The sequence below is a fragment of the Miscanthus floridulus genome, chromosome 8 (genome assembly GCF_019320115.1).
Source record: "Miscanthus floridulus cultivar M001 chromosome 8, ASM1932011v1, whole genome shotgun sequence".
NCBI lineage: Eukaryota > Viridiplantae > Streptophyta > Magnoliopsida > Poales > Poaceae > Miscanthus > Miscanthus floridulus.
In genome coordinates this window covers 93,958,893-94,030,833 of record NC_089587.1, presented here as the reverse complement: position 1 = coordinate 94,030,833, position 71,941 = coordinate 93,958,893, and the positions used below count along the sequence as shown (strand labels likewise).

The 71,941-nt window shown below is 47.4% G+C and overlaps 4 protein-coding genes across 4 annotated transcripts; 1 reads left to right on the top strand and 3 right to left on the bottom strand.

The window, feature by feature from the left end:
- Nucleotides 1-31,376: 31,376 nt before the first annotated feature.
- On the top strand, nucleotides 31,377-31,985 carry LOC136469595 (uncharacterized). The gene is made up of 2 exons (XM_066467723.1): nucleotides 31,377-31,555; nucleotides 31,601-31,985. The coding sequence occupies exons 1-2, from the start codon at nucleotides 31,377-31,379 to the stop codon at nucleotides 31,983-31,985; spliced, it is 564 nt and encodes a 187-aa protein (XP_066323820.1).
- Nucleotides 31,986-43,831: 11,846 nt separating this feature from the next.
- LOC136477007 (thaumatin-like protein 1) lies at nucleotides 43,832-47,780 on the bottom strand. The gene is made up of 4 exons (XM_066475009.1): nucleotides 47,287-47,780; nucleotides 46,459-47,134; nucleotides 44,379-46,079; nucleotides 43,832-44,298 (listed from the first exon to the last, which is right to left on the bottom strand). Exons 1-3 carry the CDS (start codon nucleotides 47,354-47,356, stop codon nucleotides 45,866-45,868), a joined length of 960 nt encoding a protein of 319 aa, XP_066331106.1. The 5' UTR covers nucleotides 47,357-47,780; the 3' UTR covers nucleotides 43,832-44,298; nucleotides 44,379-45,865.
- Nucleotides 47,781-51,203: 3,423 nt separating this feature from the next.
- LOC136469594 (uncharacterized mitochondrial protein AtMg00810-like) lies at nucleotides 51,204-52,454 on the bottom strand. The gene is made up of 2 exons (XM_066467722.1): nucleotides 52,062-52,454; nucleotides 51,204-51,812 (listed from the first exon to the last, which is right to left on the bottom strand). The coding sequence occupies exons 1-2, from the start codon at nucleotides 52,452-52,454 to the stop codon at nucleotides 51,204-51,206; spliced, it is 1,002 nt and encodes a 333-aa protein (XP_066323819.1).
- A 3,641-nt stretch (nucleotides 52,455-56,095) lies between these two features.
- On the bottom strand, nucleotides 56,096-58,708 carry LOC136472962 (uncharacterized). The gene has a single exon (XM_066470663.1). It carries the CDS (start codon nucleotides 58,217-58,219, stop codon nucleotides 56,309-56,311), a length of 1,911 nt encoding a protein of 636 aa, XP_066326760.1. The 5' UTR covers nucleotides 58,220-58,708; the 3' UTR covers nucleotides 56,096-56,308.
- Nucleotides 58,709-71,941: the final 13,233 nt, after the last annotated feature.

Here is a 71,941-nt window from a genome sequence, read left to right as displayed (position 1 = left end):
GGCAACGTCGGGAAAAACAGAGGGCGAAGGAAGAACAACGACGACGGCGTCGGAGCTTTATAGGGCGGCCAAGGAAGCAAGAAGAAGCCACGGCGATGCCTTTCCCGCGCCAGTGCGAAGCCAAGGCCGCCACGCGCGCGCCTGGAACGCCGAAGACGGTCGCCGGCTATGTAGCTTCGGCGGTGAACACTGTTCACAATATTTACAAGTTTGCCATTCGCCAAAATTCACAAATTACTCTCAAATTTTCATAACAACTCAAAAATCTCCAAAAACAAAAGTTGTTCAAAATCAAAAGTTCTACAACTTTTCTTTTATAACCATCTCCTAATTCGGTCTAGATTTTGAAATGATCTTTTAAATTCAAATAGGGGATATTTAACGAATTACGCCTTTTTGAATTACTCCAAATTTTTCTAAACAACTTGAAAATTTCCAAAAATAAACTTTGTATAACTTGTTAAGCTCTACACTTTTGCTTTTGGGCCCAACCCCAAAATATGCTTAGATTTTGAAATTGATTTTCAGGGTAGGGTTTAAATACTGAAAAGCGGGGTTTTCTCGAAAAATTCAAAACCCAAACAAACTTTGAACTTGAGTCAAACAATACAATTCAACACTCATTACACAAATGTAAACTCATTTTAGTGAATGCATATCAAAGTTTTCACCAAATTCCAAATGTTTTGCAATGCATATGATGACATGTCAGATTTTAATATTTAAACACCCGAGGTGTTACAATCCTTCCCCCTAAAAGAAATCTCGCCCCGAGATTCAAAGCCATAGAGTAAGTAATGGAAAAGGAAATATGTCAGTCCAAAAACATCCAAAACTTGCCTATAAAACAACTGAGGTTTCTTTACAAAACACAACTTGTAGCAACCGAGCACAACTAATACTACTCGATTCTATATTGACGCTAGAAACTCTGGAAACTTTTCTAACAAGTAATCTTCTGATTCCCAAGTAGCTTCCTCTTCTGAATGTTGATTCCATTGTATTTTATAGAACTTGATTGTCCATCTTCGAGTAACACGATCTTTCTGATCTAACACTCGGATAGGATATTCGGAATAAGTTAAATCCGGTTCTAGTTCCACTCCTTTAACTTCAACATTCTGTTCAGGCACTCGGAGACATGTCTTCAATTGAGAAACATGGAACACATCATGCACAGCTGCGAGATGTTCAGGTAACTTCAAGCGATATGCCACTTTTCCATATCTCTCCAAAATTTGATATGGTCCAATATATCGAGGTGCCAACTTTCCTTTAACACCAAAACGGGTAACTCCCTTCATTGGTGATACTTTCAGATATACAAAATCTCCTTTGTTAAATACCAATGGCCTCCGTCTTCTATCCGCATAACTCTTTTGGCGGGACTGAGCTATCTTCAAATTATTCTATATTTGCCTAACCTTGTCTTCTGTTTCTTTCACAAGGTCAACTCCAAAGAATCTTCTTTCTCCAGGCTCAGACCAACTCAATGATGTTCTGCATCTATGACCATAGAGTGCTTCAAATGGAGCCATTCTAATGCTTTCCTGATAACTATTGTTGTATGAGAACTCGGCCAAAGGTAAGCATTCATCCCACTTAGTGGAATAGTTAAGGACACAACACCTTAACATATCTTCAAGTACTTGATTAACTCTTTTAGTCTGTCCATCAGTCTGTGGATGATAAGCTGTACTGTACAGAAGTTTAGTACCCAATGAAGAATGCAATTGTTTCCAAAAATTGGAGACAAACTGTGTACCCCTATCTGACACTATGGTCTTTGGTACACCATGCAAACTCATGATCCTTGCTAAGTACATTTTGGCATATTGGATCGTAGGATATATTGTCTTGATCGGAAGAAAATGTGCTGACTTAGTGAGTCGATCTACAATAACCCATACTGAGTCAAATCCCTTTGATGTCTTGGGTAGACCAACAATAAAATCCATACTTATGTCCTCCCACTTCTAAGATGGAATAGGTAATGGTTGTAATTCACCAGCAGACCTCAAATGTATAGCTTTCACCTTTTGACAAGTATCACACTTTGCTATAAATCTAGCAATCTCTATTTTCATTTTAGTCCACCAGAATCTTTGCTTCAAGTCATGGTACATCTTGTTACTTCCCGGATGGATAGATAACCTAGTAGCATGTGCCTCATCTAGAATTGACTGTCGTAACTCAGGAACTTTTGGTACCACCAGGCGATCCTTGAACCACAACACATCTTCATCATCTATGCTGAAGCATTCTGCTTTCCCATTCTTGACTCTTTTCTTGATATGGGCTATACCCTTGTTTTCCTTCTGAGCAGCAATAACTTGATCTCGAATAGTGGCTTCTACAATTATGTTGGTCAAACTTCCTTGTTGAATTACTTCTATATTCAACTTTTCCATTTCTTGACATAAAGTCAAACCCATTGTTTTCACTGCTAGACAATTATAATAACTTTTGCGACTGAGAGCATCTGCAACTACATTTGCTTTACCAGGGTGATAATGTACTTCCAAATCATAATCCTTAATCAGTTCTAACCATCTTCTTTGTCGCATGTTCAACTCTGACTAAGTAAAGATATACTTTAAGCTCTTGTAGTCTGTATACATATGGCACATATTACCAAGCAGGTAATGCCGCCAAATCTTCAGAGCATGAACCACAGCTGCTAACTCCAAGTCATGAGTCGGATAGTGTTCTTCATGTTGCTTAAGTTGCCTGGATGCATAGGCAATGACTCGGCCTTCTTGCATCAACACACATCCAATACCAATACCTGAAGCATCACAATAGACATCAAACGGCTTCTCGATATCAGGTTGGGCTAATACTGGTGCAGTGGTTAACAGTCTCTTCAAAGTCTGGAAAGCCTCCTCACAATCTGATGACCAGACAAACTTAACTTGGTTCTTCAACAATTCAGTTATGGACTTTGATATTTTTGAGAAATCTAGAATAAACCGACGGTAATACCCCGCCAATCCTAGAAAACTCCGAACTTGATGAACTATGGCTGGCGGTTTCCAATCAAGCACATCCTTCACTTTCATTGATCATTACTAATTCTTCGGGATCTTCTTCCTCTTCCTCTCCCGATTCATCATCATCGGCAAGGATGACACCAGGGTCCATGACATCAGCTTGAGGCTCATGATTCGGATTTAGTAGATTGCTAAGCCTATGAACTTCCTCATGTAGATAAGTATTATGTTCTTCTAAATCTTCTACATAAAATTCTAGCTCATGAGTTCTAGCTCTAGCTACATTTTCCCTCTGCCAAGCTTCATTTCTTCCCTCCACCGTACGAACCAACATACGTTCACAGTTCCTATGCGCGGTGGTGAGATGCCTCAATTGATCCTGTAATTCTCCTATTTGTATAACATCCAAAGCCCTATCTCTAGTAGATTGTGCTAACTCTATAGAAACCCTCAGTATCTCTGCCTGAGGATCAGGCCTAGTACTGCTACTGCTAGCACCATCATTTCTAGGGGCAAGTTGGTGACGAGGAACTCCTTTGGGTCCAGTGGACTTACGGGGCGTCATCTTGGCACGAGCCATACTGTAGGAAGCCAATTTAATCCAAATAAGACCATTTGATCAAAATCCAAAAAGTAGCTAAGATGGATTACATTCCTTAAACCAGACTCACTACTCAACTCTAGACTAAGAGGTGAAGGAAGTAACGAGTGAATTATTCATGATGCATGAATTGTTCTTACGAACAAAAACATCAAAGTTAATAATGCACATAAATAACATTTATTTTTATATAGGGCATAATAATATTACTAATCCACCACACAAAACCTTTTTAATCAAATAAGGAATGGTGAGAAAGAAATAAGATAAGTCAGAAGCAATTTGGACTAAATTAGCAAGTTAAATTTAGTCATTCCAAATTATTTTGAAGTTTTTATAAAACAATACAACAAAAACCTTGTAACGATGCTCTGATACCATTCTGTGGCAGAACCTCCTAAATTATAGGACCCACATGCACTTGTCACTGTCCAACGACCTTTGACAACAATGCATATGTTCCTGGTAACTTAAGAAGTCTGTCGGGTGTCCTCGGGGAACCCCGAATCATCCACGATTTCTGAGCAGGATCACGTTACAGAGTCATTGCAGTGTTACAACATTTATTCAATTATCGACACCAGAGTAAAAACAGCGGAAATCTTACAATAACATAGTTTACAAACCAGTTGTTTCAAACCTTACAAACTAAGTTCGATAATTATTACAAACCATAGTAGTAGTGGAGTGGCATCATTAACATATACATAACACACAAAATAAACATCCTACCCAAGGATCACACATTTACTTCTCATCGTCAGAACGAACGATAGTCATGCAGCACGATCCAAAATAGATCTGCTCATGAGGCTCACCTGCAACAAGAGTCAACGAACCCTGAGTACAAAAGTACTCAACAAGACTTAACCGAAATAAAACTGATAGAACTTAGGAATGCAGGCTCAGGGATTCAAGGTATGGCTTTAGCAATAATCAAAGTTCTTTTGCATAAAAGCTCTTTTAACAACATTCTTTATAAAGAAAACTCCTTAAGAATTATATACCAAGCTGACACGATCCGTACTGAGATCATGAAACTTCATATCCAACACATTCACAAGCCTTATTCAAGTTCCAGTTATTAATACTACGATGATGAACAGTGAGTTGAGTCTCTATAACCGAGGAGCAACGACGATTCGAACCGATTATAAACCCAGCTGGGGATTCTAGACCACACGACATATGCAGGTCCTCGACCTACATATACCAACCTACCCTTGAATCCTCTAAAACAAGAACGGGTCCGCGCCACCTGAGAATATAGTACTCCACCATTCCAGCCCATGGCCACGTGGGTACACGCTATTCCCGCCATCTCTCCACTCCCAGTGCGCGAGTAGCCATTCTCGTAATAGAATTGCCAAGTTCAGGCTTACCGGAGTATGTGGTTAGTACTACAAATTCTCACCTCATGCAATTCAACAACGGACGTGCCTTAATCGACATAGGCGGAAAGAACCTACTCACAAGGCCTCCATGTCTTGTGGCTCACACACACCGAGTCCGCCCGGTCTAGATTTATTACTCCACATTCCCATATCACATGCTATCATAATTAACCAATGTTCCATTTAAAACTTGCAGGTGGCAGGTAGTCACCCGACTTTCATCGTTCTACGCATAGCTAAGCAAAACTAGGCATATACGAGTTTAAAACTGGTAATATGGTAAATATGGAATAACAAGGGTGGTAATGCACCAATTAGGCTTTTACGTAACTCCTAATCACTTAATGCAGTAATGGAAAGCAAAAGCGAAATCAATTTATAAAACACAAGGTAGGGTTGTATGCATCCGGGGCTTGCCTTCGTTGACGGAAAAGTCCGATTCCTGTGACGTCACACAAGTATTCGATCCGACCTTAACAGACGGATTAACCTCCTCAACAGCTTGATTAACTACCATGTGTTCACCTTCGTTCACTACACGTAATAATAATGCCATATTTAACATGATGCGGTATACGGAACATGATGCTTGATGATGGATGCAAAATTAATAATTTGAATACAACTTTCCTTCGTGGTACAGTTGCAAGTCAAACAGATTAAATCTTTTATGTAACACATACATCAATTGCCAAGGATCATTATCAACTAATGACCCAAGGTCATCACTCAATCCAAAATTTCAAACAAAACCTAAATCATCAAAGGTTACTATTTGCTTTTATGAATTAATTATTTAATTCAAAATTATGAAATAAATCAACTTATTCTAATTGAACTCAAAATTTTAGTACATGTTTATTACATGATAAGTAAGTGGCAAAACAAATTTCATAATTTTTGGACAATTAAATAAGCCTAGAAAAATCATGGAAATCCATTTATTAATAAATTGAGCAATTTTTATCACATTAAAAAAGTACTGAAAAACATTATTTCATATTTTTCTTAAATACTTTACATCACAGAGAAGTTACACAAAAATTTTCATAATTTTTGGAGTTCTAAATAAATTTACACAAAAATAACAAAAATAGACACTATTCATTTATTTCAGAAAATAGAAAAATCCATTTTTGAACTACACAGTCACTGACATGGTGACCCCACCTGTCATCCCCTTCCTCCCGCTTTGACTACGGCGATGATGGCGCTGACCAACGATTCCTCTCCAACGATGAGATCACCGGCGACGGCAAGGGTACTAACATGATCACTACGTCACAGCGCATCGATCTAAGGCACTAACGCGACCAATTACGGACCGAACCGAGTACTACGCCGACCATGGCGGACGCGGTGGCATGGCAGCGCTACGCCGGTGGTGTGAGACCTGTGAAGCTAAAAAGGATGGCTCAGGAAGCATCAGCAGCTCACCCCAAACGTGACTGAGTAGAGCACAAGGCCGGAGGAGCAACGGAGAGGTGAGTCGACGTTCCGAGCAAGCACGGCGGAGCTGATCGTCGTCGGTGACGATGTTTCGGGAGCTGTGGTGGTCAAAACGAGGAACCAATGGGTCATGGAGTACCATAGCATCGCGGCGAAGATGAAGCAAGACTCAGCAGGGGCAGAGACTCACCGTAGCGCGCTGGCCACGGCGACGCGGGCTCGACGGCGGGGCTGCCGGCCGTGGAGAAGAAATACGACGAGTGGCGGTTCCCAGCGAAATTAAGCTGAATTGATGAGTTGGCTGAGCGCGTAAGGATAAGGCGGAGCTAATGGATGCTTTGCTGCAACGGCAGAGGCACTAGTTCGACGATGAGGGCTCACCGGAGATGATCGGCAACGTCGGGAAAAACAGAGGGCGAAGGAAGAACAACGACGACGGCGTCGGAGCTTTATAGGGCGGCCAAGGAAGCAAGGAGAAGCCACGGCGACTCCTTTCCCATGCCAGCGCGAAGCCAAGGCCGCCACGCGCGTGCCTGGAACGCCGAAGACGGTCGCCGGCTATGTAGCTTCGGCGGTGAACACTGTTCACAATATTTACAAGTTTGCCATTCGCCAAAATTCACAAATTACTCTCAAATTTTCATAACAACTCAAAAATCTCCAAAAACAAAAGTTGTTAAAAATCAAAAGTTCTACAACTTTTCTTTTATAACCATCTCCTAATTCGGTCTAGATTTTGAAATGATCTTTTAAATTCAAATAGGGGATATTTAACGAATTACGCCTTTTTGAATTACTCCAAATTTTTCTAAACAACTTGAAAAACTCCAAAAATAAACTTTGTATAACTTGTTAAGCTCTACACTTTTGCTTTTGGGCCCAACCCCAAAATATGCTTAGATTTTGAAATGGATTTTCAGGGTAGGGTTTAAATACTGAAAAGCGGGGTTTTCTCAAAAAATTCAAAACCCAAACAAACTTTGAACTTGAGTCAAACAATACAATTCAACACTCATTACACAAATATAAACTTGTTTTAGTGAATGCATATCAAAGTTTTCACCAAATGCCAAATGCTTTGCAATGCATATGATGACATGTCAGATTTTAATATTTAAACACCCGAGGTGTTACATGTGTGCCCGCTACTTTACATTATTTATATGTCATATCACTTGTGTTATGCTCATTTGCCTTTGCTTCCGCATTTTTACTCCGATGCAAATGAGCTTTGTTACTCATACTCATGCTTAATTCATATCCTTTGAGTACATTGTGTTGGCTTGGGTCATATAAGCTTGACTAACACTTTTGTTCTTATTGACAAAAGCTTATATGAACCAAGCCCATCAAAAACCTCACTCTTTCACATACTCGAGGTGGTATTGTCATCAATCACCAAAAAGGGGGAGATTGAAAGCATCTAGGCCCCTAGTTGGGTTTCGGTGATTAATGACAATACAAGATTACTATGACTAACGTGTGTTTTGCAGATGCAATTAAGTTAGGTCATGGTAATGGAGATCGATCGGGCAATCAAGGTTGTCATGCCCCTACGATGGAAATCGTTTTGGTTTTCAAAGGATGGATGACAAGGTTAAGGATGACTAGTTCTAAGTGTCGATTGGAGTCGGAGAGACACTTAGAGTAATTTAGGACTTTGTTTTTCCTTTGGCCGTACTATTAAGGGGGGTATGGACAGGTAGCCTGACCTAGTTGAGTCTAGTGAGTTAGGTGTGGTGCACACTTGTTGAAACTAGCTCTAGGTAGCTCCTATGAATGCCTAAGATCCTTTGGAGCAAACTTCATTCACATATGATCGAGAGTTGGAAGTGAATGGAGGGTCAAATGCTGATCGGACGCTAGCCCCGGTGCGACCGGACGCTGGCTGCAGGGTCCGGTCAATTCATTTGATCAGCTGTCTACGTTCGGTGCGACTGGACGCTGGAGAGGTCAAGTGACCAGACGCTGAAAGGCAGCATCCAGTCGACTCCAGTAAGGTTCCAGTGAAGGGAATCAGCGACCGGACGCGTCCGGTCGGTACTGACCGGACCTTGAGGGTTCAGCGTCCGGTCGAGTCCAGTAAGGTTCCAGTAAGGGTTTTATGCGACCGGACGCATCCGGTCAGTGCTAACCAGACCCTGCCAGCGTCCGGTCAATACATTTTTACTGGTTCGCGGGTTGAACTGACTGGAGCGTCCGGTCAACACGACCGGAGCGTCCGGTCACCCCGCAGAAGCTCATAACGGTTTGTTTTTCAGGCTGCCTTATAAATAGAAGCTCCACTTGTGTGTGGAGTTACTTTTGCTCATTCCAATAGCTGAGAAACACGTTTGTGAGTGCCAAGAAGAGCAAGGTCCTAGTGAGGTGTTTGTGATTTGAGAATCCAAGAGTGAAACCTCATTAGTGAATCAAGAGTAGACAAGTGTGCATCCATCTTCTCATTAGGCTTCGCGTGGTCAAGTGAGAGTTTGTGCTTGTTACTCTTGGTGATCGCCATCACCTAGACGGCTTGGTGGTGATTGGGAGCTTGGTGTTCACCCGGCAGAGCTTGTGGGTGACCCAACTCAAGTTGTGAGCGGCTTTGGGTGATTCGCCGCGACGGAGTGTCGAAGAATCAACCCGTAGAGGGCACTTGATCCTTGCGCGGATCAAGGGGGAGCTACACCCTTGCGCGGGTGCTCCAACAAGGACTAGTGGAGAGTGGTGACTCTCTGATACCTCGGCAAAACATCACCATGTTCCTCTCTCTATTTACTTTGAGCATTTACTTTAAGTATTTACTTTGAGCAATTCAATACTTGTCTTTACATTCATAGAATTGCCATGCTAGAGTAAGTTTGGAACATAGGTTGCAAGTCTTTTGTGCGTTAATTTGATAGAAACACTTTTCTAGGCACAAGGGGTTAATTGGGCTATCCATAGGATTTGATTATTGCAAGAAAATTTAGAATTAGCCCAATTCACCCCCCTCTTGGGCATCTTGATCCTTTCAACGTCCACACCACTTCTTCGATTGGCTCGAGACGTATTAAAAGGTCTTGCCCGACCCTAAGGTTTCGGGCTCTGTCTCACCCGATCTCGAGGCCATGGGCTTTGTTTTGCCCGACTTCGAGGCCACGGACTCTGTCTCGCCCAACCCTTTAGGTGTGGGCTCCGTCTCACTACCTTGAGGACGCGGATTCCATCTCGCCCAAAGTCATGGGCTCCATCACGCCCGACCTCGAGGCCATGGGCTTCGTCTCGCTTTACCCCTTGGGTGCGGGCTCCATCTCGCCTAGCCCAAGGACACGGGTTTCGTCTCGTCCAAGGTCGCGGGCTCTGTCTTGCCCGACCCCAAGGACATGGGTTCTGTCTCGTCCGACGGGGACTCATACCGCCGCCAACCGCTCTAGGTCCAAGCGTATGGGCCTGGATCAAAACTCCGATGCCACGGAAGAGGCAGGCATGCCTCGATGTAAACCATGACCATGGCAGGCTATGCCTGAGGATTCACATCAAAAACAGTGTCGAGCGTGCCGGTGCTGTTCTGCCTAATCCTTGTACGGACGCTGACAGGCGCGTCAGTTCACCATGATGTCTGCTGGGACAGAGTGGAACGCCATGACCAGTAGATAACGCCTACGCATGGTGCTAGTAACGAACAGGGCCACGACATGGAGCTATCCTTGTTAACATCTACAGGATCGATAGGACCCGCATGAAGGAGAAGAAGGACCCGGCAACCCTGGAAGACGTTTTCTCTCTCTCGTTCCTCCCCTTTTCCTCCTCTATAACCCGCGCTTTCCCTTCTCCTATAAAAGGGGAAGCAGGCCTCCCCATAAAGGGGGATCAAGACACAAGAGCACGACATGAGCACATGGCTGAGCGGCAAGCGACCTCTCAGCACCCATTCACTCCTTCCACTAGAGACTTAGGATCCTCTCCCTCTCTCATCTGTTTGTAACCCCTACTATAAACTAAGTGTCGGTAATATGAGCAGCAGCGAACTGGACGTAGGGACGTTCTGCCCAAACCAGTATAAACCCTTATGTCCTTTGAGCACACCATCCGAGCCAGACGCGCAAATACAAATTTACTTATCGATGGTCTGAAAACACCGATAGTTGGCACGCCAGGTAGGGGTTTTTTTACGCATCTCGACGTCCACATCAGGCCTCGAATGGCTAGTCATGGAGTCAACTAGGTCCTGAGCGCACACGTGCACTTCGAGAACTTGGACTTTATCGTTACAATGGAAGGAGAGTTGACACAGGTACCCACCGTCGTCTAGCCTCTCCACTCCGCCGGCCTCGACACGATCGCCGAGGCGCTTGAGGAGCTACAGCTGCACGCACCAGAGGCCCACATCCCTAGGTATGACCAGCTCCTCGACTTCGATTACGGGAGGCTAGAGCGCTAGCTCGGCGCCTTACTGGGACCCTGACCATCCCAGGAGGACCTGTGCCGCCTCACCTTCTCGTTCACCAACATCATGACGCAGCTTGCCGGAGGAGAGCCGCTCTCCCCGGAATACCTCATCCGAAGCGCCCCGACAACGCTCTCGTTCGGTCTACGCAACACCACATAGATTGTTGGCCACCTTGTGGCGCAGTGCATGCCCCCATCCTCTATGAATGATGAGTTCATGGGGATGACCGAATACGTCGCAAAATCTTTCCATGACCTTCTCGTGGGAGAATCGGAGTTGCCCTCCGACTCTGACTCCAGTAGGGGGAGCCATCACCTCTCGCAAGAATGTTTCATGGTAGGTACCCCTGAGGGATACATCGAAAGCATCCACGAGGGAAGGGCTACCCCAATAAACGACCTCGACTATGAGGTCAAGGGGGATGCAGGGGCCCCACGTCACCTACGGGTAGAGCAGCTGAGGCATGGCACCAAGAGCTCAAAGAAGCACGACTCCAGCTCAACTAGAAACGTGTGGAACTCGAGCAAGAGATCGAGCACCATAGAGACGGTGGGCGTGCGTGTGCCATGTTCCACGATGTGAATCGGAGGATCATCGAGGACGATGAAGCCCTCCCACACTTCACTCGGGCAAGCCAGAACATCATTGTCATGGTGGCCTTGCTCCAGGGGCTTCTAGAGCCCGCGACACCTGAGGATCATTGGGCCCATCGCGAGATTCACACGCTACTCGAGCATGCGGCAACGCAGCAGGCTGAGAGCTCGCTATCCCAATGATGCGAGCTCGACACCAGCCAGAGTGTGCCATTAGAGCGATCTGATAGGGACGTGTAAGTCCACCAGGCGCAGCGAGACGCAAGTCACGCGCCGTGGCCCCAGTGCATGAGCTTCTCGGCCTCCATCATCACGCGTGTAACACCCTAGATGCCCATAGGCATGCCCACGGTGATGAGAGGGAAGAGGCTAGCTGTGGCTACCACCCTTGTAATGACGGATGCTACGACAGCGGCGAGGACCAAAGCTCGAGCCCTAACTTGTCGAGCCCTTAGGCCTTTGGCCGACACATCCTCAACGTCGTCTTCCCACCGTGGTATCGACCACCGACCAACATCCCAAAATACTCTAGGGAAACAAACCCTGGATTGTGACTCGAGGATTATCGGCTTGCTTGCCAAGCCGATGGAGCGGATAGTGATAATTTCATTATCTACAACCTTCCATTGTTTCTGGCTGATTTGGCGCGAACGTAGTTGGAACACCTTCTGCCCAACCGAATTCAAAGTTGGATGGACCTAAAAGAGATCTTCATGGGAAACTACCAGGGCACATACGCGCGTCCTGAGAACCCATGAGATTTCAAAAACTACCGATAGAAGTTCAGGGAAACTCTTTGTGGGTACATCTGGCACTTCTCCCTATAGTGCAACGAGCTGCCCGACGTCACTAATCCTGACATCATAGGAGCTTTCATGTCTGGGACCACCTGTGAGTTCCTAGTTCACAAGCTAGGACATAAGGGCCCGCGAACCACCAAGGAGCTCCTCGACATCGCCACCAGCCACGCCTCGGGTGAGGAGGCAGTCATGGTGATTTTTGACCGCCCTAAGGGCAAGGCAAAGTAGGATGAGGACGCCGATGAAGGTGCCTCCAACTGCCCCAACAAGAAGAAGAACAAGTAGCGGCGCGAGGGCTCACTCGTGGCCACTGCCAACCACAAGGGGGGTCGAAAGCTCACCGATGGTACCCCAGACCACTTCAAGAAGCTACTCGTAGGGCCATGCCTAAACCATGTTTTCACCATCAAGCACCTATATAAGGACTGCGTCCTCATGAAGCGGTTCTTGTCTAGAGGCTCTAATAAGGGGGAGCATAGGAAGGAGCCTAAGCCGGCCACAGATGACGCTGAGGGGAAAGACAGCGGATTTCTGACACTGGATGGCTATCTCATGATCTTTGGAGGGTCGACTGCTGAAAGGATCAAGATGCCCAAGAGGGAGGGTGAATTGGACTAATTCTAAAATTCTTGCAATAATTAAACCCTATGGTTAGACCACTTCACCTCGTGTGCCTAGAAAGTGTTCCTATTGTTCTACCGCATAAAAGTTTAGCAACATATGTTCTAATCCTATTCTAGCATGGCAATTCTATGAATGTAAAGACAAATTGAATTGCTCAAAGTAAATGCTTAAAGTAAAGAGAGAAGGAGGAACGCGGTGATGTTTTGCCGAGGTATTGGAGAGTCACCATGACCCACTAGTCCTCGTTGGAGCACCCACGCAAGGGTGTAGCTCCCCCTTGATCTGTGTAAGGATCAAGTGCTCTCTACGGGTGGATTCTTCGACACTCCATCATGGTGAATCACCCACAACCGCTCATAACTTGAGTTGGGTCATCCACAAGCTCCGCCGGATGATCACCAAGCTCCCAATCACCACCAAGCCGTCTAGGTGATGGTGATCACCAAGAGTAACAAGCATGAACTCTCACTTAACCATGACAAGCCTAATGAGAAGGGTGGATGCACACTTTGCTACTCTTGCTTTCACTAATGAGGTCTCTCTCTTGGATTCTCAAATCTCAATCACCTCACTAGGACCTTACTCTTCTTGGCACTCTCTAGGGTGTTTCTCAGCTATTGGAATGAGCAAAAGTGATCCCTTGAGTAAATAGAGGAAGTATTTATAATCTCCAATTCAAAACAAACCGTTATGTGCCACTGCAGGGTGACCGGACGCTCCAGTCAAGGTGACCAGACGCTCCGGTCAATTCTCCCAGCCACCGAGTAGTTAAGTTGTGACCAGACGCTGGTCAGCATCCGATCAGCACTGACCGGACGCGTCCGGTCACAAAAACTACCCTCTGGAACCTTACTGATGTTGACCGGACACTGAAACCCAGCGTCTGGTCACTTTGCTGCTCAGCGCTCGGTCAGTAGCCAGAACCTGACCAGCATCCGGTCACCACTAACCGGACGTGTCCTATTAGGATTCTCCCTCTCTAGAACCTTACTAGAGTTGACCGGACGCTAGCACCCAGCGTCCGATCACATTTCTCTCAGCGTCCGGTCACAACCAGATGACTTCACCTTGATCAAATGAACTGATCGGACTCTTTGCCAGCGTCCGGTCACACCAGAATCAGTGTCCAGTCAACATTTGACCCCCCATTCACTTCCAACTCGCAATCATATGTGAATAAAGTTTGCTCCAATTGATCTAAGGGCTATTTAGGAGCTACCTAGTGCTAGTTTTGATAAGTGTGCACCACACCTAACCCACTAGACTCACCTAAATCAAGCTACCCCTCCATACCCCCCTTAATAGTATGGCCAAAGGAAAAACAAAGTCCTAAACTACTCTAAGTGTCTCTTCAACACCAAACGACACTTAGAACTAGTCTATCCTTAACCTTGTCGTCCATCCTTTGAAAACCGAAATGATTTCCATCATAGGGTCATGACAACCATGATTGCCCAATCAATTGTCATTACCATGACATAACTTAATTGCATCTACAAAACACACGTTAGTCATAGTAATCTCGTATTGTCATTAATCACTGAAACCCAACTAGGGGCCTAGATGCTTTCAATCTCCCCCTTTTTGGTGATTGATGACAATACAACCTCGAGTATGTAAAAGAGATGAGGTTTTCAACATGCTTGGTTCATGTAAGCTTTTGGCAATAAGAACAAGAGAGTTAGGCAAGCTTATATGACCCAAGTCAACATGATGTACTCAAAAGATATGAAATAAGCAAGAGTACAAGTAATAAAGCTCATTTGCATCAGAGTAAAATGTAGAAGCAAAGCAAATGAGCATAGCCAAGTGATATGACATATAAATAATTCAAGGTAGAGAGCACACATGTCACATATCACGTTAATATCACTCACATAAATATCACGATTACAATCACACTTATGTAGTTCAATGTATAAAAGTAAACATGAATGGATATTAAGTATCACACACAAATATCTAGATATAATAGATAAGCTCCCCCTAAATGTATCGCTCCCCTTATGTCTATCATACTCGATCCCTCTCCCCATTTGGCGTCAAACACCAAAACCTCAGGGTCGGTCAGCGAGGCTGTAGCGGACGAGTCAGGCGCTGAGGTGCGATGAGCGATCTGGAACTGTGTGCCATCATCATTTGATCCTGAGTTCTGAGCTGTCTGACCCTCTGTCACTGGAAGTGACACTGAAGCAGTCTGGGTAGGATTTGGGACTGGTGCGGCCGAAGACTCTGCAGGTATGACTATAGCAGGCAGCTCTGATGATGCAACTAAAGAAGAAAGCATCTTTGTAGTCCCAGTAATAGGAGCAACTGTGGAAGGACCACGGACATATAGATATGGTGAAGTAGGCTACCCTATCAACTCACTGAAGGTAGCACCAAGGCTCCTAGAGATTGAGGTATCTAGCACAAGCAGCGAGGAAGTTTGAGCCGGTGTGAAGCCCGTCTATAGAGGTGTGAACTATGGGGCTGGCACTGGTGAGGCAAACCACTGGGACACCTGCTCTATAGGTGAAGGAAACTGTGCTGCTGGCTGGCCCTGACTCTAAAGCCCACTGGGCTATACAACTGGAGTCTATGAAGTGGTGGCAGGCTGACCAAGCTAAGGTGTAAGCTGTGGCGGTGGAGCTCCAATAGCAGAGATGACATGCTACATAAATCCATGTAACTGCTACTACATGAGGAGCTGTTGCTGCTGTATAGCCTACTACTATCGCTAGAACTTGTCCTGTTTAGCCTAGAACTGTGCAAATGTAGCTGCTGTCTCCTGGGCCTAGCGAGCCTGATCCTACCTCATCCGCTCAAGTATAGCAAGGAGATCAGGGTCTGTCTACGGTGTAGGTGGAGCAGAACTAGAGCTACTGGCCTCATGGTCATGTCATCGAGGAGGCATCTAAGGGATATCCTGGTAGTCATCATCTAAACTGTCGCTGGCATCGCTCTCTACCATACCCTCCTGCTGAGCATCTAACTGCTCCTCCTCTATAGCTGCAATACCCCTGATAGTCTCATCCTGCTAGGCTGCAGTCTCTAGCACCTCTGGGCGACGGCTCGGCTGGCTAGGTGCCCTTGGCCTACTGTGATGGGGCATCTAGGTCAAGTTATATGCAGGGAACTCGGTAGTAGCACCAGAATACTCTGCCAACATCTTGGGATGCCTCACTGTAACTGCCCTGTGAATCAAAAAAGTAATCTAGTGTGCATAAGATAGATGTCTGTGTCCTCTGAATCCCACTGTAAGGGTATCCTCCATCTCAGAAAGGATGACATCCCATACATCAAAGATTGTCTACTACATCAGGGCATTCAATAGCCACAATTGAATGCGAGTTAATCCCTCATGATATCTCATCCTCAGAAGTAGGGTCCTCCTCATGATAGCATCTAGCAATCTGGCTATAGGAGTAAGATCCCTGGGTGTCCTACTCGACCCCTTGCCGAATGGCTCTGTGAAGCAAGGGCGAACCAGATCTGTAGGAGGCACAAGACCACCATGAGGGCATCTAGGAGGCTCTACGTGTCCATAGCAAACCTCGTGAATGCGGATGGGTGAATCCTGTAGCCTGAGTATCTCCCTGACCCCGAAGCTCATCAGCCTATAGTCTCGTCCTCTGAATGCAAAGTGAATGAATCTATGAGCTGGGTTAATCCAAAGTGTAGCATAAAACTCATGGACCCAAGATGGAACATATCTGCCTTTCTGTCCAAGTAAATCTATCAGTCCGGACAAGTAAGAGAGGTGTGGACGAATCTATTCTCCTACAGCTGCTACAATGGCCTCAATAGAGCAAACCCTCTGAGACCTGAATGCAACCTCATTGTTAAGATATGCATTATAAAAATCCTCCTGCAGTGGTGTGTAGAAACCCTCAGAAGTACGCTCATCCCTCCTAGGCAGGAACCACTCCTCGAACTACATAAATCTGAGCTGCTGCACCTGCTTGGCCGTGGCGGCCCTCAAATCCAGATGAGTCACTAGAGGCGGACCTTGTGGTCTAGGAGGCGGACGAGAACCCCTCTGTTGTGTCTCTATCCTCGGTGTCACCTGGGTACAAGTGCGACTAGAGCGGCAAAGCTATTGCTGAGGTGCCTACTCTATCTCCTCGGTCTGCTCTGCCTCCTATGTCTGCTCTGTCTGCTGCTATGGCTCCCCCTGAGGCTGAGTCTTCTCTAAAGCAACACGGCATCCCTCAAGCATGACAGTCCTAGCTGGACTACCATGACAATGCTCAACCTGCTCAATAGCTGCCATCTGTGCTGGTGAAAGTTGATCTACAATCTGGACTCCACTCCTAGCACCTCCTCTCTCTACACGCTCGGTGGCAGCTGCAACTATGGCTGCTCTTATTGTACCAGCATCTACATACTTCCGCTTCTTCGACGTGATCTTCTTTGTCGCCTTGCCTTTCACATCAGTAGGCAAGCGAGGCAGGGGCCTCGGATCCTTATCACCTGGACCACCTCTGACGTTCTTGACACATGCCATCTAGAAGATCTGTTGCCTTAGACAAGAAACAACTATCACTGATACTTCTAAGGCTTGGCCTTGATCCGTACTCGCGAGCTTGGCCCCGAGTTGACTGACAACTGCCAAAGTGACCACAGAAACACCGACTCGCTACATGTTAGAATAGATCCGATATATGGATAATTTCAATATACATCTAGAGATACGAAACCCTAAGAATCAAGCAATAGATACGAAATTAGAAGCGAGGGCTTGCTACCTGACGAACCAGCGAACCGAAGAATAAGGAACGGATCATGGAGGACCACCGGGATGGCAATTAGGGTTAGGGTTGGCACTACGCAGTGAATCGGCCATGGAGATGCAGCTATCGGCACTAGAGGCGCTGATGAAGGTGGCTAGGCCACCGGTGGTGCTTTTGCTGGCGTAGAGGCGACGCTGGCGCTAGGGCATGAGCGTGCTGGCGGTGGCGCAAGTGCTGTGGGTGGCATGGCGAGATGGTGCGTATACTCATGTGTGGGAGTAGCATGGAGCAGGCGGTGTGGTGGATAGCGCAGGAGCAGCATGAGCATGGTGGCATGGATGCAGGGCACGAGCGTACGGGCAATCATCGGCGAAGTCAATGGATTAGGGCACGGCGATGGCGATGTCGGCGCGAGTGCGGTCATTGGTGGGGATTAGGTCAGACCGTGGTACGGTTATAAGGTGGCCCACCCATGATAGAAAAGAAAACAAAGAAGAATCCAGATTCCACACAATTACTACTGATTGGATGCTCTGGTGGCAACAACCAGACGCTGCCACCCAGAGTCCGGTCGACTCCAGAGAGGTCCAAACCCCCTCAAGTCACGACCAGACACGTCCGATCACAACTGACCGAACATAGCCAGAGTCTGGTTGATCCTGTCTTTGTCTTCTTTGCTTGATCGGATGTAGGATCACCTTCTGACCAGACATAGGGAGAACACTGTTGCAGCGTCCGGTCACTCCTTCGCAGCACTAGTTCACCACCGATGAACTGACCGAATGCTGGGGAGCAGAGTCTGATCTAGTGTCCAGTCACTCTTTTTCAGCAAATCTTCAAAGTCCTTCACGCTGCCTGTTCCCAATCAAGTCCCAACTTCAATAAGACCCAAATAAACATAATTGGGACTGATGTGAGTGACCTCTCTCAAACCCCCAAAATTTTCAAAATATTTTGCCTTAAGCTATAATTCTTTTTAAGAAAATAGGCAATAAAAGGGTGATTGAAGAGAAATAACAAAACAACATTCATGCATATGTAATGCAATACTTGAAAGTAATTCTAGTTGCTTGTCAAGTTTGATCCAAGGTTAAGCTTGCTCACATGCTTTTCGGCGGTTATCTTAACCATGTTAGACAAGCCCTAAGTGCATTACCACAAAGTAAACATGTTATATATTACAATGCAATGCAAGGGACAACACATGCTCATTTTCTAGTGAAGTTGCTAAAATCAAGCACATTGAGCTCATTCCTCAACCGACAAAATATTGCCTCATCTAGCGGTTTAGTGAAGATATCCGCTAATTGATCCTCAGTCCTTATACCTTCTAGTGAAATATCATTCTTAGCAATATGATCTCTAAGAAAGTGATGGTGGATATCTATGTGCATGGTGCGAGAGTGTTGAACCAAATTATTAGCAAGTTTTACCGCACTCTCATTGTCACACAAAAGTGATACTTTTTCTAGAACTACACCATAGTCTAGCAAAGTTTGCTTCATGTAAAGTATTTGTGCACAACAAGCACCCGTGGCAATGTATTCCGCTTCGGCGGTAGACAAAGCCATACTATTTTGTTTCTTGGAGGACCAAGACACAAGTGATCTACCAAGCAAATGGCACCCTCCGGATGTGTTTTTTCTATCAACTTTGCAACCGACATAATCTAAATCGGAATAGCCAACTAATTCAAATCTAGCTCCTTTGGGATACCAAAGGCCAATGCTTGGTGCGTGCTTAAGATGCATAAGGATTCTTTTAACGGCAATCAAATGAGCTTCCTTAGGATTAGCTTGAAATCTAGCACACATACACACACTAAACATGATGTTGGGCCTAGATGCGGTTAAATATAACAAGCTACCAATCATAGAGCAGTAGAGAGTTTGATCAACCATGTTACCTCCCTCATCTAGGTCAAGATGTCCATTAGTTGACATTGGTGTCTTGATTGGCTTACATTCATCCATTTTGAATCTCTTGAGAAGATCATTAGTATATTTCTCTTGAGAGATGAAAATCCCTTCTCTCATTTGCTTGACTTAAAAACCAAGAAAGAATGTAAGCTCTCCAATCATTGACATCTCGAACTCCTTCGACATCAATTCACCAAACTCTTTGCAAGAATCTTCATTTGATGATCCAAAGATGATATCATCAACATACACTTGACAAATGAATATATATCCATCAAGCTTCTTGGTGAATAGTGTGGTGTCGACCTTCCCAATGGTGAAGCTCTTCTCAATGAGGAAATCCCAAAGATGCTCATATCAAGCTCTTGGGGCTTGCTTAAGCCCATATAGCGCCTTGGACAACCTATAAACATGATTAGGATATCTAGGGTCTTTAAACCTAGGAGGTTGATCAATATAGACTAGTTCATTTATAAAGCCATTTAAAAATGCACTTTTCACATCTATTTGATATAGTTTCATTTCATGATGTGATGCATATGCAAGGAGGATACGAATGGCTTCTAGTCTTGCAACCGATGCAAAGGTCTCTCCAAAATCTAACCCTTCAACTCGAGAGAACCCCTTTACAACTAGTCTTGCCTTGTTCCTCACAACAATGCCTTGATCATCATGCTTGTTGTGGAACACCCACTTTGTTCCAATGACTCTTGCACCTTGTGGTCGCTCTTCAAGAGTCCAAACTTCATTGCGGGTGAAGTTGTTCAACTCTTCATGCATGGCGTTTATACAATCTAGATCTTGAAGGGCTTCTTCTACCTTAGTAGGCTCAAAGCAAGAGACAAAAGGGTGATGTTCAATAAATGAAGCAAGCTTTTAAGATCGAGTCATTACACCCTTTGATGGACTCCCTATGATGAGATCTTGTGGATGAGCTTATAGTAGAGGTGAATTTCTTCTATCAACCACTTGAGGGGAAGGTTGTGGAGCATCAACATCTTGTGCTTGTGTCACCATTTGTTCATGGGAGACATGAGTATCTTCATTTTCTACTCTCCCATCTTTTTCACCATCTTGTGGCACATTTGATGAAGAAGGTGGATTGATCACTTGTACATCATCTTCATCATCATTAGGCTTGATGTCTCCAACTAGAATATTCTTCATTGCCTCCCTCAATGGTTCATCACCTACATCATCAAGATTCTCATGTGCTCCTTGGGAGCCGTTAGATTCATCAAACTTCACATCATATGTTTCTTCAACCAAGCCAGTGGCATGATTAAATACTCTATATGCTTTGGACTTTGATGAGTAGTCAACAAGAAAAACAATATCACATCATCTTTGAAACTTTCCTAGGTGTTGTCGCTTCTTGTAGATGTAGCATTTGCAACCAAACACCCTAAAGAAGGAGACGTCCGGCTTCTTCCCATTGAGCAACTCATAAGGTGTCTTGCTAAGAAACTTTTGAAGGAATAGGCGGTTAGATGCATAACATGCGGTGTTGATAGCTTCTGCCCATAGAGCTTTGGGGGTGTTGTACTCATCAAGCATTGTTCTTGCTAGTGTGATTAATGTTCGGTTCTTTCTCTCAACTACACTATTTTGTTGAGGAGTATATGTTGCGGAGACCTCATGCTTGATCTCAACTTCATCACAATAGGCTTCAATGTTTGTGTTGTCAAATTCTTTACTGTTGTCACTTCTAATCTTCTTGAGCTTCACTTCAAACTCATTTTGTGCTATCTTAGCAAATTTCATGAAGCATGATGCAACTTCAGATTTATCATGAAGGAAGAACACCCATATATATATCTTGAGTAGTCATCAACAATCACAAGACAATAAAGATTTCCTCCCAAACTCTTGTATGTTATTGGTCCAAATAAGTCCATGTGAAGGAGCTCTAGCACTCTTGTGGTTGACATGAAAGCTTTTGTAGGATGAGTATTTGTAACTTAGTTTGCCGGCTTGACATGCACTACAAAGCTTATCCTTCTCAAACTTCACATCCTTCAACCCTCTCACCAATTCATTCTTCATGTGACTCATTGGATAAAAATTCTTGAGCAATAACAAGATTATCATGATTTATCTTGAGAGTTGTATATTCTTCTTTTAGCATATTATAGCTAGTGATGAGCCCTTTATGCATCCCCTCAAGTTTATCATGTTTATCTTTAAGCTCTTTCTTAGAAGATTTGAGCTCCTTGAGTTTGGATGACATAGCTTCATTTGCTTCTCTAAGCTCAACACTAGCCTTTTCGGCTATATCACATTTAGCTAAAAGAGAATCATTCTTAGCTTCTAGCTTGTCATTCTTAGCTCTAGTCTTTTCTAATGATCTTAGTGTATTGATTTAGCAATTTAACAAGATCATCATATGAAGGTGATTCATATTCATCATCATCACTATCACTATCACTATCATCATTGTTAGCATGATCATCACCACTACTATCATCATCATTTGATACCTTTTGTTCACCCTTGGCCATAAGGCATAGGTGTGTAGAGGATGGTAGCGGTGGTGTCGGTGAAGATGATGAAGAGTTAATCACAATTGCGACCACCTTCTCATTATCACTATCATCATCGGATGAGCAACTTGATGAATCAATGTCCGTGAGCCAATCACCGACGATGTATGCCTTGCCATTTTTCTTCTTCTTGTGGAAGTCCTTCTTGCCATCTTTCTTCTTGTATGGCTTGTTTTTTTTCTTCTCATCTTCATCTTCATCACTTGACTCATCTTTATTGCCCTTGTTTTTCTTCTTGTACTCGTCTTTCTTGGGCTTTGTGCATTGATGTGCTAGATGACCAAGTTCTCCATAATTATAGCAATCCATCTCAGAGATTGGCTTCCTTCTAGTGCTAGTGAAGAACTTCTTTTTCTTGCCATCGAACTTGATGCCACTCTTGTTGAGCTTCTTTAGCATCTTGGCGGTTCTTCTCACCATGAGAGCAAGACTTGCATCAACTTCATCATTACTTGAGCTCTCATACTCAATTCTTGATTTGCCCTTCTCTTGGCTAGCTTTGAATGCTAAGTCTTTTTCTTTCTTCTTGGTAGAGGATGAGCCATCTTGTGATGTGATGTGCATGTACATCTCATGAGCATTGATCTTTCCCAAGATTTGTGTTAGTGTAGTGGTGGAAAGATCACCATGATGAAGCATGGTCACAATATGCCCATATTTATCAATGGGGAGGACACTCAAGATTTTTCTTACAACATTGGATGGTTGCATTTGAGTGAGTCCAAGCCCATTGACTTCCTCTACAAGAACATTCAAGTGTGAGTACATTTCATTTGAGTGAGTCCAAGCCCATTGACTTCCTCTGACCAGAGTGCATGGGCATCCTTGTGGTTCCTCACCCAGTTAAACACATCTTTGCAAAGGCCTCTAAAGATGGTGTTTCTAACCTTTGCATTCCATTTCTCATAGTTCACTTCATCACCTTGAAGGTGCGTGGGATCCTAAGGTTTTGGGAATCCTTGTGAGGTGTCTCTAAGTATTCCAACATCTAGAGCTTCTAAATACGCCTCCATGCGGATTTCCAATAAGGAAAATCATCCCCCTCAAAGATAGGAGGAGATCCATCCTCGTGAGACATCTTTCTCTAGGTGATTAAGCTTAAATACATGAGCATGAGGCTCCAATTCCAATTGAAAGGATCAAGATGCCCAAGAGGGGGGCTGAATTGGGCTAATTCTAAAATTATTTGCAATAATTAAACCCTACGGTTAGACCACTTCACCCTGTACGCCTAGAAAGTGTTCCTATTATTCTACTACACAAAAGTTTAGCAACCTATGTTCCAATCCTACTCTAGAATGGCAATTCTATGAATGTAAAGATAAGAATTGAATTGCTCAAAGTAAATGCTTAAAGTAAAGAGAGAAGAAGGAACCCAGCGATGTTTTGTCAAGGTATTAGAGAGTCACCACGCTCCACTAGTCCTCGTTGGAGCACCCGCGCAAGGGTGTAGCTCACCCTTGATCCGTGCAAGGATCAAGTGCTCTCTATGGGTTGATTCTTTGATACTCCATCACAATGAATCACCCACAATCGCTCATAACTTAAGTTGGGTCATCCACAAGCTCTGCCAGATGATCACCAAGCTCTCAATCACCATCAAGCCGTCTAGGTGATAGCGATCACCAAGAGTAACAAGCATGAACTCTCACTTGACCATGACAAGCCTAATGAGAAGGGTGGATGCACACTTTGCTACTCTTTCTTTCACTAATGAGGCCTCTCTCTTGGATTCTCAAATCTTAATCACCTCACTAGGACCTTGCTCTTCTTGGCACTCTCAAGGATGTTTCTCAGCTGTTGGAATGACCAAAAGTAATCCCTCTAGTGAATAGAGGAAGTATTTATACACCATCATTCAAAACAAACCTGTAAGGAAAATGGACCCTAGGCCCATTTACTTTGGATTTTGGTGTTTGATGACTAACACAATCAAACTGGACTAATGAATTTGCAAGTGTTTGTTTTGAAGTTCAATAGGGTGCAAGACGTGACTTGGACGAAGATGACATGATGATTCGATGATCAACACCATAAGCAAGACCTTAGGAACACAAAAAAAGACCCAAGATATCAAGCAAAGTCCAAGCATGAAGATAGGAACCAAGCTGTACGCAAGATCATGAAGAAACAAGCTCGCAGAGGCGACTGGACGCTGGACCGAACACTGGTGGCTCGGCAGTCGGGATGACCGGACACTGGACCGGTGGCTCAGCAGACAGGTGACCAGATGCTGGATCGGTGGCTCTGCAGTTAGGACGACCAGACGCTAGACCAGACGCTGGCGGCGAAACCGATCGGACGCAGGGAAGCAGCGTCCGATCGAGTACTGAGAGGTTCTAGAACGACGATCCGATGGTAGGTGACCGAACGCTGGCAGCGTCCGCTCAGTGGTTCGTGGTTCAATGGTCAGGACGACCGGACACGTCTGGTTAGGACGTCTTCTACATCCGGTCAGTAGCAGAAAAGTGGGATTTCATCCCCAATGGCTACTTTCTCCATGGGGCTTATAAATAGACCCCCCAACCGACCATTTGGCAAGTGTGGAGCTGAGGAAACATACCAAGGGTGTTGATACACCATTTTTGTGATCTCCACTTGGATAGTGCTTAGTGATTCATCAGGTGATTAGCGTAGGTGCTTTGCGAAGTGCTTAGGTTGATTAGACCACCGCTTATGCGCTTGCTCTAGGTTTAGGCCTAGTGTTTAGTGAGGTTTGCATACCTCTTACCACTCGGTGCTTGCGAGCACCATTGTTGTACATCGAAGGGGCTTGTAGTCTTGTGAGATCACACCAACCGCGTTTGTGGTGTGGCCGCCACCATGTACCGGAGGGAACAAGGCCCGTGGCATTTCGGCCGGAAGCTTGATAGTGAAGACGGCGGGGAGCATCCGGGAGAGGCTTGCCGGAAGGCACGTCGGAGACCCACTTGTGCATGGGGAAGGCCCGATGCTATCCACGAAGTTACCCGACCGAGAGCTTGACCCTTGTGAGGGATTCCTTGCGAGGGGCTCCAATGAGGACTAGGGGGAAGCTTGCGCGCTTCTCGATATCTTGGTAAAAATACCAGAGTCATCGACGGGAGTTTGCATATCTCTACCTTGCTCTTTAGCTTCCGCATTTACATTGATTACTTTACTATATTTGCGGTAGAGATAGCAACACACTAGCAAAACCATAGTTGCACATCTAGATAGTTTATCTATTACATAGGTTTTGCTAGGGTTAGAAAATGAGGCCATAGTTTAGAGTTAGATTTTTTAAGTTGCCTAATTCACCCCTCCTCTTAGGCGTCACGGTCCCTTCAATTGGTATCAGAGCCGGTTGGCTCAATTTGGACCTTTGGCTTAACCGTCGTTGAGCCAACGCTATTTAGAGTGGTTGGGATGGATACCGCTAGGCCTCCGCACTTTGATGGCACTAACTTCCCATACTATAAAGCTAGAATGGCTTGCCACCTTGAGGCTGTTGATTTAGGTGTATGGAGAGTCACTCGTGACGGGATGAAACCCATCAAGAATCCTGAAAACCCCACAAAGAGTGATGAAAAAGAAATGCACTTCAATGCTAGAGCTAAAAATTGCTTGTTTGAATCACTTAGTATGGATGTTTTTAACCAAGTATTCACTTTAAATACGGCACATGAAATTTGGTTAAAACTCCAAGAGCTCCATGATGGCACAAGCAATGTCCGTGAGCAAAAACATTGTCTAGCAAAGCAAAACTACGATTCCTTTACTATGAATGATGATGAGCTTGTTCATGATATGTATTCTCGTTTGAATCTAATTATCAATGAGCTCCATTCTATAGGATTATTAAAGCTAGATGATGTGGACATCGTGAGGAAGATCATCTCCGTGCTACCACAAAAGAAATATGCAAACATCATCACCATCCTTCACAACATGGAGGACTTGAGCAACATGACCCTAGGCATAGCCATTGGCAAGTTAGTGGCATTTGAAATGTCACGTAAGATGGGTCAAGAAGAAGCTTCTTCATCAAGCAAAGGCAAAGCTCTCGCTTGTAGCGAGAAAAAGAAGATGAAGGGCAAGCAAGTTGAGACAAGCTCAAGCTCAAGTTCCTCAAGTGAAGATGAAGAAGAGGATGAGGACGACGACGATGATGATTCAAGTGATGATCAATCTTCCTCCTCCACCTTCGATCTTGATGAAGAATCAATCAAAGTGATCAACAAGGTGGAGAAGATGATCCAAAGGCTCAATGTCAAGGGTGTGCCCATCCAAATTCAAGATTTCATTTTCATAAATCAAAGAAATGAGCAAAGAAAGAGAGGATGCTATGGATGCGGCGAGTTGGGGCACTTTGTGGAAGTTTGTCTAAACAAGCCCACACCCAAGACAAAGAAGAAGGCATGCAAGAACAAAGCCCTCACATCAATAAGATCATGGGATGATTCTTCAAGTGAAGAAGAACACCATCACAAGAGGCGAGGCTGCAAGGACTCATCATCAAGCTCTTCACGTGTGTGCCTTATGGCATGAGGTAATGAAAGCTTTTCCTCTAGTGAGAGTGATAGTGATGATGATATGCCTTCTTATCATGAACTTGTGCAAGAAAATCTTAATTATGCTAAAGCTTGCACTAGTCAACAAAAGAAGCTCAAAAGTTTAAAAGAAAAGCTAGATAGTTCACAAAAAGCATACAAAACCTTGCTTGAACAATATGAGAACTATGCTAATCTCAATGTTGAACTATCTACTAAAATTGAGAAACTTGAGGCTAGTACAACAACAAATGCATGCACAATCAATGATGAGCAACTTGTAAAGAAAAATGAAAAATTAAAAGAAAAGTTAGCTAGCTCACAAGAAGCATATAATAGTTTGCTTGCTAAAATGGAAACCATGTGTAAACATTGTGATGAGCTAACTAATAAAGTTGCTAATCTTGAAGCCATTAGCACAACCCCCACCAAGGCATTTAAAAAGAAAAGTTCTATCTTTAACATGTCTAAAAAGGATGCCTCTACTTCTTTGTAATGATTTATGTTTAGACTCACCTTTGTGCAACCAAGTTTGTGTTGAGAAAGTTGTTGTAGATACATGCACACAAGAGGTTACAAAGGAGAATGAGCAACTCAAGCAAGAAGTAGCTCACCTCACTAAGGACTTGACTCAAGTGAAAGGCAAGGCGAAGCAAACCCAACTTCATCAAGATAACACTATCAAGGGAGTGAAGAAGATTGATGAAGGACAAACCATGGTTTATTACGTGTGCCACAAGGAAGGTCACAAGTCCTATGAGTGCAAGGTGAAGAATGGGGGAGGAGCAAAGAAGAAGGAGAAAAAGCAAATAAGCAAGCTCTCCAACACCTACACCAACAAGGTGGACAAGAAGGCCTCCACACCTTATCTCTTGATGAAGAAGAAAAATGACAAGGTGGTGGCCATCAAGGTGAACAAGCAAGCCAACAATGGGGTCAAACGCTTTTGGGTGCCAAAGGAAATCATTTCAAACATGAAGAGCACCAAGAAGGTTTGGATCCCGAAAGGGAAGTGAGAAGTCCGTCGGACTTTGGGGAATTTGGAGACTTGGCAAAGTATGGGTGCATTTCATGGGATGCGTCATGATGGACAAAATCATTGCCAAGTGGGTTAGTGAATACTATAGACCCAAATTCCCCTTCCCATGTTAGGTAACTAGATGTTATTACTTTTTAATTGATACATCTTGCAATTAGATTTTCCTACAATTGGTATCTTTAAGCATCTAGTTACTCTTCATGCCTAGGTTTGCATTTGCATGCTTATATCTTTTGTCATGCATACACTAGGTATATCTTATGGTAGGCTTGCTTGGTCTCATTTTTAACCCTTGGAGCAAACCTACATGGTTTAAAATTGCTTAGAAGCACGGCACATAGCTTGTCTTACTTTTGTTTATCTAATATGTGCCAAAGTCCAAATTGTAGATAATCTCTCCCAAATATCATTTTTGAAAATGATTCTCACATTCATGAGATGTCATCTTTCAAGTGGTATTTTGATTCTAAAATCAATGTGCATGATTCCTACAAAGTATTCTACATTTGTGTGCACAAATTTAGGGGGAGGATTACTCTACAAATTGGATGCCTTGAGACTAACACCTTTTCAAGCTTATCATGTGTGTAGTAGTCTCATTGCAAGGAAAATGGAGTCCCCGGAGCTAAGCATCATACTTCAAATATCCACCACCTATTGCAAGTGGTAGAAATCAATTTGGTTTCCACATGTGGTATTTCTAAAACAATATCATCATGTTGATTTCATTTTGATATTTATATGCTTTCTCCATGCATTATATAGATTAAATTCCCTTGTGCAATAATGTGCTAATTATGCATATACTTTGCTTTCTATCATATGTATGCATATATTTAGGGGGAGCTTAATCTATATAATGTGAGAGTCAAATTTTGTGATCTATTCCATTCTACATTCAAAGGATCACAAAGTTTGACCCTCCCTTGTGCACTAATGTCTTCCTTTTTGGTGTTTGATTCCAAAGGGGGAGAATTTAGAGGACCAAAGGCAAGCATTAATACAAGGTGTAATGGTTCGAAAAAGGGAGGATAATGGATTATGGATTGCCTATGTAATGGAGAATTTGTAGGAAGCAAGGCTTAAATCCACAATGCCACATGGGGACATTTGCAAGGGCAAGATAAGTTTTATGTAGTATCATTTAGTTTTACAAAGAAGCATCTTTTAGCATCACATAACCTTGCCCCTTGCATTGCATCCTAGCAAGTAGGTAGTTTTCTAATTTCAAAAAAAATTATTATTTGCTTACTTTGGTCGTGTTGTCATCAATCACCAAAAAGGGGGAGATTGTAAGGAAATGGACCCTAGGCCCATTTACTTTGGATTTTGGTGTTTGATGACTAACACAACCAAACTAGACTAATGAATTTGCAAGTGTTTATTTTGAAGTTCAATAGGGTGCAAGACGTGACTTGGACGAAGGCGATATGATGATCCGATGATCAACACCGTAAGCAAGACCTTAGGAACACAAGAAAAGACCCAAGATATCAAGCAAAGTCCAAGCATGAAGATAGGAACCAAGCCTTACGTAAGATCGCGAAGAAACGAGCTCATAGAGGCGATCGGACGCTGGACCAGACACTGGTGGCTCGGCAGTCGGGACGACCGGACACTAGACGGTGGCTCGGTAGATAGGTGACCGGACACTGGACCGGTGGCTCTATAGTCGGGACGACCAGACGCTGGCGGCAAAACCGACCGGACACAGGGAAGCAGCGTTCGATCGAGTACAGAGAGGTTCCAGAACGGCAAAACTACGACCGGACGCATCCGGTGGCAGGTGACCGGACGCTGGCAGCGTCTGATCAGTGGTTCGTGGTTCAACAGTCAGGATGACCGGACGCGTTCGGTCAGGACATCTTCTGTGTCCGGTCAGTAGCAGAAAAGCGGGATTTCGTCCCCAACGGCTACTTTCTCCATAAGGCTTATAAATAGACCCCCCAACCGGCCATTTGGCAAGTGTAGAGCTGAGGAAACATACCAAGGGTGTTGATACACCATTTTAGTGATCTCCACTTGCATAGTGCTTAGTGATTCATCAGGTGATTAGCATAGGTGCTTTACGAAGTGCTTAGGTTGATTAGACCACCGCTTATGCGCTTGCTCTAGGTTTAGGCCTAGTCTTTAGTGAGGTTTGCATACCTCTTACCACCCGGTGCTTGTGAGCACCATTGTTGTACATCGGAGGGGCTTGTAGTCTTGCGAGATCACACCAACCGCATTTGTGGTGTGGCCGCCACCGTGTACCAGAGGGAACAAGGCCCGTGGCGTTTCGGCCAAAAGCTTGATAGTGAAGACGGCGGGGAGCATCCGGGAGAGGCTTGCCGGAAGGCACATCGGAGACCCACTTGCGTGTGGGGAAGGCCCAAGGCTATCCATGGAGTTACCCGACCGGGAGCTTGGCCCTTGTGAGGGATTCCTTGCGAGGGGCTCCAATGAGGACTAGGGGGAAGCTTGCGCGCTTCTCGATACCTCGGTAAAAATACCGGAGTCATCGACGGGAGTTTGCATATCTCTACCTTGCTCTTTAGCTTCTGCATTTACATTGATTACTTTACTACATTTGTGGTACAGATAGCAACACACTAGCAAAACCATAGTTGCACATCTAGATAGTTTATCTATTGCATAGGTTTTGCTAGGGTTAGAAAATGAGGCCATAGTTTAGAGTTAGATTTTTTAAGTTGCCTAATTCACCTCCCCCCTCTTAGGCGTCATGGTCCCTTCAAAACCGTTATGTGCCACTGCGGGGTGACCAGACGCTCCGGTCAAGTTGATCGGACGCTCCTGTCAGTTCTACCCACCACTGAGCAGTTAAGCTGTGGCCGGACACTGACCAGCGTCCGGTCAGCACTGACCGGACTCGTCTGATCACAAAAACTACCCTCTGGAACCTTACTGATGTTGACCGGACTCTAGAACCCAGCGTACGGTCACTTTGCTGCTCAGCATCCGGTCAGTAGCTGGAACTTAACCAGTGTCTGGTCAGCACTGACCGGATACGTTCGATCAAGATTCTCCCTCTTTGGAACCTTACTGGAGTTGACCGTATTCTGGCACCCAGCATTCGGTCACACTTCTCTCAGCGTCTGGTCGCATCCAGATGACTTCACCTTGATCAAATGAACTGATCGGACTCTACACCAATATCCGGTCACACCGAAACTAGCGTCTAGTCAACATTTGACCCTCCATTCACTTTTAACTCGCAATCATATGTGAAAGAAGTTTGCTCCAATTGATCTAAGGGCTATTTAGGAGCTATCTAGTGCTAGATTTGATAAGTGTGCACCACACCTAACCCATTAGACACACCTAGGTAAAGCTACTCGTCCATACCCCCCTTAATAGTATGGCCAAAGGAAAAACAAAGTCCTAAACTACTCTAAGTGTCTCTTCAACACCAAACGACACTTAGAACTAGTCCATCCTTAACCTTGTCGTCCATCCTTTGAAAACCGAAATGGTTTCTATCATAGGGCCATGACAACCATGATTGCCTAATCAATTGCCATTACTATGACCTAACTTAATTGCATCTACAAAAACACACGTTACTCATAGTAATCTCATATTGTCATTAATCATCGAAACCCAACTAGGGGCCTAGATGCTTTCAGTGGCATATGACTCCAAGCGCTGCCAGAAGCTTGCGTGACGCGAGGTCTATACGGCCGAGACGGCCGCGCCTTCCTTCCTCTGATGGTCGAAGTCCGTTATAACCTTTGATCGGACTGGCCACCTAGAAAGTGTCTGGTAGCCAGGAAGATACCCACTCATGATCGACCCGATCATCGGCATGAAGCGGCTCACTAAGGTGCTGATGGATGGAGGCAGCAGCCTCAACATCATGTACGCTGAAACGCTCGACGCCATGGGCATCGACCGATCATGGATTCAACCGATCGGGGCGCCTTTCCATGGCATCGTGCTTGGAAAGCAGGCCATGCCACTTGGGTAGATCGATCTACCCATCATCTTTGGGAATCTGACCAATTATAGGACAGAGACCCTTACCTTTAAGGTGGTCGGGTTCCACGGGACCTACCTCGCCATCCTAGGACATTCATGCCACATGAAGTTCATGGCCATCCTCAACTACACCTATCTAAAGTTGAAGATGCCAGGTCCATGTAGGGTCATCACCATCGGCACCTCCTTCCAGCGTGCCTACGAGTGCGAGGTCGAGTGCCGCGAACACACCGCGGCAATTGTCGCCTCCAAAGGGCTTGCGGCCATCAACCAGGAGGTCGTCGAAGATGCGCCCGACCCCAAGTGGTCAGCCAGGTCTTTTGAGCCTATAGAGGGTGCCAAGGAGGTCCTCATAGACCCTAATGGCTTCGAGGGCAAACTGGTGTGCATCGGCACCACACTTTCCTCCAAATAGGAAAGCGCGCTCACCGATTTCCTCCACACCAATAGAGATATCTTTGCATGGAGACCCTTGGACATGCCAGGCATTCTAAGAGAAGTCAACGAGCACATCTTGAAGATCAGACTAGGCTCCAAGCCAGTGAAGCAGCGCCTACATCGCTTCGACTAGGAGAAACACGGGGCCATCGACGTGGAGATTGCGAAGCTTTTGGTGCCCGAGTTCATCAAGGAAGTATACCACCCTGAGTGGTTAGCCAATCTCGTTCATGTATGAAAAAAGAGTGGGAAATGGAGAATGTGTGTTGACTATATGGGTCTCAACAAAGCGTGTCCAAATGATCCATTTCCTTTGCCACGCATAGACCAAGTAGTCGACTCGACCTCAGGGTGCGAAACCCTTTGCTTCCTTGTGCATACTCTAGATACCATCAAATCATGATGAAAGAGTCCGACCAGCTCGTGATAGCTTTCATCACCCCATTTGGATCATTCTGCTATGTCACAATGTCGTTCGGCCTAAAGAACGCGTGGCTATGTACCAACGCTGCATGCTCAAGTGTTTTGGGGATCTCATCGGGCAGACCGTCGAGGCCTACGTCGATGACATCGTGGTCAAATCCAAATCAACTGACTAGGTCGTAGCCGACCTAGAGCAGACCTTCATGAAACTCTAAGCAAACGGTATCAAACTCAACCCCGAGAAGTGCATTTTCGAGGTCCCAAGGGGTATGCTATAGGGTTTTATTGTCTCCAAGCGTGGCATCGAAACTAACCCAGAGGAGATCTTGTCCATCACGAGGATGGGCCCAATTCAGAACATAAAGGGGGTACAACAAGTTATAGGGTGCCTCACCGCGCTCAGCTGCTTTATCTCATGCCTCGGCAAATGAGGTCTCCCCCTCTATCGGCTTCTAAAGAAGGCCGACCGCTTCGAATGGACGCCCGAGGCCTAGGAGGCACTTGATAAGGTCAAGTAGCTCCTAACGAAGGCCCCAATCCTGGTCCCTCAAACAGATGGGAACCGCTTCTACTCTACATTGCAGCCACCACGCAAGTGGTCAGCGTCGCCTTGGTGGTAGAGCGAGAAGAAGAGGGACACGCCCTCAAAGTGCAGTGTCCTGTGTACTTCATTAGCGAGGTCTTGTCCAATTCCAAGACTCGCTACCCCCAAATTCAGAAACTCATATACGCCATCCTTATCACCAAGAGGACGCTACATCACTACTTCGAGTCACATCCAGTGATGGTCATGACGTCCCTCCCTCTCAGTGAGGTCGTCCAAAACTGGGATGCCACAGGAAGAATCGCAAAGTGGGCACTTGAGCTGATGGGTCAAGGCATTTCATATGCCCCTCAGATAGCCATCAAGTCCTAAGTGCTAGCTGATTTCATTGTAGAGTGGACCAAGATCCAAAAGCCACCAGCAATCGTTGATCAAGAGTACTGGACGATGTACTTCGATGGATCACTAATGAAGAAAGGTGCCGGCATAGGGCTGTTCTTTGTTTCACCCCTCGGGGTACGCATGAGGTACATGGTTCGCATCCATTTCCCCTCCTCCAACAATGTGGCTGAGTATGAGGCCCTCATCAATGACCTATGCATCGCCATCGAGTTGGGTATCCGACGGCTTGACATCAGGGCGACTCCTAGCTGGTCATCGACCAAGTCATGAAGGAATCAAGCTACCACAACGCCAAGATGGTTGTGTATTGCTGAGACACCCGCCAGCTAGAGGACAAGCTCGATGGTCTTGAGCTCAATCACATCCCAAGGCATCTCAACGAGGCGGCCAACACGCTGGTGGAAACGGTGTCCGACTGAGAGCCGGTGCCGACAGGCGTCTTCACCAGCGATCAGTACAAGCCCTCAGTCCACTATGGGGAGCCGGAATAGATCGATGATGGGCCACCTGCCCTGGGCTCGGGGGCTAACCAGCCAATAGCTCCATCCGACCCCAAAATTATGGAGCTTGACGAGGATCCAGCGACAGAGCCTGATCCTCTGGCCGACCGGAGGACGCCTTACCTCGACTACTCCTCCGTGAGGCGCTACCGACAGACAAAATGGAGGCTCGGTGGCTCACACATCATGCCAAGTCCTTTGTTGTTATTGAGGGCGAGCTCTACAGGCGAAGCCACACCGAGATCCGGCAGCGCTGCATCCCCATCGAACAAGGGAAGCAGTTGTTGAGCGATATCCACGGTGGGGTCTGTGGGCACCATACCACACCTAGGACCCTAGTCAGAAATGCATTCCAACAAGGCTTCTATTGGCCGACCGTAGTGGCCGACGTTGAATAGATTATGTGCACCTATAAAGGGTGTCAATACTATGCTCGGTAGACCCACCTGCCGGCCCAGGCACTCCAAACGATCCCCATCATGTGGTTATTCGTGGTCTTTGGGCTCGATCTGGTCGAACCTCTCAAGAGGGCACCCGGGGGCTATATGCACTTGCTTGTCACCGTAGACAAGTTTACAAAGTGGATAGAGGCTCGACCGATCTTCATGATCAAGTCCGAGCAAACCATGTTGTTCTTCCTTGACATCGTCCATCGCTTTGGAGTCCTGAACTCCATCATCATGGATAACAGCACGTAGTTCACCAAGAAAAAAGTTCCTCTAATTCTACGATGAATACCACATCCGCATCGGTTTGGCCACTGTGGCGCACCCCCGCATGAACGGGTAGGTTGAACGCGTGAATGGCATGGTCCTACAAGGCCTTAAGCTTAGGATCTTCAACTGGTTAAACAAGTTTGGTAGACGATGGGTCGTGGAGCTTCCCGCAGTGCTCTGGAGCCTGAGGACGACCCCCAGATAGGCCACCGGCTACACGCCATTCTTCATGGTCTACGGTTCCAAGGTTATCCTCCTGACTGGTCTCGATTATGGAGCACCAAAGGTTAGGGCGTACAACGAACAGGGAGCCAAGGCATCCCTCGAGGATGTCATGGACCAGCTAGATGAAACGCATGACGTTGCCCTCCCCCGCTCAGCCAAGTACCAGCAAACGTTGCACCGATACCACAGCCATCGGTGTGGGGTCGAGCCTTCAACGTCGGGGACCTAGTGCTCTGCCTCGTCCAGAGCAACAAGAACTGCCACAAGCTCTCTCCGCCATAGGTGGGACCGTACGTTGTCATGGAGGTGCTCTGACCAGGCACCTATAAGCTCAAGACCATCGACGGCGAAGTCTTCATCAACGCCTAGAACATCGAATAGCTATGTCGCTTTTACCTTAATCTACGCATGCTTTCTCTTATCGGTTTCACTATCAACTCCTTGATCTTTAGTGACAGTTCTTGCAATAGCCATGATAAACTGTACCATCTGTAACAATGGGAATAAAACCCTAAGTACGAGAAGGTACTCAGCTATACTTACCCATCTTAAACCAAAAATAAAGTGACTCCAAGGATTATGCAAGGTTTTATAAGTGGAGCTAGCTTGATAACATTTTGCATAAAAAGCTTACCAATTCAAGTATACAATTATAATTCGGTCATCAAGTTAATTATAGCTATTCATCTCTAGATTAGCAACTAACATGTGCCAAACATGTGGTATATCATTTAGTATCATACAGTAATAACCATAGCCGGTATAATAATTCTATATTTATCTGAACCATCATATTTCATAACACAGTTATTACGATATCGGTGAGAGTCAGAGTTTCTCACTATCCGGGCGAGACGGCGATTCGAATCGACTTTAACCAGCTCGGAATTTATTTTTAACACAAACCCAGACATACCTATGCCAAGATAGTCTTAGGTCATCTTTGGTACAACTCAGGTCCACATTTCACGGGTTCGCCCAGCACCGCACAATCAAGGACAACCAGCTGCCAGCACGTTCAGGTCCGGCCTACCCGTGGGCTCACGTCTGGCTCTCCGCATATTCTTACTACCATCCAGAGTGCGCACTTTTATAGAATGGGGCTCGGCCTAAGTTGAGCTACTCGACTTCATAGTCAGAACGAGTTATCTGGTCAGCTAAGTGAGAGGCATGCGTTCAATCTCAACAGAGTCGCCAACAATGGTACGGTCCTTAAGCAGCACAGACGAAATCACATGAGTCAACCCACACATAGACTCTGCTCGGCCTCCATTTACATTACCCCATGGTTCTTTTCCATGATAGCAAATATAGCCAACCGTACTTTGGTATCCACCTATATCTCGCAGGTGATAGAAAATCACCTGACTTCTACCGATCTAAGTATGGCTAAGCATATATTCAATCCTGGACCTACATAGGGTTAAAGATATATATATATCTGGACAAGCTAGTTCTATGCATCAAGTGGTTTCAAATCAACTCTTATCACCTAATGCATCAAACATAAAAGGACTCAAGTGAAGTTTTATAAAACATAGGAGACTTAGAATGCTCTGGGGCTTGCCTTTGAGAAAAGAGGTTGGCATGTGATCCGGGCACTTAGGGAGGTCCTCAAGAGTTTGCACCACTCCTTTTGGAGCTATGGCCTGAGGTGTCTCCTGTTGTTCCTCCTCTTCTTCTTCATTGAACTCCCAAAAAGTTATCCCCTCGGACGATCCTATATGCATGATCATGGAATAAGATATTGTTGATGCATATATAACGACATGTATAATATGATGTGATGTGATGAATGCATCCTCATAAGTATTTTAAATAACATTGTATTAAGGTGATAACAAGTTATATTTTATTTTACTGAGTAGGTGCATATCTCTTCTCTAGTAACTAAATAAATTATCATCTAAGTAATTTTCTGGACTGTAAGACAGCAGCCACCTGTTTTGACAATAACTGGAGTTGTACACATCAAAATAATATGGTTATGGACATTATGTAAAGATTATGAAATTGTCTATAACTTTATTTTAATTATCTTAATGTGATTCAGCAGTTTTCTAGATCAAATAAATCAATCTTTCAGATCTGTCCAGAGAGCAAAAATTTCTAATAGTAGACTTTTAACAGACATAATTCTCAAAACATAAGGCCTACGACTATGAAAATTTAACACAAGGTAGATAAGTAAGTTATCTAAAACTTTATTATTAAGAAATTTTATAGAAAATATTATTATCATCATGAAATCATCACCACAACAGAAACTACACATGCAGTCATCTAGTTAAATTATAAAGCAATAATTAACTAGTTGCCTATAAAAAAATACTTCTAAGCCTCACTAATAGTATCAATATATTATAGGCATCACTAAGGCTGGACGAAAAACTCGAAGCTCATTAGCTCGCTCGGCTCGTGGCTGGCTTGACTCGGCTCGGCTCAGCTCGTTATGATAACGAGCCGAGCCAAGCTATAACGAGCCAACTCGAGCCAGCTCACGAGCCACTCACGAGCTAAACGAGTCAAGCTTACAGGAAAAAAAGTATCAAAATTTATATTAGTTTTTGTATTACTTCATGTCATGCACTTTACAATTGACTGGTAACTGATCTAAACCCTATAAATTGACTGGTAACTGGTCTAGATTTATTTCTTTTATATTATTATTATTCTTAAACTTTAGATAAATATAAATATTATATTTTGTGTATTTTTTATACCTGGCTCGCGAGCTTAACGAGTCAGCTCAAGCTTTTAATGAGCCGAGCCGAGCTGGCTTTCCGGTTTGTTAGGATAACGAGCCGAGCCGAGCTAGCTCGTTACCTTAACGAGGCAGAACGAGCCGAGCCGAGCCAGCTCGTTATCCAGCCTTAGGCATCACACACACCACAGAAAACATCATGGTTAACCCTAACTAATTTATTTATATTCATTTATTAATTTTCTTAGATAATAAGGTGATTTACAGAGTAAATAATTCTAGTGCTCAATAAATTCTGATAAAATTAGAGCAGCCTACAAATGACCGTAATAGTCTATTATATAAATTTCATGCCATTTGAATAGGTATAGCTACCTATACAAAAATAATAAGTTACACATGCTTATTTTAGCAAAAATAGTTTAGCATGGTGAAAAGTGTCAAACAACAGATTTAATACTTTTCTTACTTTTATCCTAGCATGAGAATACTGTGTAAATTTTTTATGATCATATGTTATGTATTTTTACCCCATTTAATTTCACTAGAAACTAGCAATTAATTAGGATTAAATATGAAGACCATATTTCAAGTATGCCTACTGTAGGTTTAGTATTTTTTCTAGCTAGAGCATGTCAGATCAGCAAAATTGGAATCATAATTTTATCACCTTCCTAGCTCGAGTTATGCAATTTACAAGATAGAAACTATTTTAAAAGCATTTATCTTGCTCAATTTAATTCTCCTAGAAAAATACCTTAAATAGTAGATTTTATATTTTTATCAAATAGTATACTTCATGATGAATCTAACAAAATTTGGTTCACTCAATTTGGACATTCCGGGTGCTCTCCCTTTAGGCACGGCAGGGCGGGCCGGCGCCGGCGGACAGCCGCCACACGGCGCGTGGCCTGCGTCGGTCGGCCACGACGCGCGGTGATTTGAATCGGCTAAGTGCTGATCCAGTTGACTGATAGTGCTACTTTGTGCATCTATATCTCCTAATCCAGTTCGAGTTAGAAAAAACTTCTTTAATAGAAATTGTAGAGCTATGTGAGTACTACAACTTTGCTTTCATGATCATGGTCTAATTCGAACTGGTTTTCAAACTATATTGCTCCAAAGTGGGCTACATTGAAACTGAAATTCAGTTAAAGACTTGGCGAAATTTCTAGTTTTGAAAACAACATTTTTTTATACTTGTGAGCTATATTTGACCATGTTAGGCACTGATTCAGCTCATGACCCTTCAATAAAGTATGTTACCCATGACAAGAACTACAACTTTTATTTAGGTCACACAACCATGCAAACACTCTAAGCTACTGTTCAACTTTAGTCAAAATAGTATCATGAAAATGTCATTTCAAATGAAACCAACACTTAGAAGCAAATTTGGTCTATGTCATGAATACAAAAGTTGTTTCATATATCATTCTAGATGTGTCTATGGTGTTTTCATGACCTCACAACCATTTCATACCTTGGTCATACATGATTACAAGCAGAAGCATATATATATAATCAGCATTTCATGTGATAAGGTATAAGAATGAGATGAAATTTCATATGCTCATGTTCATGAATGAATGGATGATGCTTGTGCTCATGAAATACAAGTGTCAAATGCAAAGCTTAACACTAGAGTGTTACAGTAATTAGATGTGCAGTTTTCTTATCTTCTCATCCGTTGCAATGTTCTATCTAGTTCACTTTTATCTAAAAAAATCTATCTATTTAACTAATGATAAATCAAGTTCTTTTGTTTGCTCAGACTGGAGCGAGAAATGGGGATGAAGTTTCCAAGGGTTCAGTTGTGAATAGCTAGAAGGATTGCATCAAATTAAGGACCTCTGTTGCTTTGACAATGGATGTTGTGTTAGCTTCCCCTCGATATTTCTTCGAGGCAAGAATCAATATTTTGAATTCATCTTATAACCTCTTTTGTGTTATTTTGATATTACATATCTAATATGTCATACCAAGCAACCACTGCTCACATAAAACTAATGTCCTTTGGTAGGTCATGAGCTTTTTTTCATTTTTTTGCAATAGGTGAACGTGAAAAGAAGAAGCGTCAGTATTTTGCTGCTCTTGAAGGAAGAGATCTCTACCAGTACAATCAGAAGGAGAGTAGGACTGTTTGTAGATGGCTTGGAATGCACAATAATTTGTTTCATAGATGGCTTGGCATGCACAATAATTTTGGCAATAATATACCCATTTTTTACTTCAGTTATTTACCATTGTTCAGTAGTGACATGTTTTTTTTTTTGGTGTTTTTAGGTGTTGGAGGATTTTCCTTGAGTGCGAATGCCTTTTGAATGGCTGGCGCATCTAGCACTTGCCACTAAAGAAAATATCCTTTTTCCATCTCATCATCTCTATCGGCGCATCCAAATCAAATTCAGTTGAGTGTTAGCATTGTAGCATGGCTTACTCCATTCGAGAGAACCCGGCATGGACTCTGATCTACATGGCTGACCAGGCTCAATCCAAAGAAATGTATGTTCTGCTTCAATTAGCTTGCAGTTAGTATCGTCTCTTCTGCTTCAAGTAGCTTTCAATTAGCGATGTGTTGAATCTGTGTACGACTCAGTAGTGACTACTGATTAATGGTATGCTTATGTTGTCTCTGCAGGAGAGAAAGTTCCTCATCAAGGAGGCAGAAGGTTTCTGGATGCACCCTTTTTACTTGGATTTGTACATATATTAGTTAACATTATCCTAGAATATCTACAATCTCCAGCCACATAGTATATGGAGTGAGTAGTGAGCTTGATAATTTGTTCCACTTTGTAAATGACTACCTTTCTTTAAGACAGGTGTTTGGTGTCACAGAAATATTTTTTGCACTCTGATCAAGATAGAAGTAGAGTTATTGTACTCTGATCCATCTAGTTCCTATATTTTAGGCAAATTTTGCTGTGGGATATTGCATAAACTTTTAATTGGCTGGCACACACCGCAACGACGCTTCTTTGCCCAGTACCATTACAAATTCTTAGTTATTTGCCAATGGACACCGTGCCTATTAAAATAAGAATTTCTTGTGTCAGGGAGAGAGAAACTTTGTAAAATGACCATGGATGCCCCTGTGGATCGGACTCAATTCAAGTTGGTCGAACCAGACCACATCCCGGCTGGTTCAGTTTGATTTGGTCGAGCCAGACCCCGAATGCATCGGCCATAAGGAACCCTAGCCCTATCTTATCCCCACTCTCCCGCATCCACCCGTTGTCGTCGCCACCATTGCTCTGTTCCCCGCTGGCGGCACAACGCAGATCTCAGTCGCCACCAGCCCCGCCGTCGGTGTCGCCCACTCAGTTGATGGACGCGTGAAGATGGTGGCGTCCCCAAAACTGAAGCGGCTCCGCCCGAGTATTGATTCTCCGTCAAAGGGCCTCAATCTATCATAGGTTCCTAACAGGTATGCACTTTGCTCCTATGCGCCCTTCTTGATTGTGGTCAGTCTTGGTTGTTGCGTTGATTTGTGGTTAGAAGTAGTTGTTTGGCCGATTTTAGGGATTTCATATGTGTTGTTCCTGTCCATTTTTTAGGATGGATAGTAGTTCTGCTTTAAGGATAGTAGTGCGTGTCCCAGCTTATGTCGAGGCTTGTGATGACGGTAGAAATGTGTAGCACAGTGCATCAGATTTTCAGCTCATACTGGATAGGGACACTATGAATTTGAAGGAGTTGACAGAGGATGTAGCACAGAAGCTGTCTTATGGAAAAAAATCAGGGCTTCAATTTGTCATTCTTCGACAAGCACACCAAATGCTAACCAATCTAACTACTGATGCAGCTATACCAATTTGCAGTGCTTAACGAGTTTGAAATTGTAGGTCCTTACAGTGAGTCCAAAAGGTACAGAGGGTACTGCAAGGGATCCAAGAGCAATAAGAAGAAGTGCAAGTGGAGAATCCATGCTTCTCAACTGCAGGATGGTAGGACTTGGCAGGTCTGTAACTTGTGCAACTTGCCATATGAGACTACATAACTGATGTTGATAAATGTGCGACTTGTCATATGAGACTACATAACTTGCCATATGAGACTACATAACTGATGTTGATAAATGTGCAACTTGCCATATGAGACTACATAACTTGCCATATGAGACTACATAACTTGCCATGTATGATGTTGTATTTTTTGTGATATATGAATGATGTTGTGTATGTCTTTTTATGTAGATAAAGAGGTAGTATGAGAAGCATACTTGTGCCAGCACATCCAAACTCAACTAGAACTGCATGGCTACCAATGCATGGGTGAGGGACAGGGTTATTGACATCCTGAGGGATGAACCAACAAAAGGAGCAGTAGAACTTAAGAAAGATTTAGAGAAGAAGTACAACATCCAACTATCCTACTATGTTGTGTGGGATGGAAGACAGATGGCTATAGAAGACATACAGGGCAGATGGGATGATAGTTTTGAAGATGCTTTTAGATTCAAGGCTAAGGTGGAGAGAAAGAATCCAGGAAGCTTTGTGGAAATTGATTGGGCAAAAGAGGGTAAGAAGATGAGGTTCACAAGGATGTTTGTGGATTTTAAGAGTTGTGTTGATGGGTTCTTGAATGGGTGCAGACCTTTCCTTAGGGTTGACTCAACACATCTAACTGGAAGGTGGAGAGGACAGTTAGCTTCAGCATCAGCTGTGGATGGACACAACTGGCTTTTTCCAGTAGCTTATGGTGTCTTTGAGTCTGAATCTGCTAAAAATTGGAAATGGTTTTTCAGCAGCTATAGGTTGCCATTGGATCTCCTCCTGGGCTAGTAATTTGCACAGATGCTGGCAAAGAAATTGACAAGGGAGTGACTTCTGTTTTCTACAATGGAGTTGAGCATAGAGAGTGCATGAGGCATCTTGTGAAGAATTTTAATAAGAGGTATAGAGGGGCTGTGTTCAAGAAGCACCTGTGGCCAGCCAGCAGAGCTTACAACCAAAGACACCATGACCATCATTATAGCATAATGTAGAAAGCTTCACCAAGGGCTATGAAGTAGATAGAAGACAACCATAGACACTTATGGGCCAGATGGAAGTTTTCTCATGCAAGCAAGTGTGACTATGTTACTAACAACATAGCAGAGACATTCAAACAGTTGGATTAGGCATGAGAAATCAATGCCTGTAATCCCACTGTTGGACAGGATAAGGCAAATGATAATGGAGAAACAAGATATTAGGAGGACACTATCAAGCAGGATGACAGACAAGATCTTGCCTCACATCACAAAAAACTTCATGCTATGAGCAGGAACTTGCACTATGTGATACACAGAGGTCCTAACAATACTGCTGAGATTCAAGGCACTACAAAGGAACTAAAAACTTGGAGGCACACTGTGGACCTTGAGACTAGGACATGCAGTTGTCAGAGGTGGCAGATTACTGGATTGCCCTGTACTCATGCTCATTGTCTCATAAATTCTATGCACAACAGAAGTGTGAAAGATTATGTAGACAACTACTACTTTGTTGCTATGTTCAAGAAAGCCTATGAGAATGTGGTACGCCCAATGACAGATAGAACTCAGTGGCCTAAAGTTCAAATGGATTTCAAACTATGGCCTCCCCATTTCAAAAGGGCTATAGGGCGTCCAAGAAATAGAAGGATCAAAAGTTCTGAAGAAGGTGGTAAGAAATGTAGGCAGATGCATTGCAAGAGGTGTGGTTAGTTCGGTCATATGATGAAGACCTGTAATTTTATTATTTTGATGCACCCCCACCTAAGCCAAAGAGGGTGAGGACAAAGAAATGTAGTGGTACAACCACTGTGTCCACCCAACAGTCACATATTGAAGGCCATTCTATTAGTGTTGCAACACCAACGCCAGCACTAACAAACAGCCCAGCAACAAACACTAGAAGGTAACATGAAGCAGTGGACACTTTATTTTTCTCAGAATTATTACTTCTTTGTGTTCTGAATGTTTTACCTTGTTTCTACTTCCTAACAGCCACAAAAGGGCGTTGGTAGATGCACCTGAAGGCTTGCCGCAGAGTAAGAAGATGAAGAAGCTGATCACAACTAAGACAAGCAAGACCAACAAGAAAACAAAGACTACTACAGAGGGAACAAGCAAGACTGTGACCATTGCACATGATGTTTCCAACAAGAGGGTGAGCAAGAAGAAACTAATAATGGACTTGTGATGCCAGTTATGACTTCTTTTGTATAATGCCACATTTATGTAGAACGGGTAATGGACCTGTTATGTCAAAGTCAGACTTATGTAATGCCTGTTGTAGTCTCATATGGCAAGTTATGTAGTCTCATATGGCAAGTTGCACATTTATCAACATCAGTTATGTAGTCTCATATGGCAAGTTGCACATTTATCAACTAGCTGGAAACAGGTTCACAAACAAAGTCTTACAAATAGCTGGATACATGTTAGGCTGCTACCATCTTCACTTAACCAACAACACTAACACTAAAACGAAAAGTTTTGCAGCAGCAACTACAAGCAGCCTCTCTCCTATCTTTTCAATATTGTTGTTAAAAGTGGCGTGGCTGTCAACTAGAGCCTTGAGCATTGCCTCTGAATCTTTCAGATGAATGACAACACTGTGCAGCAGATCTTGGCAGGCCTCAACACCTTGGTAGGCCTTCACCATGTCATTGTCAGCCTTCACCACCTCCAGCGCCATGCCGTCTCGTCCTCTTATCTGACTGCAACCGCGGGGAAGATGGCCTTGGGCGACCAAGTATTCCGCATACTGTTCTTCAAACATGTATGTGCCACAAGCAAAATCGGTCTGCAAACCATAGATGGGACAACTTGAACTTAAAAAACCAGATCTATCACCATGACAATAACAAGTCAACAAAAACTTACATGCTCAAGCAGTGGACACTTGTAGAACCTCTTCCCCTTGCTACCGGTCTTCTGCGAGACGCATCGGATGAGTTTGGTTCCGCACTTGGAGCAAGCAAACAATGGCAAGAAGCCTGCAGGGTCCCTGTACGGCTCAACAGACAAGGGGGGCAAGTGAGGCGCGCCGTAGGGGGTGGAATGTGAGCTCGATGCCATCCCAGAAGCCCAAACCTAAGGAACTAGGGTTCCTGCAAAAGGGAGACGGAGGACAGGGAGAGAATGAGGCTGAGAAGAATGGAGAGGAAGACGGGTGCGGGTCCGGTCCGGGTCCGATCTGGTTTATGTGGTTCAACTAGACCACGAACGCGACTCAAGCCGGCTGGGGCAAAATCGTCTACTCCATCCCTGACACAAGAAATTCTTATTTTAATCAGCGCGGTGTCCACTGGCAAATAACAAAGAATTTATAATGGTACTAGATAAAGAAGTGTCGTTGCGGTGTGTGCTAGCCAATTAAAAGTTTATGCGGTGTCCCACGGCAAAATTTGCCTATATTTTATCCAGGTTATGTATTCTCAATGTTAGAATAAAACTTCTAGCATATTGGAGGAATCTTGCTGATGAGTAAAGAATGCAGAATTTGTGTTTGAGCACTTGTTCATTGATATTAAATTGCAGAATTTGTCTTTGAGCGATTGTTCCTTGGGATTAAAATGTTGGGTTGCTAGTCTTCTGTGTAGGTATCTATGGATTGACTATTTATTGAAGATATGATTTGAGCAAATTTGTCATTATTATAAGCTGCCAATATGTATATTATGACAAGTAATGGCTTATTTTGTTCTTTCGAATGTTTTTTATTATTATTATTTATGATATTTTAAGATCTTCCAAATACTGGTAGTATACTGTGTACAAGCTAATAGGAAAAGGCAAGGAAGATGATGCAATATTGGCATGCAGCTTTGTAGGCTTCCACATAGCAAACAAACTCTGTACTGTGGACGGCGGCGCTGCGAACAACCAGCTCCCGGTGGTACGTCCTCTGCAGATCAAATGGTTACAGTATCCATCTGGGATATTTTTTTACGCGCCTTACTGAAAAAGTAGAAAAAGGGACCCGACGACAACATGGCAACCTGAATCGCATCACTCTGTGCACCTGTGCAGATCAAATGGTTACAATATCCATTTGAGATATCAGATCGCATATTCTTGTCATTCCAATGTGACGCCGGGTCAGCATGCGGCGTCGATCACGCCCCCCAAAGAAAAACAGTTGATGCGCAAAGAAGAGAATAATGCAAAGAGAAATGTTTCCGAAAGGCTATGAGCTTATGCAATGCATTCATGGAATTCCGATTGCCAACTTGTAACACATCATTCCGTTTCTAGCACCTATCCACAAACAAAAAGCCTACAGAATATTCTCAACCCATTGCTGATCACTACTGCTGCTCTAATCCTCTTCCAGTCTGAAAATAACTTGTGGATCGCACCTTACCGAATCATAGCAAGCTGACCATGGGATGATACGGTGCAAGTTGTGCAACAAGCAAGGTCACCACTGCAATTGCCAGGGCAGATCGGAGCACAGTGGACGCCGACCACCATGACGTTATTTTCAGAGCACTGGCGTCACTTGCCTTCAAGGATGCAAGCCACACTGAATCTTCCAGTTGCTCGTGGCTTGGCCTCCGCGACGAATGTTTGGATTTGTCGCTGCAAAAATGTCAAAATAAATATTGATGAAGTCTGCACAGCATATTAGTAGTTCGTCAACAAGAGCATGAACTTGTGAAGTTAACTAAGCAACAGATGTGAGACCCTCGATCAGTCTGATGTGTTCCTTGCAGTTCCAACTCGGCAGTTGTGACTTTCTAGTCACACAGCACACAAGGTGGCAAGGTGCCGAGTGGGGACAGAAGGAAAAAGATGGGAAAGAGAAGAGTACAAATCAAAGCTTCTTTGCTTTGCTCCAAGACTAAGAATTCCGAATCAAGACCTCCTCCTCCTCACGTAATCTATGTCAAACAAGCATTGCAGCTCGAAATTGCAACTGAAACTGAAAGTGAGCAAGAGGTAATGAGAAGAACCTAACCTGGTCGGAGTGGATTTGGGGCAGAAGGTGATGGTGTAATCGGTGTGGTTGCAGGTGAAGGTGGATGTGGCGTCGTCGTAGGCGTAGCTGTAGGACTTTGGGCACGCCGACTTGAAGAGCTGCGAGTACTGCGACGGGTGGCAGGTGTTGGGGTTGCCGTAGGCGCCGTTGCAGCAGTACTCGGGGCTGCCGAACGCCTCGCACGCGCTGCGGCAGGCGCGGCCATCGTCGGCGCGGAGCTCGTCGGGGCAGCGCTCGTTGAGGTCGACGAGGCAACCCGTGTCGGGGCAGTCCGGCGCGGCGGCCTGCACGAGCATGGGCAGGTTGTAGCCGTCGACGAGGCTGACGTCGTAGAAGTCCTTGCCCCCCGCGCCGTCGAGCGTGAACTCGGCGAGCGTGGCGGGCGGGGACGCCCCCGCGCCGCGGCACTCGACCTCGCCGGATCCGCAGTCGCCCGTGGCGCAGGAGCCCTTGCCGGAGCCGTCGAAGGCGCAGCCGGACCGGCCCCAGAAGCGGCCCGACCACCCCTGCGGCGCGTACAGCGAGCGCGACTGCCCTGGAGACAGCGCGAACCCCGTCGTCTCCAGCGGCGGCGTCCCCGAGCCCGACAGCAGGCCCGGCCACACCGTGTCGTCGCAGCGGTTGGTGAAGGTGAACGTGATGCCGCACACCGACCCTGCGCGACGGACGGACGGACGCGGGCACCACACCGGAAACAACCGACGCGGGTTCAGTCAGTCATACTTACGGCTTGCCCATCCACCCCCCCACGAATCCAAGCAATCAATCCAAAGGCGAGGAAACGAATCAGAGCCGACACGTACGTACCTTGGAAGAAGGAGAGGATGAGGACGGCGATCGAGGCCGGCGAGCCCGGCAGGCGCGCCCGAGAAGCCATTGAAGGAGGTGGCACAGTGCTGGGAGGGAAGCTCGAGCGCGAGGCGTGCTGGTGGTCGGGAGCTCGATTGTGAGGCTGGATGGGCGATTGGTACTAGCTAGAGTGAGGAGGAGCCGGGGCGTGTGCGGCCATGTAATAAGGCGGCGGCGGCGGCGGCGGCGGCGGCGGCGGTTGGGGGGAGTGGAGGGGGAGGTGGACCCGTGGAAGTGGGCGCGACCCTCACGGCCCGTATCCCCCTACCTCGCCTCGCCTTCGCTTGCGGAGCGGGGGGGGAACGGGGGATGCGCCGATGTGGGGGTGGGGCTGCGGAAGCCGGGAGGCGTGCCGTGCGTGGCTTGCCGGTTTTATAACCGCCGGGGACGGACGGTGAGGACCGGCCGGCACCGGCAGCAAACCAGTCAGTCAATTCAAACCGAGATGAGTTCCGTTCTCTCCTCTCGTCTCATGGGTCAAGCAATCAGCGATTTGGAAGGGTCCTATTCAAAGGGACAAAACAGATCTGGCGTGGCTCACCCTCCTTTTTCATTCATTCACGAGTCGTGGCTCATGCAGTCAGTCGTGTTTGAGAAACATTTTGGGAGAGAAATACAGCACGGTAGCTACAGATTCCGGGAGCACGAGCATGACATGGGAGGAGAACAGGCGGGGCCAGTGGCTGCCCGATGATTGCCAATTCTAGTTTGGCTTGGCGTTGGTGAGTAGAGTAGCTGGTGACGACAACCTCTTGTCTGCTTCCGCTGCGTAGAATACCTGTCGCTGCCACGCATCGGGAGCGTACGTCACGTCATTGCCTCATTGGGCGGTTTTGTACTTGGATGTACGAAAGGCCGCGACGCATATGCATAGTTGACTCGGTTGGCACCACGTTCGCGAGTCCGTGCTCTCCCAACGTGGAAGTGGGGCGCCCTCCCGCTCGCTCGCCTGGCTGGCCGCTAGCGGTCCGATCGGCGATCCAAGGGCCAGGCACGCGACAGCGAGAAAGGCTGGGGAATCCACGTGCGGTCCGCGTAGGTCTTCTTGAGGCCGATTCTTCGCACGTAAGCAAACCGACCGACCGACCGACGATGGATCGTGTCTACTAGTACTACGGGACACGCGCGGCGCCTGCGGGAGTGGAGTGGCAACACAAGGAGTCGAGGACGACTGGGCGAGGAGGCCGCCGTGGAAAGGCAGCCGCGATCGTCTTTCCCTAACACGAGCAGCAGCAGCCGCCGCCGCCTCACTGCTCTTCCCAATCCTCACGGTGGCCCGATCGACCTGACTGCCTGCCCCTTTGCCCTGTCCTCCCCTTCCTTTGTGAATGAAAAGGAAAGGAAAGAAAAGTATCGCTGGCCTCAGCGTGCGTCGTCCTCCACTCCAGACTCCACCATTGGCGATGACGCGATGTGCCGTGCCGATCGGGCGCTGCTGCTGCTGGACCTGGCTGGACTCGTGTAGTCGTGCCGACTGACCGGCGAAGCCGCGGGCGGCGGCGCTCCCGGCCGGGCTGAGTATGTTCCAGTCGATGTGGCCCCGAAAACTGACGGAGCGATCGACGACGCGCCATCGACACGTCGGCGAGGGCGGATAGAGGCGGCATCCCAGCCTCCCAGGGAGTGCATGGGCACGTGCCCACTGTGCGATGTCGGCCGGTCCTGACGCTGTCCTGGACTCCTGCCTCTGCTTGCACATCACTTTGCTGTTGCCGCTTCAGCAGCAGCTCATCCGATCCTGATGGAACGCTGGACCATCATGCGCCTAATCCTGATCGCTTTGGCTGTCGTGCGAAGGAATCACCAGCAGAATCTTACAGACCATGCACCCATGCCTTACCTTTGGATTCAGGCTCAGATTCTGGGCAGTGCAAATTGCAACGCTGATAAGATTCGTCTGCACCGCCTAATCACCCGAACCTCACTTGGCCGATCTCTCTCCCCCACTCATCCAAACAGACTGCTGCGTGCTGCAGGGTACCACCTACAGGTCCAGGCCCTCAGTCCGTGTCTGCCTTCCTCGTAACGACGGAAACACTGAATCTCGCAAAATTCCTGCAAAACAGTTGGTGAAAATTTTGAACCTGGCAGTGCCTAAGATAGTTGAGCTACTGTACAAGTGAATGAATGTTAAGAGCAAGCCCAGATGGTTGCATTCGCAGGGTCGCAAACCCCCCTCCTTGTTCTTCGCTAAAAAGCTAGGCTGAAAGGTACGGTTCACTAATTTATGATGAGACTGTACCATGATTAATAAGTAAGGCTGATAAGTTCAAGTAAACATAAGCTTCAAAGAAATGGATATGGCCACATCAACTGTGCATTCGATCCGGTACTTCAATACAACACGACTGATGCACGCACCTATCAATTCGCTGCAGCAGTTGTTAAGAATCGACGGTGCATATGACGATAAGACGCATATTGCATGTCTGAATCGGATCCAAATAGGACATGCGCCAGCAAAAAAGATTGGGTCAAAGCGTGAAAATGACAGAACTTCTTTATTTATGTTATCTAGGAAATTGAGGATACTTAGCAAAAAGAAAAAGAAAAAGAAATTGAGGACAAGGGTTGGCAATGGATTTGTCCCTAAAGACGCACTACAACAACCAAGAAGCCTCAAACCTTCTGCCTTTCTGAACTGAGACGTGGGTGCTTTCTTCCAGCTATAGCGAAAGGGCATATCATCCACCCAAAAGAAAACTCCTAAAGCTTAGTCTAGAACATGTTGTATTCGCAAATTGAACTTGATGAGAGAAAGAGCTAAATTGTTCTGCTTTCCATAATTCTTCGACATATATATGCTGCTCGTCGGTGGACAGCGAAAGCAGACTTGCAGCTAGGTAGCACAGTTAGAAAAGTAATAAACGTTCTTTAATTTGTGACAATATTTGTCAAACCAAAACAATCAATTTGACTAGCCCAAGCAATTCACTTTGTCGCTTTGAAGTTTGAACCCCTATACGAGATATCGATTCTATTTTGTCCCAAGAACTATTTAAATGGTCCAATTCACTCCCAATGATGTACGGGATTTTTTTTTAAAAAAAAAACTGTTGCTCCTTGTACGAGTTATGTCATGTGTTCAAATCTTTTGGGTAATTAGCTGGTATCATAATATATGCTGAAAAAAAATACTCTGATGTTTTTTTTTTTTTTTGCTTATTTTTCATGCACTTTTGTGTATATGTGGAGGGCTAATGTAAATTTAAGTGCTCCCAATTGATAAAAGCAAGCGTGAAAAAAAAATCAGAACTATTTATGTATCATAGGGTATATGATGATGCCGGCACACCTTACACAATTTAAACCCAGAACATAGCTTTGACATGTGTAAGAGAACAAGTGACTGAAGTGCTCAATTGTATTCACCAGATGGAGCTTGTACATATACAGAGAACGAGTGGTCTAGAGGACTAACGGTTTCCTACATGCTAGGAAGACCCGGAAGACTAGGATCATAGACATGTTCTTCTACACCCCCCCCCCCCCCCCCCCCCCCCACCCCCCCTCAGTTACATCATCGGTGTTAGAAACGCACAAGCTAGACTTAAACTGGTTGAACAATGCACTGGGCAAACCCTTCGTCATGATATCAGCATACTAGTGTGTAGTTTGTACTTGAACAACACGAAGCTGCCCAAGTGCAACCTTCTCACGCACGAAGTGCAGATCCAGCTCAACATGCTTTGTACGCCGATAATGAACTGGATTTTCAGAGAGATACACCGCTGAAATGTTGTCGCAATAAATTACTGTGGCCTTGTTGATTGGAACGTGCAGCTCTTGCAAAAGGTTCCTGAGCCAGCACACTCCGCTGTGGCGTGTGCCACGCCGCGGTATTCGGCTTCGGCACTTGATCGAGATACCATGGTCTATCGCTTGGACGACCAAGACACCAATGAGTCACCAAGGAACACGCAGTAGCCTAATGTGGATCGTCGGGTGTCAGGGCACCCTGCCCAATCTGCGTCGGAGTAGGCAGTCAGGTGCGTTGTCGGTGATGCCGAGATGCGCAGACCATTGTCGAGTGTTCCACGCAGGTACCGGAGAATGCGCTTGACAATTCCCCAGTGTACTTCCCGTGGCGCGTGCATGAACAAGCACGCCTGATTCACAGCATATGCAAGATCAGGACGTGTCAAGGTCAGGTACTGGAGTGCACCCACAATGCTGCGGTAGAACGTCGGGTCATTGAAGAGGGCACCCTCCGTCAGGGAGAGCTTTGGCTTGGTGTCGACCGGTGTCGGAGCAGACTTGCAGTTCAGCATCCCAGCGTGTTCAAGAATGTCTTCAGCATATTGTGCTTGGTTGAGGAAGAAGCCATGTTCGTCGCGCCGAACTTGCACACCGAGGAAGAACCGGATGTCACCAAGATCCTTCATTGCAAATTCTTGGCGAAGCAGCTTGACGATGTGTGCCAAGAAATCACTTGTCGAAGCGGTGAGCAGGATGTCATCGACATAGACAAGCAAATAAGTTGTCTGACCAGTGTGAGTGAAGACGAAGAGCGATGCATCGGAGCCGGTGGAGATGAAGCCAAGGCACCGGAGCTAGCCACCAAGACGCTCAAACCACGCCCTGGGCGCTTGTTTAAGTCCATAGAGGGACTTGACAAGACGACAGACATGGTTCGGGTATCTCTGATCGATGAAGCCTGCAGGTTGATGGCAGAACACTTGTTCGACAAGGTCGCCGTGCAAGAACGCATTCTTGACATCGAGTTGATGTACCGGCCACGAACGCGAAGCTGCAAGATGAAGGACTGTCCGAATTGTTGCAGGTTTGACGACCGGCGAGAAGGTCTGGTGGGAGTCGACGCCCGCACGCTGGTTGAACCCACGGACCACCCATCGAGCCTTGCGGCGCTCCAGGGTTCCGTCGAGGTTCAGTTTGTTCTTGAAGATCCACTTCCCTGTGATGACGTTTGCACCAACCAGCCGTGGCACGAGTGTCCAGGTGCCATTGGACACGAGGGCATCGTACTCCTCTTGCATCGCCTGCCGCCATGTCAGATCGCGGAGCGCGGCATGGACAGAGCCTGGTGGAGAAGACAGCGTCGTGGTGGTGGTGAGGTTGGCGTACTTCGGGTTGGGGAGGACGATGCCGTGGCGGCCTCGAGTCATCATGGGATGCCGAGGCGGCTCGGCTGGCCCTGCACCAGACGTCGTGGCCACTGTCGTAGAATCCGCCAGAGGTGTTGCAGTGCGTGATGGTGGCTGTACTGCAGCGTGGTCGTCGATGAGGTGAGGCAGCGCCGTTGTGGACCCAGAGCGGGTGGTCGCAGCCGTCGTAGACGTGGAAGATGTGGTGCTCGGCTGATGCACCTATGGCGCACTAGTAGTGCTGATCACAGGTTGTGGAGCTGGAGCACCAGCTGCCTGCTGACGACATGGTGGAGGCAGAATCATCACGTCCTGATGAAGAGGCTGAGAACGTGCCGGTGACACAGTGGCGGGCACAGGTAGCTCCTGAGCAAAAGGAAAAACGTTCTCGTCGAAATATACATGACGAGAGGTTAGTACACGACGAGACTCAGGGTCGTAGCAGCGATATCCTCGTTGTTCCGCTGGATAACCCAAGAAGATGCACTTGATCGAGCGGGGGGCGAGTTTGTGCGGTGCGGTAGCAGCAGTGTTGGGGTAGCAAAGGCAACCAAAAGTGCGTAGGTGTTCATATGTGGGTGGCACGCCAAAGAGGAGCTCATGCGGGGTTTGCTGAGCGCGTGGGCGACATGGTCGGCGGTTGATCAAGTATGTAGCAGTGCTGAGAGCATCCGGCCAAAAACGGGGTGGGATAGAAGCATGGAACAGCAGTGCACGCACACTGTCATTGATCGTGCGCAAGACCCGCTCAGCTCGTCCATTTTGCTGGGACGTATACGGACAAGTGAGGCGCAGTGAAATGCCATGCGTGGTGCAGAAAGCTCGAGTTGCAGTGCTATCGAATTCGCGACCATTATCAGTGTGAAAACACTTGATGTCACGCTGGAACTGAGTTCGCACAAACGCATGGAAAGAAATTAAAGTGGGAAGAACATCCGACTTACGACGGAGTGGGAATGTCCAGACATAGTGAGAATAATCATCAAGTACAACTAAGTAAAACTGAAAACCAGAATTGCTTGTTATTGGTGAGGTCCAGACATCACAGTGAAGGAGATCAAAAGGAGAAGAAGAAACATTATTGGAGGTGGTAAAGGGCAAACGCACATGCTTGCCCAAGCGACATGCATGGCATGTGTGTTTGCCGGATTTGCTACAGGAAAAACCAAAGGAATGCAAGACACGACGCAAGGAGTCCTCTCCTGGACGGCCAAGACGGGCATGCCACAGCTTGGAGTCTTGGGAGGCCAGAAGAGCCTGAGCTTGCGCTGGACCACTGGATGTCGGCCATCGAAGGGGATAGAGATCGCCGGATGAGTCACAGCGGAGCAGAACCGTCTTGGAACGAAGATCCTTTATGGAAAAACCACACGGGTCAAATTCGACAGAAACGGAATTGTTGCGGGTGAGAGAACGAACTGAAATAAGGTTCTTAATCAAATGAGGGGAGATAAGAATATTATTCAGTTTAAGAGATGAGGATGGTGTAGGCAAAAGAGCGTGTCCATGGGACTGGACCGAAAGGGGAGCACCGTTGCCAACAATAATATGAGAGGGTGAAGGAAGGGACGAAGGGGATGAGAGGATACCGGAATTGGAGGCCATGTGAGAGGTGGCCCCGATGTCGAGGAACCAATCACCACCACCGTGTCCTCCAAGCGGAGCGTGAGTCGACGCATCGTGGAGGGCGGAGAGGAGGCCATGAGGAGGCTGCTGTTGCTGCATGGCGAAGGGGTTCGCCTCGCCGAAACCGATCTGTGGCGCTTGCGGGAGCTGGGGCGCCTGGAACGCAGCCAGCGCCTATGGCTGGGGCGTACCGGGACGCTGGGCGAGGGCACCCTGAGGCGGAGCACGCCATTGGTTCGTGGGCCAGGCCTGCACGTAGCCAGTCCACGGATTGTATGCCTGGCCCCACGATGGCGGAGGCCCGGAAGAAGCGGATCCACCTTGTGGATGAGCGGTGCTAGAGGCGTTCCCGGTATTGCGGAACCGCCCGTCCGCGTTCTTGCGCTTTTTGCGGCGATCACCGCCCGTGGAGGAAGGAGCATGGCCGCCATGGTTGGCGGGCCGAGGTGGAGCAGAAGTGTTGGAGGAGCCCGTGTTGGAGGAGCCCGCCGCGAGGAGTGCCATGGCAGCCGCCATCTTGCGTGTTAGAGACTTGCGCTGCTCCTCCTGCACGAGGTAGGACCGAGTGTAGAGGAACGTGGGCGGCGGCACCTTGGAGGAGAGGACGGCGACGGCGCCACTGTAGTCAGGATGGAGGCCGCGGAGAGTGTTGATGACGAGGGCCTGATCGGTGACGGCGGCAGGGCGTCGGCCAACTACTTGAGACGGCCACAGTACTCCGTGATCGACATGTCCCCTTGATAGAGACTGTGGAAGTCTTATTGCAGGAAGATGGCGCGCTGGAGGCTGTTGTCGAGGAACTGGCTGTTGATCGCCTGCCAGACGGATTGCGCCGTGGAGCGGGGCTGATAGACCGCATCCATCAGGTCCTTGGACAGAGTAGTGTAGAGCCAAGAGTTGATGCTCGAGTCGTTCTGGCACCACTCGGGGTCATGTTGCATGAGGGCGGCGTCAATGGTGCCATCCACATGATCCATGAGGCCAAACTTCTTGAACGTCGGTTCAAAGAAGGTACGCCACTGGCGGAAATTGGCGGCGTCCATTTCGAGGATCACTAGAACATGGGCCCGAATGTTGACCATGGCAATCGTGGCAGCAGTGGGAGTGTCCGCGTCGGGAAGAGTGGCGAAGGGGTTGGACGCGGCACTGCGAGAGGAGCTGGAGGATTGGGAGGGTGACGCCATGAGGAAGACGACGTAGAGCAGTGAGAGAGGCAGCGGAAGAATGGAGCAGGAAGCGGCTGATACCATGTAAGAGAACAAGTGACTGAAGTGCTCAATTGTATTCACCAGATGGAGCTTGTACATATACAGAGAACGAGTGGTCTAGAGGACTAACGGTTTCCTACATGCTAGGAAGACCCGGAAGACTAGGATCATAGACCTGTTCTTCTACAACATGGATGGAAAAATAAGAAAATGTTCATTTGGGGCTGGTCCGGTTTAGCGTTTGAGAGAACAAATTGAGTTAAACGAGTAACAAACTGAATAGTTGAGAGTAGTAAATGGACTATTAGTATTTCCCAATTAACAAATGAAGATACAAATTCTTTTTGTCCAACAGAGATCAGCATAAAATATTTAGCGCTGTATATGGTTCAAGTTCCTGCATTAATTAGCACAGTACATGGATGGATTCCTTAAGAGCCAGCAAAGAAACCACGTGATTCATGTCAAAGAAATTCTTTTTCAGTAAATGAGTAAAACCTAATATACATCAATGAGCAGGTTCAAGTGACAAGACAGAGTACAATATGCTGATCTGCCCCAAAAATGTGGCTGTGCTAGTCACCAAATAAGATAGAGTTAAGAATTAAAGCTGATGCTGATATCCACACAAACAAAACTTCACTGATTTTGCCTCCACTATCAAGGGATAAGTATGTCCCCTAAGAAGGGTTATGCTATACCACATTGTTCACCACCAAATGAGATACAGGTTTAGGAAAACCTATAAGAAAAAACCTTCTGATGATATCCTCAAAACAAAACTTTACGATCGCCTCCAGTATCAAGAAGCTAGGTCCCAACCAAACATGAAAACGACACGGATTACTTCAAAAAAGTTTCACCTATGTTTTTTTCCCTCTGAATGAACATAAGAAGTTTAACCAGACTATGAATAAAGTTACCTGAATGATCTATATACAGTAGTCAGTTGATGTACGTGAAATTGTGAAGGTGAAGCGGCAGCCATCCTTCTGTTTCTGTTTCCGTTTTATAATAACACAAGTTAACAGCAGCGTTTGATCAATAGTATCCTACTCTGGACTGGTAGAGCTCCATCCTAATCTTGGCCTCGGGCAGCAAGCTCTCGATCACCGGATCCTGTGACATGTATCCCTGCTTCCACGCCCAGTCGAGCACCGTCAAAATCTCGGCCTGCGCGAGGTCCTCGCTGTCGGGGACGTTGTGCGCGAGGTAGCAAACGAGGACGAGCGCCGCCGTCTGGACCACCTGCTCGCCGAAGTAGACGAGCTGCACCAGGTGCTTGGCGCCGCCGTGGGCGATGATGGACTTGCAGTGGTCCACGTGCAGGTAGTTGTCCATGCACGCGAACTTGGCCAGCGCCGCCGCGGCCTCCAGGCTCACGTCGGCCTCCCGCTCGTCGAGGAGCCTGACGAGCGGGCCGATGACCCGGGTCTCCGTCGCCCGGAACGTCCTCGACAGACACCCCAGGCACGTGATGCAGGGGATGAGGAGGTCGTCGTAGTCGGCCTTCTCCACGACGCGGAGGAGCTGGTCCACCACGGCGCGCGCCGAGGGGGAGGTGGGCTTGAACGCCGACCGCCGGAGCTCGGCGTTCTCCTCGGCGACGCGGCAGATCTCCACGAGCGCCATCGCCGAGTTGTACTGCACGTCGCCCGTGGCCTTCTCGAGGAGGATCGAGAAGCAGAGCAGCGCCCTCGACTCCGTGATGTTCTTGCAGATGGCCGGGTTGCCCGTGGCCAGAGTGCCCAGCGCCCGGGCGGCGTGCGCTTTCAGGTAGTCTTTGATCTCCGGGTCCTCGTACTCCCTCCCCCGCGTGCTCGTGGCGGACATGGACGCGTTGTGCAGCCTCATCCCGGCCATGCCCACGGGTCTGGCGCTGGGACCGGGAACCGTCGCACTCATCGAACTACCGGCGCCTGTCCCGCCGGCGCCGCCCACGGTTGGTTTCGCCGCGGCCACGGCGGCGGCGGTGGTGGCAGTGGCGGCTTTCTCCCCGCTGCCCGAGGGGTCCTGTGAGCTGTCGTTGCTCTTCTTGTCCATGAGCACGGAGTGGATGGACATCTTGGAGGCGACGGCGTACTTGGAGTGCTCCTGCACCGTCTCGAAGGCGAGGTGGGAGACGAGGAGGCGGATGACGTTGTGCTGGAGGAAGGCGTCCTGGCATTTGGGGTGGTTGGCGGCGAGCTCGGAGACCGCCCACGCCACCATCCCCTGCACCTTCATGGGCGCGTCCTTGAGGATCTTGACGAAGGAGGTGCAGACCCCGGCGAGGATCATGAGGTCGACGCACTCGGGGTCGCGGCCGAGGAGCCCGATGGCGAGCGCGGCGCTCTCCTGCGCGTCGGCGCGTCCCTCCTTGATGAGCCGCAGCAGCGGCGGGACGCCGTCCTCCTCGATGATGAGCCTGCCGTAGCGGTCGTTGTCGCGCGCGAGGGAGACGACGCTGGCGGCGGCGTCGGCGCGGGCCTCGAGCCCGCCGTACTGCAGCACGGCGATCTGCTCCCAGATGAGGAAGAGGATGGGCTCGTTCTGCGCGATGGGGGGCAGGCCGATGTGGTCGTCCTCCTCGTCCTCGTCGGAGGCGGCGTAGTTGGAGACGCGGAGGATCCAGGTGAGGTCCCCGAGGGAGTTGTCGAGCAGGTAGGAGGCCTTCTTGAACGACCCCGCGGGGATGATGGTGAAGACGCGGCGGACGAAGCCGTGGCCGCAGCAGCGCTCCAGCAGCGCGGCGGCCTTGTCGAGCGCCTTGTCGGTGTCCTCGAGGATGCGGCGCGCGGGGCGCTCGTAGAGGTCGGCGCGTGCCGCCTGCCGGAGCAGCGTGGAGAGGCGCTCCAGCTTGGCCTTGAGGTCCTGGCACTCCTGCCGGCACGTCTGCGCCTCGTCCGCCCACTTGATCACCTGCTCCGCGAGCTGGATCGGCCGCGCAAGGCTCGCCTTCAGGTCGTCCATCCGCGCGAGCCCCAGCCGTTCACGTTCACGTTCAGTTCAGTGGAAGGGATCGATCGGTCGGACAATGCCGCGTGCGAGCGAGGAAGAACGAGGAGGAGGAGCCCTCGGCACCGCGTTGCGTCGCGGCCGGCCCGCCGGCCGGCTGTCGTCGTCCGGCGGCGGCGGGAAGGGGAACACGAGAACGGCGATGCCGGAGGTGAGCTAAATTTGGAATGGGAGAGGAGGAAGGGTGGAAGCGAGCCGGCTGGCCTGCCCAATATGGCGAGGTCGTGCCATTGGGAGCTGCGACCATGGAATGGAGGGGAAGAGGCGGGCGGGGAATGGGAAGGGGGGCGCGCGCGCGCCAGCCAGTTTGTTTGTTCCGTTCGTATCCTCCGGCGGCGTTGGATTCGTTGAATGTGAATGTAAATGTTCATTTATCTCTTCGATTGGAACAGTCTAGGACATGCCCTTTCACAGTGCTAACTGCACTGCTAATTCTCTTCCTTTGTTGATGAGATCACTGGTGTTTGTTACCGTTTTGTAACACTCTCTTTTGATCGAATCTTCTTTGAGATCAATATAGTTGTATGCTTGGATTTCTCGAAAAAACCTCTGGGAAAAATATGAGGAATATGTATGTATAGATATGCTATAAAAGTTCCTTTAAACCTTATAGAAAAATAAGGAGAAAATAGCATATATGAGTGTGATTTAAATAAATCACTATGTCATTGGTATCTCTTTAAAAACTCCACTGGAGAAAAATATTAGAGATACCACATATAGATTACTCCCCCAAAAACTATTTCAGAAAAAATATGAGGAGCAATATAAAGTGATATGTCGCTAAAACTCCTGAAAAACCCCAGTGGAAAAATTATGAGAAAATATGACGACATATTATTCGTATTGCCTCTTGGATAACTCACATGAAAAACATTTTTAGGGAAAAACCATGGATGAGTTGTGAGAGCAATACGTGTCTTTGATATTTCCAACAAAAACCTCGGTGGGAAAATAGAAAATATGACACATGCTTATGTTAATATTACCTCATTAAAAACTTTAACAAGAAATCTTGTAAGTAAAACTTGTGAAAGAAAAGAGTATAATATGATGCTGGTATAGATCAATATTTAGGAGATGTCTCCTCCTGATTCTGGCAAATCTCAAAGTCATCGTATACCAATTATATGTACCAATTTTTGAAACACAGAAGTTGGTAAGGACTTAGTAAATATGTCAGCGAGATTATCATATGATGTGGGGGTATTAACCCCTATACCCTTACGGCTAGGCTTAGGCCGACCCAGATCAGAGGGTCCGGTCCATCAAAAGACGACGCGCGGTCCGACCAACCTATTTGGAGTCCCGCGCAAGAAGTCAAGGCAGGTTTGGCGATCAAGCAAGGTCCTGGTCGGTTAGAATAGGAATCCTTATCCGGCCACCTATGGCAATTATAACTGGCTAGAATTAGTTTCCACATCTGTAACCCTACCCCTCGGACTATATAAGGCGGGCAGGGGACCCCTCTAAAAAACATCTCTCATTGACATACAGCAATACAATCAGACGCAGGACGTAGGTATTACGTCTTCTTGGCGGTCGAACCTGGATAAAACTTCGTGTCTATCTTGCGTCACCGTCTTATTTGTGGCTTGCGCATCTGTCTACCGACAATCTACTACCTTGGGCATACCCCTAGGTAGACTGTCGACCATATTTCGTCGACAGTGGCGCACCAGGTAGGGGTTGTGCGTACTGCTCTCCAAGCAAACAAGATGGTCATCATCTCCGGCTCCGTGGCTACACCGAATGGCCTCACGTTCACCGTCGGCCAGATCACCTGGACCACCGGCTCCGACGACTTCATCGCTATGACCATGGAGGAAGCGCAGATTCAATCTGCGTCGACCACTGCTTCACCTGCATCGGCTATGGCTCCGACCATGGTGGACACGGCTCCGACCACGGTGGATACAGCTCTGACCACAATGGATCTGGCTCCGACCACGGTACATCTGGCTCCAACCACGCCTACATCATCTTCAGCCACGCCGACAACCCGTCGTCCGCTTCCCCGCTACAAAGGGAAGCAGATCGACAACACCGACCTGCTCGACTCCATCGATCGGGTCGGCATCAAACTCGCTGAAACCCTAGCTCTGGTAAGTACAATTCAAAGTCAACCTAATGAGCAGGTAACCGTTCCTCACAACAGATCTACCTGACTAGCTCGGGCCAGTCGTCCTACACGACTTGGTACATATCTCGTGGTCATATCTACTCCTAAAGGGCGCTCCGCTCGTCGCCGGCCAGCCTCCGCGACAGGTCTCTGGCTCTCCGAGTACGAAGCCTCGATGGAGAACTACCAGGCCTAGCCCTACGGCCTGCGAAACGCTGCCTCCAACTACGCGTATAACATACAATGCTGTTCGGATCTGTGTTTTGTACATCAGCCTCGGCCGAGGCCAAGCAACTTCATCAACATGATCCGGATTGAGGATTATCAAGAAGGATCCATCCACACGGTCCAAGAGGGTGACTCCAGCTCCTCGTCTGGCATCGCATCTAACGCCTCTGTCAACACCGAGCTCCAGCATCACGACGATGAAGGCGTCGAATACGATCTGGATATCCCAGACCACGCCCCGGGGTTCCCACAATTCCCGTCTTTCCCGCCAAGGCGAGGGGGTTTGATCAATGTTGTCAGCAATGACGAACCGCCAGCAATTGGCGAAACAGAACAAGAAAGGATTGCACGCGAGGCACGCAATATTGACCGGTTTAATCACCGGCAAATTGAAGCTGAAGCAGAAGAGGAGGCACGATGCATAAGGGTCCAGCCATGCGACCTCAACAATGCTTTCGACAGGGTGGGGGACAAACAGGTCTTTAGGACTCCAAGCGCCAACGTAGCCGTCGTTATGGCGACAATGCAACGGCTACCCAACACCCCCGAAACCCAGGCAGTTCGCGATGATATACAAGCTTATCTGACGGCTGCTATGGCTTAGACCGCGGAGATGGTGAATCAAGCTCGGGCTCCATCCGTTTCAGTCGAATCAAGCCACAGCCGCCAATACTCAAGTCGCTCATAGCCACTCAACCAACGTAGCTCGCGCAACAATGACCCATCAGACAACCGTCAAGGCGGAAATGGTGGTCCTGATGGTGGTCGGGACGACAACCGCCGTCGGGAGGACAACCACCGCGACGTTCGAGATGACAACCGCTGAGATAACCGCAATAATCGCTGCGGCCGCAGGGTTAATCAGGATGGCAACCAGGATCGCCGTGATGGCAATAACGATCTCCGCTGCTACCTCGGGGAACGCGATCTGTGCGATCGCATCAACCAGAGAGCCAACGATCGAGCATCCCATGAAAGTTATCGCCGTATGGAATATGACACTACCCACGGCCCACCGGGTTTGAAGCAGTTTACTCCGCACCTTCGCCAAGTCATATGGCCCAAAAACTTCAAGCTCGAGAAACTTTAGAAGTACGACGGCAAGGAAAACTCCGAATTATGGGTCATGCTCTATGAAACTGCGTGCAGATCAGCCATGGCTGATGAGCACGTCATGTCTAACTACTTCCCAGACGCTGTTGGCCATGCAGGTCACCAATGGCTGGTCAGCTTACCGGCGAACTACTTCGATTCTTGGTAAGAGCTCAAGCAAGCCTTCATCGACAACTTCATTGCTACTTGCGAACAACCCGGCAACAAATATGATCTGCAACGGATTCGAGATCGAAAAGATGAGCCACTACGCGAGTACGTCCGGCATTTCTCGGAGATGCGCATCAAGGTCCCATCAATCTCCGACAACGAGACAATCGAGGCTTTCATCACTGGCCTCCGCTTCCACGACGCCCTAAGGGACAAGCTCCTGCGCAAGAGGCCTAAATCGGTCACGACTCTCCTGGCCACCGCTAAGAAATATGCGGACGCCAATGACGCTAAAAAGATAATTATCGAAGAAGCAGCAAGGGTTCCACGCTTCGACCACCTCCCACACCGCGACGACTACCGCAGCAATCGTGGTCGGAACGACAATTTTGACCGCCGCAACCAGCGCAATGACTCCCGCGACCACCGCGACCAACGTAATCAGCGGCGTAACCGCCGTGACGATTACAGGGGCAAGCGTGCTCGGGAAGACGACGGCGAGGTCAATACCGTTAAAAAGGGGGCGGACGTCGTAACTACGAAGATGACTACGCCAAAGCATTGAAAGGGCCCTGCCAGCTCCATCCCAAGTCAAACCATACTATGGAGAATTGTCGCGTTCTCAAGTCTATCTACATGCGTCAACAGGCTTCGGACACATCCGACAAGCCTAACGATGCAGGGGAACAGCGCAACAAGGACAACGACGATGAAGACGCAGATCCCCATCATAAGTACGTCAAGCCAACTGATCACGTGCACACCATCATTGGAGGCAAAGTGTCCATCGAGACCAAACGAGAACGCAAGCTGCTCGCCCGCGCTTGCTTGAACGTGGCCAACACCGATAACCTCCTCGCCGATCCACGGCTCCCTCCATGGTCTCACCGCGAGATCTCCTTCAGCAAAAAGGACCAATGGGCCGCAATACCTGAGCCAGGATGTTTTCCCCTGGTCCTCGATCCTTGCATCAACAAGGTTCAGTTCGACAAAGTGCTGATCGACGGTAGCAGCTCCATCGATATACTGTTCAAGAACAGTCTGCTCGCCCTGAAGATAACCCAGGCGGATCTCAAGCCATACGAGGCATAGTTCTAGGGTGTTCTCCCAGGACAGAGCTCTACACCTCTCGAGCAGATCACGCTACCTGTGCAATTCGGGACCCCGGACCACTTCCGCACTGACTACGTCAACTTCGTGGTCGCTGACTTTGACGGCACCTACCATGCTATTCTTGGTCGACCGTCGCTCACCAAGTTCATGGCCATACCTCATTATAGGTATCTGGTGCTCAAGATGCCTACTGAGAAAGGAGTTCTAACCCTCAGGGGCAACGTATACGCAGCTTATACTTGTGAGGACGACAGCTTCAAAATAGCAGAGGCTCACGACCTCTCTATTCGCATGGCCGAGACCATGCTCGACGCTAAGAAGACCTCCGCCGACCACCTGGAGATCCCAGAGCTCGAGGCTCCACGCAAGAACATCAAGTCCAAGGAGCACAAGGTGATCCAGCTAGTCGACGATGATCCCAGCAAAACGGCCCTTATCGGGGCCAACCTAGATCCCAAATAGGAAGACGCGCTCGTTAGGTTCTTGAGGAGCAATGTGGATGTGTTCGCATGGAAACCTGCTGACATGCCCGGTGTACCTCAGAACTTGATCGAGCACTCCTTGAATGTCAACAGCAAGGCCAAACCTATCAAGCAGAAGCTACGACGTTTCGCTCGCGATAAAAAGGAGGCGATTAGGGTAGAAGTTATATGGCTTTTGGCAGCTGGATTTATCAAAGAAGTGTATCACCCGGAGTGGTTAGCCAACCCAGTTCTTGTACGCAAAAAGAATAATGAATGGAGAATGTGCGTTGATTACACTGATCTCAACAAACACTGCCCTAAGGACCCCTTCGGTTTACCTCGCATAGACGAGGTCGTAGATTCAACCGCCGGTTGCGAGCTGCTTTCCTTTCTTGATTGCTACTCTGGTTATCACCAGATCGCTCTCAAAAAGGATGACCAGATCAAGACATCTTTTATTACGCCTTTTGGCGCCTACTGCTACACGACCATGTCGTTTGGGCTCAAGAACGCTGGGGCTACCTACCAACGCGCTATACAGGCCTACCTTAAAGAAGAGATAAAAGACGACCTCATCGAGGCTTATGTTGATGATATAGTTGTCAAAACCAAGGAAGCACATACCCTTGTTGACAACCTGGAACGCACCTTTGTAGCCCTTAACACATTCCAGTGGAAATTAAACCCAAAAAAGTGTATCTTCGGTGTTCCTTCTGGCATACTACTTGGCAACGTCGTCAGTCACGACGGCATACGCCCTAACCCGGAGAAAGTCAAAGCAGTCTTGGACATGAAGCCGCCTAAAAAGGTAAAGGATGTTCAGAAGCTTACCGGATGCATGGCCGCCCTCAGCCGTTACATATCAAGATTAGGCGAAAAAGGATTACCGTTCTTTAAATTGCTCAAAGCATCCGAAAAGTTTGAGTGGTCGGAGGAAGCAGACGCTCCCTTCACACAGCTAAAACAATACCTTACATCACCTCCGGTCCTCACTACTCCCAGAGAAGACGAAACACTCTTGCTTTACATTGCGGCTACTAATCGAGTGGTCTCTACGGCCATGGTGGTCGAGCACGACGAGCTCGGCCACGTCTACAAGGTACAGTGGCCAATCTATTTCATCAGTGAGGTACTCAATGAGTCCAAGACCAGGTACCCACAGATTCAGAAGTTGATCTACGCCATACTGATAACATCCCGAAAGTTGAAACATTACTTCGACGGATATCGTGTGGTGGTCATGACTGAGTACCCTCTGCGAGACATCATTAGCAACAAGGATGCAAATGGGCGCATCGTTAAATGGGCAATGGAGCTATGCCCCTTCTCCTTAGAATTTGCAAGCCGTGCTACAATCAAGTCTCAGGCACTCGTCAATTTCATTGTCGAGTGGATAGACTTAAGCATGCCTGCCTCTCTGGGGTCCGACGAGTGTTGGACGATGTACTTTGATGGTTCTCTCAACATTGACGGTGCGGGGGCAGGAGTCCTTTTCGTGTCACCATCCAAGGAGCAGCTCTGGTACGTCCTTAGGATTTATTTTCCAGCATCTAATAATGCCGCCGAGTACGAAGCATGCCTATATGGTTTGCGCATTGCGGTTGAGCTCGGCATTAAACGTCTCTATGTCTATGGAGACTCTGCTCTGGTCATCAACCAACTCAACAAGGACTGGGACACGACCAGCGAAAAGATGGATGCATACTACAAATCGATCAGAAAGCTGGAAAGCAGGTTCTATGGCATCGAGTACATACACGTGGTCCGGGACAAGAATCAAGCAGTGGATGCGCTGTCAAAGTTAGGATCATCCCAAGCCAAAATCCCACATGGCATATTCGTCCAAGACCTGCTCACGCCTTCCATCGAAGAGGAAGATTCCATGGCAGACAAGCCTCCAGACCAGCAATTGGTGGCTACGGTTCTGGCGTCGAGCACCACCGAAACGCCTCCGACCACTCATGAGCCCGACTGGAGAATACCTTTCATCAAGTACCTAATAGATGGCAGCGGTTACACTGATCGGATAGAAAACGAGCGCCTGATGCGTCGTAGTAAGCAGTACCTGCTCATCGATGGCAAGTTATGGTGCAAGAACGCAAAGGAGGAAATCTTGATGAAGTGTATAACCCAGGAGGATGGCGAACATCTCCTAGACCAAATCCACTCTAGCTCCTGCGGCAACCACGCGGCCTCAAGAATACTGGTCGGTAAGGCTTTATGAGCAGGGTTCTATTGGCCGTCAGTAGTAGCCGACGTAGAGAAGCTAGTCCGCCACTGTGAGGGTTGTTAGTTCTTCACCAAGAGAATCCACGTACCAGCATATGAGATCCAGACAATACCATCCTCCTGGCCCATCGCATGCTGGGGACTGGATATGATCGGGCCCTTCAAACCAGCTCTTGGGAAATTTACATGCGTCTTTGTGCTGATCGACAAATTTTCTAAGTGGATAGAATACATGCCTCTGGTACAGGCATCCTCAAAAAAGGCTGTCATGTTCCTCGACCAGGTCATCCACCGTTTCGGCATACCCAACAGCATCATCACTGATCTGGGTACTCAGTTCACCGGGAACGCTTTTTGGGACTTCTGCGATGAAAGGAGCATAGTAGTAAAATACGTCTCGGTGGCGCACCCTAGAGCTAATGGACAAGTTGAGCGGGCCAATGGCATGATCTTGGACGCATTGAAGAAGAGGATGTACAGAGAAAATGACAAAGCTCCCGGAAGATGGCTCAAAGAGTTACCAGCCATGGTCTGGGGCCTCAGAACTCAGCCCAGTCGTAACACCGGCGTCTCACCGTACTTTATGGTTTACAGCGCTGAGGCAGTCCTCCCAGCAGATATAGCTTTCAGATCAGCACGGGTAGAGAACTTCGACGAAGGCAAGGTCAATGAAGTACGGGAGCTAGAAGTGAATAGCGCAGAAGAGAAGCGGCTCGATTCTTGTGTACGTACGGCCAAATACCTTACTGTTTTGCGCAGGTACTACAACAAGAACGTTAAAGAGCGGTTCTTCATGGTCAGGGACCTGGTCCTGAAGTGGAAGACGAACCAGGCTAGTGTCCATAAACTCGCAACCCCATGGGAGGGGCCCTTCATGATCAAGGAAGTCACACGACCAACGTCTTACAGGTTAGCTCACCTGGACAGTATGGATGTACCAAACTCGTGGCACAACGACAAGCTTAGATGTTTCTATGCTTAACCACTGAGATATGTACTCCTTTTGTACTTTCGATTTACTTCAATAAAGCTATTATGATTTCTCCGACCACTCTAATGTGTCACTTCGAATTTTATGGTTATTCTAACTTAGCCAGTAAAAGCTGACCACCATTCCTTCTATGGTTTTCGGAGCAGGCCCTGTCTCCGATTCCTCCCAACGCGTGCATGGGATCCGCTCTCTATGATACGGGTGATCGACAGGTCCCCCCTGGTTTGACTTGTCCGCGTCTACATGTGCATAGGTCACGCACCTCACACTCTGACCACATGGCAAACTAGGGCCGCACAAACTTTTTGGGATGACGTGTCGAGCAAAATGGTACAACTAAACAGAACGTTAACATGTTCTCACTTAGTTACACCAACATGAGTATCAAGCTAAAATATGTTTTATACAAAGCAAACAAGCTTATGATGATATACAGTTACGTTATTACAAGCTTGCCTGAAGAGGCCCAAGTTTACAATAACACAACTATGTCCTTCTTCTATAGCTCTAAGCCTATTCCATTGGATGGTCGAGGCGCGCGGCACCTACTGCTCGCTGCTTCTGATATCCTACTTGAGTCTCAGGGACTCTTGTGCTGGTCGAGCTGAAGAGGATGGCCCCACCGATGCCTGGCTGGTCGAGACCGTAAGCTTCGTCGGTTGGCTTGCAACTGATGGCGTTTCCAGCTAACTTGTCGATGGCGTACCCCATACAGGTGCTGTCCCACCTCCACACAAGTTAATATCGCCAATTATCTTTGACGATAGGTCCAGCTGGGCCATCCGAAGCTCCTCAGCCTTGTTTGGGTCTACCTCCTTCGGGTACCCAGCCTCCAGTCACTTGAGATCGATCAGGGGGTAGTGGGCACACACCATGCTTAGCACATGTGCACCCGTGTACTCATCTGCCTCCTTCACGAACTCTTGGAACCATCCCCATGCCTTTCGGCATCTCTCGACCAGTCCGAGCTGCGACGTCCTTGGCAATTCCTCTGTAAGCACCAGGTCGATAAGGTCGAGGATGGGCAAAATGCCAGTTGCCACTTCCTGGCACCGGTTCTTCCATGTGTCCCAATCCCCGGTGGTCTCTAGGCATCACGCCTTCCAGCCATCACGATCTTTCATCACATCTTCTAGATGTTTCTTGGCATTGACTTTTAAAACTGCAAACCGTACAAGACATCAGAATGTAACAGCAAGACAAGATAAGGCAGGCAACAGAATGAGCAAGCTGGTCTAGAACACTTACTTTTCAGTTCCTCCTTCATCTTAGTTGTGCAGTCCCGGAGTTGAGACTGGTCGCGCGCCAGTTTTTTGTTGTCTTCCTTCAGGCGACCACACTCTGCGGTCACACGACTATTCTCCTCATGGAGGCGGGTTACTTTGGCTTCTAAGCCTGCACTACAGCTGTCACTACCAACAATGCAACAACACGTGTCATGCACTTGATGTGATAAAATGACAACTTACTTGTTTTTTCCTGCTCTTTGTTACTGAGCTGGACGACCAGGTTCTGGTTTTGTGCCTCTTGCTCCATCCTCTCCTGGTCGGTGGCTTCAAGTTGGCGGTGCAAGCGTTCCACCTCGGCCGCCAGTTCTCTATTGTTTACCGTGATTCCCTCAATCTGGTCAAAGCACCTCTTTCGGTACTTTGCGGTCTTCATCAAGTCCTACATACAAACAAGCTAAGTCAGATAGTTCGACTAAATAGCAGGATCAAGTGGTCAAGCCAAACATACCTGGACTTCTGTCACTAGATGTTTTGCCGCTCGTTCAACTTTTAGGGTCTCTTCGACCTCTGGGATTTCCTCATGCATAACCCACTCGTCGTTCCACCAGCGCTACACATATACATGTTGTCGTTTGTCATGGGGACGGCCTAGGACCTCTTCTACTTCGTCCTCTTCGGCCTCTTGTTCAGGAGGCGGTGCTGGTCTGGAGTTTGTAGTCTCTATGACCACTATGGCTTTCCCATGAGCCATAGCATCGGCAAGCGTGCTCTGTGCCACCTCCGGCTGCTGCTCCTCGGCTTGGTTTGGTCCCCTTGGCGCCGAAGTATCTCCCTCAGCAGGATTAGTGCTCAGAGCACTTATACTTGGCTCGGCTCTCTTCTCGACCAGCTGCTCGGGGACTGTCGTTTGGCCGCTCGTCTGCTGAGGTTTCGGTGGATTTTCTTCTATAGGTTCCTCCATAGCCGGCTGCTGGGCAGTTCTTTCCGCCATTACTAGCAAAGCAATGTCGCACCCGACAAGCTAGTCAGGATTTTCGGTGGACATCGACCTAATATATCAGGGATAAGTTCAGAAGACAATAGTATTCAATATAAATTGTAAGCTTACATCAAGGTTAAAAATACTTACAGCTTGGAAGCACGGAATGACGTGGCGAATGAGCGTCTCTTTGACCGTGCTTGCTCCACGTGCTCGGCGGGTTCCACCGGGTCTTTTTCCACGACCAGTACCAGCGCCGGGGCTTGGTGCTCGACCCCTTCGCCGCTTGTCCTTTGTGTTGCAGTGGTCGGTGATGCGATCCCTACTGGCACAAAGGAGCCACCCTGCTCCATCGACTCCAGTTGTCTCCTCCTCTTTCGAGGGACGAGTCGGAAGATGTCTGCATCCTCCATTTCATCATCTGATAGTGGGAAGATGGCCTGACGACGTTTGTTGGCCACCGGCCGCTTGCCAGCAGCCCTGGCCGTTGCCTCCTCCCCAACCCCGAGTACGGCCCAGTCGACGTCTTCGGCCCTAGCGCTGGTCTGGGCGGTTGGGCCGGCAACTTGCGGCCAATCCACACTAGGGGGTGAAGACACGAACACTGCTGCCCTGTCATGACCATTACTCTGGGAGACATAAGGTGATAACACAGTCAATTTTTGTTACAACATAACTCTACAGGTATAAGGAAGCATAATTTACCTTTGGGGGAGGTTGGGCCAGCTTGAAGGCGTGCTCGATGTCGTTTAACCTAACATAATTGGGGTCGGCTAAGTTGAATAGCTCCCCAATCCTGGCCGTGACTTCGATCTTGTCTAGCGCCTCTTTTCTGGTCCTCATTGGATCTGCGCTCCCCTGGTATTCGTAGCCAGGATGTACCCTCCTCTGGCAGGGCTGGATCCTTCGGCTAATGAAGTTTCCGACCATGCTTGGACCATCTAGCTTCCCCCATGGGATCATCCTGAGCAGTTCTGCAATCTGTTCCAAGTGTTCGGGCTTCTCCGACCAGCTGTTCTTCTTCTCCGGAATGAACCCCACGTCGTACAGGGTGATCGTGTTCGGCTCTTCATGGATGTAGAACCACTTCTTGTACCAGTCGTCCAGCGATGTGTTCCAAGGGCAGTGCAGGTACTGGGCCTTCATCCCGTCATGCAGATTGAGGTATACGCCTCTGGCTATCTTTGAGCCGCCGCTCCCTTTCTTCCGTAGACAGAACAGATGGCGAAAGAGGTCGAAATGGGGCTGGAAGCCACCATAGGCTTCGTAAAGATGGATGAAGGTGGAGATAAGAAGAATTGAGTTGGGATGCAGATTGCAAATCCTAATCTCGTAATACAAACAGAGCCCCTGAAGGAAAGGGTGCACTGGAACCCCAAAACCCCGCTTGAAGAAATCCTCGAAAACCACAATCTCACCTGGTTGTGGATCGGGAAAGCTTTCTCCTTCCAGCGCGCGCCATCCCGCGAGTGCCTTGTTGTGGAGCACTCCCATGGTGACGAGGTCTTTGATGGTCTGCTCGTTGCTCCTTGACTTCCACCACTCCTTCGCCATGACTCCGGTTTTCTTCTAGGCGTCTCTCTTGGCCATTAATCCATCCTTGCTAAAGGGGTGGATGCGGTGGAGGGGGGATTGGTGATGATTTCAGAGGTATAGGGTTCGGCAAGAGGAAGAAGAAGGCTGCGGCGGCAAATGATAATGGGGATCGGTAAAAAGTAACTTACCAGTTCTATATTATAAATAACCAAGAGCTCCGTCATTTCGTCCGCCCGAGATTCTTGGGAGATGTGCGCACGCGCCGCAGACGGTTGTTTTCACAACCTTGAGATCTACGCTAATAAACGCGTCCCTTCGTTACCAGTGTACGCGCCTCTTCGTTGCTAGTGTGAGAGGGCCCACACTGACGCACCTCATTATAGGTGTCAAGCGACTATTTGCTAGAAAGGGCAAGAAGACAGTATGTCGTGCTATACCTATCTGCTTTTTTGACCAGACATGTACGATTGGACTTGACAGAATACGAAGATAAATAAATACACCAAATAATAGTACAAGCGGCGTTTGTTTTTTCGCTGCATGTCTTATGCTCAAGGATGGTCTAGACCACTGCCGTGCTCGGAGACTGCTCCGACCACTACCGTGCTCGGAGACTGCTCCGACCACTACCGTGCTCGGTGACTGCCCAGACCACTGCCGTGCTTGGGGACTGCTCCGACCACTGCCGTGCTCGGGGACTGCTCCGACCACTGTCGTGCTCGGGGACTCCTCCGACCACTGCCGTGCTCAGGGACTGCTCCGACCACTACCGTGCTCGGGGACTGCCCAGACCACTACGGTGCTCGAGGACTATCCCGACCACTGCTCAAAGATCGTTCTCCTCGGCTACATGTGATTTGTACTCACATACAGCCGAGAGACATTTATTTAGACCTTGCTACAAGGGTCATACTTCACCTTTCAGCAAGTCCGAGGACTACATCGGTACGATGCACCTGCCGGTGCATCTCGTATCGCTTGTACGACGATTGGGTTCTCAACTTAACTGGAAATTCTTTTTAGACCCTGGCACCACGTGCCTACGTCACCTACTACCAGGCTCGGGGACTAAGTGGGCACACTTCACCTTGCGGTGAATGTGTTTGTTTTTCGACCCCTACGCCTCTGATGATCAAGGATGCTACGCTTCAAGATTCACTTACATTTCTTTTCAGAAATACAAGTGGGCACACTTCACAGGATGGAAATCTTTTTCTTTTTTCTTAAGAGCACCATACATTCTTCGGACAACCTACTTCTCTGGCGACAACGGTGGTCAGAGATGTCAAGGACTCAAGCCTTACTTGTCGGAGAAGGTTAAAATGGCGTGTCGTAGCATAATACATGGTGCTCGGGGACTAGCTGTGGGGGTATTAACCCCTATACCCTTACAGCTAGGCTTGGGCCGGCCCAGATCAGAGGGTCCAGTCCATCAAAAGATGACGCGCGGCCCGGCCAACCTATTTGGAGTCCCGCGCAAGGAGTCAAGGCAGGTTTGGCGATCAAGCAAGATCCTGGTCGGT

Coding starts and splice junctions, on each gene's coding strand:
- LOC136469594 (XM_066467722.1), bottom strand. CDS start 52,454: ATGACTCGAGGCCGCCACGGCATCGTCCTCCCCAACCCGAAGTACGCC. Junction 51,813..52,061: donor CAGCTTCGCGTTCGTGGCCG/GTACATCAACTC, acceptor CACACTGGTCAG/ACAACTTATTTGCTTGTCTA.
- LOC136477007 (XM_066475009.1), bottom strand. CDS start 47,356: ATGGCTTCTCGGGCGCGCCTGCCGGGCTCGCCGGCCTCGATCGCCGTC. Junction 47,135..47,286: donor CATCCTCTCCTTCTTCCAAG/GTACGTACGTGT, acceptor TCCGTCGCGCAG/GGTCGGTGTGCGGCATCACG. Junction 46,080..46,458: donor CCCAAATCCACTCCGACCAG/GTTAGGTTCTTC, acceptor ACATTTTTGCAG/CGACAAATCCAAACATTCGT.
- LOC136469595 (XM_066467723.1), top strand. CDS start 31,377: ATGATCGACCCGATCATCGGCATGAAGCGGCTCACTAAGGTGCTGATG. Junction 31,556..31,600: donor AAGCAGGCCATGCCACTTGG/GTAGATCGATCT, acceptor GACCAATTATAG/GACAGAGACCCTTACCTTTA.
- LOC136472962 (XM_066470663.1), bottom strand. CDS start 58,219: ATGGACGACCTGAAGGCGAGCCTTGCGCGGCCGATCCAGCTCGCGGAG.